The sequence below is a fragment of the Paramisgurnus dabryanus genome, chromosome 4 (genome assembly GCF_030506205.2).
Source record: "Paramisgurnus dabryanus chromosome 4, PD_genome_1.1, whole genome shotgun sequence".
In the NCBI taxonomy this organism is placed as follows: Eukaryota; Metazoa; Chordata; class Actinopteri; order Cypriniformes; family Cobitidae; genus Paramisgurnus; species Paramisgurnus dabryanus.
The window spans coordinates 27,384,265-27,456,353 of record NC_133340.1 but is presented as its reverse complement, the minus strand read 5'-3'; positions in this window follow the sequence as shown (position 1 = coordinate 27,456,353).

Below are 72,089 nucleotides of genomic sequence, written 5' to 3'. Positions count from 1 at the left end.
TGAATATTACACTGCTGGAGTGAGACAATCTTTCTTCAAGATAAAAAAACGTAAAACTTAATGAAATCCAATTATACAGAAGATGAACTGAACTTTTTATTTTCTCAGTGTTGACTTTGGACTTATGAATTAATGAAATGTTAGTATGAGATGGGCAAGAACATTAGCGAGCAGGCATGTTTATTAAAGCAAAAAATTTAGCTCTTTAATGACTCACTGCATATGACAATTAAGTTGCAAAGAAAAACGAGGTGGATATGCACAATTGATTCGCAAAGCGTTCTGTAAACGCTGCAGATCAGGAATAATAAATGCACTCACGTATACAGCCCGGTTTAAACTCGGCAGTTGAGAAACGAGAAATGATGTTCACGACCACATTCTCTCATCATACCTTGTCGAAACCATACTGATGATAAGGTCAATAGGCGTGTCATCCTTCATCATGCTCACTTTGACATTGAAGGGACTTTTTGCAATTTGGCTCCGGTCTCTTTATTCCCCGCCCATTTAGTGTCTGAGATGTGTCTGAACTCTCAACCACAGAAAATTCGGGTAATATTTTCACAGATAGGCATTTACAGTATCTAATGTATGCCATTTATTTTGGACACATTTTGCCTTTGTAGAGGGAAAGTCTGGCAAGGAACAAGATCAGAAAATGTGGCTTACACAAAAATGTATTTGCATTTTTGGAAAGTTTCACATATAGACAGCAAGTAATCAAAACCATTCACACAGATATATAAATGAATATTGGCGCTTTTCCATTGCATAGTACCCCAAGATTTAGGTCTGGTCAGCTCACCTCACTTGGCTTGGTTAGCTTTTCCATCAAGTTTAGTAACACTTTGGGGTGAGAGGGATTATAGGCGTGTCGTTATATTTGCGCTGCCTACTGCTGTTACATCATAAAAGTGAGAGCGTTGTTGGAATGCTATACATCCCCATACATTCATTTATTTCTCAGTCTGCTATAACAGCCCATCCTCATCCCATGGCGTCAATATTTGACGCCACTTGACCATGCGTCAATATGTTACGCGGAGGGTATACCCTTCGCGTCATTTTTTGACGAACTGGGGACTTCAATACTATTGAGTCCGTTGCATTCTCTTTCCTATTTTCGTACCATTTTATTACCATTTGCGCGTCGGTTTAGGGTTAGATTTACATAATGACATCCCTACCCAAACCTATCCCTAACCCCAATGTCAGGCGACAACTGTTTAATTTCGCGTACCTAATAGTATTGAAGTCCCCAGTTCGTCAAAAAATGACGCGAAGGGTATACCCTCCGCGTAACATATTGACGCATGGTCAAGTGGCGTCAAATATTGACGCCATGGGATGAGGATGTGTTGGCTATAAAATTAAAATTGACCACCACAAATAGATGTCTGCACATCCTGTTTAACACTACCTCTGTCTCACATTCAGTTTCTTGACAAACACCCGTGGCGTCAATCGACGCGCTCCGCTGAGCCCCATTTAAGTTGCATTTAAGCATATATGCGGACGTTCGTACCGCGAATGCGCCGCCAAAAAACTGCAAGTCTGGAAAAAAAATGGTATGGTGTTCCTGAAATGTTTTTCATTGCTAAAAGGGAGTTTGGGAACTTACAGCAAAGCTCGAGACAGCGCAAACTAGCATGAAGGTAAAGCTAATCTTGCATTTAGCATAACGCTCGTCACAATTCTCTCAGACCAATCAGAGATCTACATTTTCGCGTCAAGTTTTGGTATCAACTCAGGTCGCTTGGAAACCCAACCGGGGAGGTACTAAAAAAGTATTGGGTACTAAAAGTAAAGCCCTCTAAAGTAAGCTGACCCGACCCAAACCGTGGGGTACTATGCAATGGAAAATCGCCTTAAAAGTGCGGCATTATGCATGCCAGGCCAGCTGTTGGCGATACCACACATGGTCTGAACATGTAATACGCATACTCGTGATGTCATAGATTTCACAAATTTATGTTTTTGTAGTGTATGCAGAGGCAATAGTGGTTTTGTTTTGAAAAAACTTGCAATTTTAAGAATTTTGCTTTTTTGGCAAAACACACAAAAAAGTTTTTAGTATTTAGCTCATAACAGAGTCGGTTAAACAGATATTTCCAGTTCAATAGTTAAAATATCATTAAAATCTTATTTGTTATTATCTATGAATTAAGAAACAGGGACAAAACATTTTTGAATGTTTTCGTCTTTTTACTGTTGTGGGTTTGTGGAGGACATGGACATCTGGTCACCTTACCAAACAGCCCCATAGTAAATTTGTACTGTACATAACTTTCTTGTGGCTTTAAATAGCTAAATAGTATCAACTGCTGTTTAAATTTTTTAGAGTAAAGATTCCGTCTAGCCATTTGTCCCAAACAAGAACTCATCAGTTTTAATTTAAGTGTCAAAATTCAAAAATAACACGTATGATTTTTTTCCATCTTTTATCTTGTTCCTACAGTATAACCGATTGAAGTCATGGACATCGTTGGCCTCCGAGCCAACCTGCTACATGTCTTTTTCTGTGTTAGGCATCCTGCAGAGATGAGTCGAGACCCTCCAGGGTCCCGCAGTCACCGTTTAGTGATGCAGGTCATCACAGAGACCCCCGAGACCCCGCTGAGTGAGGAAACCCCAGTCTGCCCCTCACATGAATCAGCACAGGGGACCCGTCCCTCTCTAAAATCTCTCTCGTTTAACTCCCGGCAGGATTCAAAGCTCCGGGTCCCGCCAGCAGAGACCTCCTTCTTTCTACCGGCTAACTACTGTAGTTCCACTTCTTTGTTACGTCCTCGCAGTGAAGGTCTTTTTTCTAAAATGAGCAGCTTCAAAGTGACGGTCTGCTGAGAGTTTGTCTTTTGTGTGCCAGGACTCCCGCTGATTAATCGACGGTCCGTTGAGACTCAGTTTAGCCAACACGTCCATTATTCGGTCAGGGCTGCAGTTGTACCTTTGTGCTGAATCATTTCCCTGCATTCCCCTTATGGGGATATTTAGGAAAGCGCTATTTATCGCATAGTCTGGTTATAATTGTAATTTTGCAAATGCAATGTGCTTTACTAAAGATACCTGAAAGAGGAAGTCAAATCGATGGATGGCATTTGTAAGGGATTCCTCAATAAGAGACAATTTTGACTTCGATTTGTAAAAATTACTTATTAATTTATTGACAAATATGTACATCTAACACATAAACACCAGAATAAAGATATTCTGATAAATGTAACCTTTCAACAATCATTTAATTATGAAACAACCTATTAAAAAATATATGAGTGGTTCGTAGGACTTAACAGGAGGTCCAGGGACCTTTTGGGGGTACATGGTGGAATTGCTGGTGGTAGTCCAAATATTGTTTGAATGCATTTTTTTATTTTTATTAAATTAGACAATCAAAAATGCATTGTTAAATAATAAAAAAATCAAACTAAAATACAGAGCATAACATTCCCCCAATAAAATCTATTCCATTAAATTAAAATGTTATGTAGTGTGCCAAAAAATATTATTTTAATATCTTTAACATAACCATCATAAAAATTGTGTGTTATAAATAATAATATATACTGGTCCTTTCTCATCCTCTCTCTCCACTTAAGGGGTCCTTGGCCTAAAAAAAGGTTAAAGACTTACAAAATCATCTGAGAGGACCACTAACTTTGTCTTACTTAATAAACACCATCATACTTTTAAGCAATTGTTTCATAAATTACTACAATTATTTTTAGGCTCTCTGTGTTCATACTTACAGATTACGCTTAATTTAAAGATGAAACATACAGTACGTGCCTTTCACTTTCTTATGGTGGGCTACTTTTCAAAACTTTTTGCCATTTATGGAAAGCAAATGACTGCATTTGATGAATTTAATTAAAATGCCATGAAAGGCCATTTACAGAAACAATGAGGACAGAAATGGAAAACTGGACCTTAATTAAGTTTCTGATCCAATAATAAATTAAAGATCCTAAAAGTAGCACTCTTGCACAATTAAAGCTTTCATGAAGGACAAAAGTATCAAAGCATACGTGGATGTAAAAAAATCACAAAAGGAGCACAAAAGGATTTGATTGTCACAAAACAAGGTGCCAAGATCACTGCCGCGAAAAAAAAAAAAAAACGTGTTTGCATTAAGCAGCTTTATGTGACAAGTCAATGTACAGTAATATCATTGTAAATACATTATTTCTTTGCCTGTAGCATTATCTACACCGTAGGCGTTTCTGTACAGGGGCTTGATAGCAGAACAAAGGAGCTACATGAGTGTCAATCAATAGTTATTCATAAACTTGTCTATACACGGGTCTTCACATATTCATTCAACAAATCCAATGATGTAAAAACTTGCCTGAACAATGACATCATGCTTTTCATCCATGTTTTATTCACACTTGTCCCGAACGACCGGCCTTAAAGCTCACATATTCCAGCTTGCGTTCTTTAAGCTATTGATTTGTGAAACGCACAAGGTTCATTCCTGCCGGATGAATCTGCCTTTCTTTGTAGAAGTGGTTGCTTTTGTTTCCCTGATATGCAACTACAAGATCTCTCCATTCCAATGCAATTTAAAGTATTCAATTCAAACTAGGTTTTGATCTTGAGCACCTACACACTAGATTTTAAAATATTAAATTATTGGTTTTAACCATAGACTGTAAAAATATGGACGTAGTGTCCGTCACATCACCCATAGGTTTGTAAAGAGCTTTTTTAAAGTCTGCCGTCACCATCTTGGCAGCGTGTCACCGCACATCACTTGTGGATAACCGAAAATGGGTAAAGAGGCGGGACGTGGGTGGGCCTAAGGTGACTGGTTGCTGAAACCACGCCCACCTTGATTGACGATAGTGAAAGCAATGGCAGTTCTCCCATCACTCAAGTGTCCACACCCTTAATTATGCACAACTTTAAGGCTTAATATAATTTAAACAGAGTTATAAAAAAATTCACGCACCTTACAGTTTGCAAAAACCTATAAAGACCAAAAATACTTTTCGTACATGACTGTAAACATAATTTTCTGCTGTAAAGTCGGGCATTTTAACATGGGGGTCTTTGGGAAGATGATTAATAAATTGCAGTTAAAGTTACCGTGTTGGCTTCATCTAAAAGATTGGAAGGTTGTTCCTTATTTTTAACAGGGATTGCACGGCACAAGGATGTAGAGACAAGCACAAAGATTTATGAAAAGGACACTTTGTCATGCAAGCAAAAGTTTAAAAAGTGCATTTTAAAAAATGTTGCCATTGATGCATCAGTACAGCTGACAAAAAGCTGATCCGAAATAAATTCATGCCACTCATCTTTCTGCATGAATTCAAAAATCTGATTGTACAATGGAATGGAATGTAAATGCAAACACTTACCATGATGTTCATGAATAATATACAAAAAACAACAGGGCTGCAAAACGATTAATCGCGACTTATTGTATGCAGAATAAAAGTTTTTGTTTACATAAAATATATGTGTGCATTGTGTATAATAATTATATATATATATATATAAATGCACACACACGCACACACACACAAATGCATTAATAATTTTATGAAAATTTATTTATAATTAGATATAAACTAATTATATATAAATATAAAATTGTATATACAAATGTTAATATACATGCATCTGTGTGCATTTAATTATTATAAACAATAAACACATATATTTGATGTAAACAAAATTTTTTATTCTGCAAACGATTAGTCGCGATTAATCGTTTTGCACCCTTAAAAAATAAAAAAATTTGAATTTGACCTAAATGACATTCCTAGGTTTCATTTCCAGTAAGATGTTTCTAGAATGCTTTCCTGGAAAGCTCAAATGATAGTGCACATCGCTAACAATGCCAGGGTCATGATAAACTGTACACCATGAATGAGCTGTTGGTTGCTATTCACCACCTGGCAAATGAATGACCAGTATGTTTGTCACTTCATGTTGCAAACTTATTCAATAAAAAATAGGCCCACATGCTTTTCAATGCATTCAAAAAATGATGACCTTACTGATTGAGAATGTATATAGACACCTGCTTAGACATCTGCTTCACTATCTGCGCTACCTAGGGAAGCTTTTGTGCAGTCAACAGCTGCACAACCAGTCAATTTACACCACGAGAGACGGACACTTGTCCTGTTCTTTAACCAAACACCACCCGAGAGAAGATTATTAGATGTATTAAAAACTTCATCTGAGGTAAAAAAGCACAAAGCTGGAATTCAAATTGAATAATATCCACCAGTTCAACAAAAATAAAAATAAAATAACATAGTTAAGGATAATCTCAGGTCATTATACACTGTTCAAACAAAACATGAGATGGAGGAGTCTTGATTCAGTGAATTGCATACATGAAACATCACGGAGAAATTGGTTATCAACACAAAACATGAATACTTTAATATTTTCTAGTTATGGGTAAATTGTGCAAAATAGTTAATTTACATTAATTCTATTCATTTATAAGAGACTTTTATCCAAAGTGACTTGCAACTGGGCATTGCATGAAAAGAGTTGAATCTGGAAGAATGGGAAAATAGTAAACCCCCACGTACTTCAAGCTTGATGGATGTTTTAGGTAAAAGCAGACCCAGCTTACATGAAACCATAATTGTTCACAAACAGCCATGTACCTGAATGCTCCTGAGCTTTGCCATTCGGTAAAAAAAGAAATCCTGATAATTGACTCACCCCCATGTCATCCAAGATGTTTATGTCTTTCTTTGTTCAGTCAAGAAGAAATTACGTTTTTTGAGGAAAACTTTCCAGGATTTTTCTCCATACAGTGGACCTCAACAGTTTAAAATTGCAGTTTCAATGGTTATTTTTTTAATTAAGGTAACAAAGTATTGTGAAATCCTTTAATCCACAGACGCTAAAACGTGGCTGTCATCATTTTATGGTTGTTTGAAATGAATTTCACAATGAAATAAATTCAACTGAATTAAACATTTACTCTGATTCATTATGCACTCTTTGCATAAGCAAACCTGATTACAGACACATTATTTAGAAAAAAAATGCATTTTGTCTGCATTTCATGCACTAGGGAAACTTGGGAAAATACAAAAATGCAGTCGCATTTTCAATATCGATGATTCAGCTGTCACGCAGTGATGAATTGAGTACAAATGCATATATTGTGTATAAAGTGATGATTCGATCTTTTACGCCATCTTTTTGCTTTCTCAGCAAACCTCATCATGTTTTACACATGCATTTGTTCAGCAGCATTCTCACAGGGCCACCGCATTTATATTGACTGCAACATGACACAAGTGTGAAATCTAAGCATTGTAGGGTACAAGACAGATAGATAAATAACTGGCCCAAGTCATTTATTTGTTTTTGTAACTGTTTTGCAACAGCCATCATTGCTTCTTTATGATGTTACTTAAAAACTAGGTCAATAGATGATAAAATATACTGTGTTTATTTAAAGTACAAACACTTATGAGGCCTTTAAGTAAAACCTAGATGCTATAAAGTCTATAGATTATGACATAAGTTTGCCTGGAGCAATAAACTACAAATTATAACCATTATGTTACGCAAAAACTATTTATTTGGGTTATTTTAGACTAAATGTACTACAACCCCAAAACAGAAAAAGTTGGGACACTGTAGAAATTGTGAGTAAAAAAAGGAATGGAATAATTTACAAATCTCATAAACTTATATTTTATTCACAGTAGAATATAGATAACATATCAACAGTTGAAAGTAAGATATTTTGAAATGTCATGCCAAATATTGGCTCATTTTGGATTTCATGAGAGCTACACATTCCAAAAAAAGTTGGGACATGTAGCAATAAGAGGCCAGAAAAGTTAAATGTGCATATAAAGGAACAGCTGGAGGAGGACCAATGTTTAGGAATGGGAATGTTGTCCTATTCTTGTCTAATACAGACTTCTAGTTGCTCAACTGTCTTAGGTCTTCTTTGTCGCATCTTTCGCTTTATGATGCACCAAATCTTTTCTTTGGGTGAAAGATCTGGACTGCAGGCTGGCCATTTCAGTACTCAGATCCTTCTTCTATGCAGTCTTGATGTTGTAATTGATGCACTATGTGGTCTGGCATTGTCATGTTGGAAAATGCAAGGTCTTCCCTGAAAGAGACGACGTCTGAATGGGATCATATGTATCTAGAACTTGGATAAACCTTTCAGCATTGATGGTGCCTTTCCAGATGTGTAAGCTGACCATGCCACACGCACTCATGCAACCCCAAACCATCAGAGATGCAGGCTTCTGAAATGAGCGCTAATAACAACTTGGGTTGTCATTGTCCTCTTTAGTCCCGATGAAATGGCATCCCAGTTTTTCAAAAAGAACTTCAAATTTTGATTCGTTGGACCACAGAACAGTTTTCCCCTTTGCCAAAGTCCATTTTAAATGAGCCTTGCCCAGGGAAAACGCCTGTGCTTCTGGATCATGTTTAGATATGGCTTCTTTTTTGACCTACAGAGTTTTAGCTGGCAACAGCGAATGACACGGTGGATTGTGTTCACTGACAATGTGTTCTGGAAGTATTCCAGAGCCCATGTTGTGATTTCCATTACAGTAGCATTCCTGTATGTGATGCAGTGCCATCTAAGAGCCCGAAGATCACAGGCATCCGGTATGGTTTTCCGGTCTTGACCCTTACGCACAGAGATTGTTCCAGATTCTCTGAATCTTTGAATGGTATTATGCACTGTAGATGATGATAACTTCAATCTCATTGCAATTTTTCTCTGAGAAACTCAGAAAACTATTTTTCGCCGCAGCATTGGGAGAATTGGTGATTCTCTGCCCATCTTGACCTCTGAGAGACACTGCCATTCTGAGAGGCTTTTTTATACCCAATCATGTTGCCAATTGACCTAATAAGTTGCAAATTGGTCTTTCAACTGTTCCTTATTTGTACATTAAAATTTTCTGGCCTCTTATTGCTACCTGTCCCAACTTTTTTTGGAATGTGTAGCTCTCATGAAATCCAAAATGAGCCAATATTTGGCATGACATTTCAAAATATCTCACTTTCAACATTTGATACGTTATCTATATTCTACTTTGAATAAAATATACGTTTATGAGATTTGTAAATTATTCCATTCCTTTTTTACTCACAATTTCTACTGTGTCCCAACTTTTTCTGTTTTGGGGTTGTATATATCATATTATTATTACTAGCATAATGTCAATTTAATGCTTTAATGCCAATGAAAAGGTTATTATTCACTAATTGAAATGTCTGTGAAATTTACACAGATGCCAGATGCATCGTTTCATTGGTGTTTAACAAATGTGAATGTTTTTCAATGCAAAACCCTTTAGGTGCATGCAAGCTTTTCTTGCAAAACCCTCCACTTCATAGTAAACAGTTGAAAAATCAGCTGAAAGAAGCTGAAAGAATCAGACTGATCTCACGGAAAGTCGTGTTATAGTCACAAAAAATTTTATGAATTTATTCGTGTCCATGGCATGGAATTCAGCTTTTTTTACGTGCCTTGAGCACGAATGTCGTTTTCATGTCACTTGAATGAATTTCTATAAATAGTATTTGTGTTTGTTGCACGACTTCAATTTTCGTGTCATTTTATTTATTTATTTCTCATAGTTTTCTTTCTATTTTCTTACCATTGTCGCTTGGGGTTGGGTTAGAATTACTTTCTACATTTACAGTACAGTTACATTTTAAGACATCCTAACCCAAACCCCAACTCCAGGCGTACATAAGGCGTACATAAAATGACACGAAAATGAAAGTCGTCCCACGGACACAAAAAACTATTTATAGAAATTCCTGCGAGTGACACGAAAAAAAACAGTCGCTGACTTCCGTCCCATGGATACGTAGAATTTTTCGTGAGTAATACACAACTTTCTGTGAGATCATGTTAGAATAAATACATGCCGAAAGCATTTAGTCAATATCATTATACCGTTTTTGGCATTTAGCTTTGCGTCTGAACTATGTGCCCATAATGTGGCACAGTTTAAGCAATTTTAAGCCATATCAGATGCTTCTTTATAATGTATGAATCGTGTAATCAATGAAAAACAAATAAATAATAGAGGGTACTAACAAGGTGGGTGTGGTCACATATGGTCAGCATTAGGGTTGTGCCAATAGACGATACTATCATGTGGCCAATAGCGGGCTTTCATGACGATAGTTGGCGATAGTTATTATCATCATAGTTTAAGATTACTATTCGCATTGTGTGCTTTTCCTCACATAAGAGGTTTTGTGGGCTTCACTTAGCGTGAGATAACTTGTAACAAGCGCAGATTACTTCTCACACGCACATGGACTTAATGCGCGCGTCTTGGACTCTTGCTCAGACCTGAACAAGTGTGGCATGGACTCCTCCTAACACTTAAACTTGTAATAGCATGACTTGGACTCTTCTTTGACTCGCACATGAGCTTGTAATACCTGCGGCTCTGACATTTCCTTACAACCAGCGAGTGTGTTGTTCCCGCTCCCTGGCACCCAAAATTTTTGAGCGCCTGGGCTTTACTGACACCCTCGGATTAATGGCATCAGTTTTAAGAAGGTTGCAGAGTAAATCACAACTAATCAAAACTATTGCCCTGCCCCACCCGATACTATTGTGTATCGGAGATCTCACAGGCTGACGATAGGCCGATCTCAAAATTGGGCATATAGACCCAACACTAGTCAGCATCTCAGTATGATTGAGGTTATGATACTTGTTTACTTACTTACACATACTTGTTAGATAAAAAACAACAACATGGTTTATAGCTGTGTGATTCACATTAAATTGTAAAACCATGGGAACAGAGAAGGATTTGATGGACAGTTAGATATTTAATTAAAAGCCACATGGATTGTCAACAGGTAGACATTCAGCATTCATCAGGCAGTGAGTGAGTAAAGTATAAATCTAAAGTACAGATGGAGGCTCTCGCTGGCATGTGTCTGCTTCAACAGCACAGTAATTTGTACTAATGACTCTGATATAGAATTAGAAATCATTAGGAAGTCCTAAAACAGCGTGCATTTAATGTTTATGACCTCAATCTCACTGTTTCCCAAATCTCTAGCCAAGAGGTGATGGCTTTTTAGCAGTGCCTACTTCACTTTCAACGTAGGTTTAGTGGCGTCCTGAATAAAATGTGACTTGTGGTCACCGTGTGAAGCTCTGTTGTGTGGTTGCCAGACCATTGCTAAATTAAACCTGATGTTTTTAAGCACATTCCTAAGCAGTTGCTAAGGTGTTCTGAGTGGTTGCTAGGTTGTTGCTTACTGCCCCAAGAAATAAAAAATAAAAACATCTTCCAGGTGCATGCATCTCAATCAGCTCCAGTTGCAAATACATAGTCAGGGTGTATCAGGGAGTCAGCCATGTTGGGGTCGTCTCAAATGTTCATTCTGTTAAGTGTCCCACAATGCAACAAAGAAACCACAATGTTCACATATCGAACATTACGTAACATTTTCAGAAGCTCTCAGACTTAAATCGAACACTCAATACATATCATGAAACATGATTAAACTTTCAAAAATCAAACATTTATTATATATAAACAAGTATCACTAAATGAATAAAGATGACAATTTAACTTTTTATTATCTGTCAGGCAAAATCCGCAAGTAAACAGATAACACATCTCCCAACAAACTCTGTGCTTTTATATAACATGACATACACATTTAAATAAAGTGTGAGCAACAGTAATAGTCATGCTTATCTTAATAAAATCCAACATCTACAATAATAGGCTGATTACTTTATGTTATACGAGTTTTTTTAATCCAGACGTCTAGAGTCTTTTGTAATGTTATCTAAAAGACAAGTATTGTATAACAAAAATTCATCAAATGTTCGAGCTGACCTTGTTTGATCTCATTCGACTTTAAGGCACCTTCTCTGTTCAGTTTCTGATTAGATTGCAGACCCTGTTGTAAAAACCAGACACCGTCTTAATGGAAGATTGTGGTCACAAATGCCCATTTCTTCTCCAGCAAGCTAAGGTGCACTTCTAAAACACAATGCTCACATATTTATGGAGAAGCTTGTGTTTCAAAAGTCCCAGATTTTGGGTTTGTACCCTTCGCTTGCAGACACAGCATATCACGTTGGGATCTAAGGGGGTGACAATAAGAGCATGATGAAATAAATATAAAGTCTTGTGTCTTCCTGTGATACTGATTTTAACGTTATTGGTCTCTGTCTCGAAGCAGGGACGGGCCGATTACACAAAGTGTCCTTCAGGATTATTGGGGGAAGTTGGAACTCGGTAAAGACTATGAAAAATGTCTTTGCTGCTTATCAACTGGCTTCATCTTGTGCCGAGACTTTAGTTTTGCAATGACATACAGTTATTCAAAAACAATAAGAAAGAAATCCTTACAAAAAACAACACATTAACTTCAACCTAGATGGCGTTTTTAAGCTATACTTCAGCCAAATATCAAAATTACCCCATGATGTACAGTACACACCTTCAAGCAATTCGAGGTACGTATGTCCATCATTTTTCTAGATGAACACATTTGGAGTTATTTTAGTAAATGTCTTTGCTTTTTCAAGCTTATAATGGGAGAAAACGGGGAAAAAAGTGCATCCATCCTCCATAGAAATAATCCCAATGGCTCCAATGGGTAAATAAAGGTCTTTTAAATGGTAATCAATGCAATATTGTAAAAAAATCCATATTTTAAAGGTGCAGTGTGTAGGTTTTAGCGGCATCTACCAGTAAGATTGTGAATTGCAACCAACGGATCAGTCCACCATTCACTGAAATGCATAGAGAAGCTACGGAAGGTGCCACAGGACAAACATGTTGTTGTTTAAGACAAATAAAGTTGTGACAAAACGCGCTCTGTAAAGCCAAATGTCTGTTTAGGGCTACTGTAGAAACATGGCGGAACAAAATGGTCACTTTCGTGTAGGGGGACCCGTGGTGTATGTAGATAAAAACGTCTCATTCTTAGGTAATAAACACATAAAAATTCATTATGTAAGGTCTTTATACACCACTGATAATATAGTTATGTATATAATATAGCATTTCTGTCATTAGACCCTTCTTAATGTTACAGACTGCACATTTAAACTTTATAAAATATAATAACTAACTTTCGGTAACAACGCCATCTGGGACTCTCATGATTTACTGTGCAACGTACTGTACCCATGACAGTGAACACTACCTACGCTAAAACTTTCGCATGAATCCAAGATGGAGCCATTATTGGAAGCTAGTTATTTTAGTTTATAAAGTTTGAAATCTGTATATTTTTTCACAAAATTACATTGATTACCCAGAGAATCACCTTTATTAACCCCTTGGAGCCATGTCCATGGTATAGTCACTATATATATAGCCGTACCACAGACTTTCTTTTCCATGTCATTGTCACGGATTGATTACTCAACTGCTTTTTCCTATTTTCAAACCATTGTCGCTTCGGTTTAGGGTTAGATTTGGTGTTTGCATTAGGATTTCACTTTAAGTTTTGGTTTATACATTTTTTTCTGATTTATTCTTTTATATTTTCTGATTTTTAAACCATTGTCGCCTGGCGTTAGGGTTAGAGTTCGGATTGGGTAATGATGTCAATTTTTGTAAATCTAACCCTAAACCGAAGCGACAATGGTAGTAAAAAAAAATAGGACAAAACAGTTGAGTAACCAATCCGTGACAATGACACTGAAAAGAAAGTCCGTGGTACGTCACTGGAAAAATGAGGAAATCCGTGACAGTGCCACGGAAAAATGAGCAAAATATTCCATGACTATACCACGGAAATTCGTGAGATCATGTTGTGTGGATTATCTCTGTAAAGGATGGATGCACTTTTTGAAGTTTAAAGTCAGAAGTTAATCCCTGGTTTCTACCATTATAAGCTTGGAAAAGCGAGGACACTTACTTAAATAACTCCAAACGTGTTTGTCTGAAAGATGATGGACATATGTATCAAGTTATTCTTGAGGGTAAATCATTGGGTAATTTTGATATGTGGCTAGGGTATTCCTTTAAGGCCTCTTAACGTGCAGATATTGCAATTGTGTGTTTTTGTCTATATTTCATCACATCAAGGTCAGTTTGGGGTGGATCTGAAAGGTTGGAAGGGTAAGTTTTCCTCTAAAGGTCATGATAGTCATTTTAAGACACATAGTATCTCTATTACATACCAGGAGATTTTATATCTGCCTTCTATGAGAAGGGCAAGACTGTGTCATGGATGAATTTTCCAACAATAAGACAATCCAAAGGACATCTCCACATCTATAAAACACGGTTCATTGAGCACAGAGTCAAGATATTTGATTGGCCAGCTATGTCACCTGAATAAACCTTGTGATTGAACATGATGCTTGTGAGGGATCTGAAAAAAAAATTTTTTGGAGAATACTTCATGTTCTGCGTTCTTATGCAGGGTTCACACCAGACGTGGTAGAGGCGGCAACCGCGAGTGATTTACATGTAATGCCAATGCAAAGACGCGAATTGGCATCCAGCGGTGCCGCGGGAAACCAGTGAGTTGAAAAATTCGTTTTTAATGCGTTTTTGCCGCCTCTACCGCAGCTGGTGTGAATGCACCATTAGACGTTCAGACATTCAGAATTACAGGAAACATTTGTTTCTGTTATCTTAACCAAGGGCCGATACACAAAGCCATAAATGTGTGCCATAAATTAATCGTGGTTCCAACACACCACAACCAGTTTCATCGTTGCAAGCATTATTTAACACTTTTTTTTTAGAAAATCTCATTGTGAACAAAAAAACTAAAAAAATATATACCACCGCATTTGCCACCCATATAACACTTGACCCAGTGTCTTTTCCATGGGTTGTTTTCTGTAAAATTCTCATTTAACCAATAATTGTGAAGGGCTTGTTTGGGATGCAAAAAACATATGCTGACAAAACTGATCTGGACATCCACGTGCAGATTATACTGACGTACAATTTAACTGTACCAAGGTCACTGCTAAAATATCCAGAGGAGGCTTGTTGCTGTATTTCCAAGTATGAGCATGATGTGCATTAACACATGACAGTAGGTTTTCAACCCTTCACCTTTAATAAGTCAGAATATGCCTCGACGGACCCATAATGGCATGAGGACTCCTGGCACGATCTTTAACCGTCCAAATGCGTATTAAATCAGTGCGAGAAGGGATGGCATTGTACTGACCTACAGCCCTGTAAATTCTTCGAGAGCTCTTGAACCTACAGACAGCAGATAGGCCCGGGGAAACCGGTGGACCTAATGCATAAATCTATGGGCAGTCGTGTGTCCGCGGCCAAGCAATCAATCACACGGGATTTGTTCTCCAAACACCGCCAGCAAAAACATAAATAAAATACAATAAATGAAAAGTCCTTGCTTTAATTTTGAACAGGAAAATAAATATCTTACCTATAATGTTTTAATATTGCTGGATTTTTTTAATTATTTAAAAGAAATACAAGTGATTACAGAATCATTTTCAATGGTGATTGGTTGTCAAGGTGCTATGATGTTGTTGCTAAGGAGTTTATTTTGGCTTTCATTTCACATATTTGTTTGTTTAATTTGCACATTTTATAGGGTATTATCACCTACAATGTCAAAACCATAACTCAAATTGTTTATAAAAGCAACATCAACAAAAAATCTCCTCAAAAGCCACATGACTTCAGCTCAAAATAAGAAAAATATAAGAAAAAAATAAGAATTGCTAGAGTTTTAAAGAAACTCGAAAGCATTATGCAATCCATTGAGGCGTATGACAATTTTATAAGTACAGCATGGGATGATATTTATCGCCATGTTTACATGTTCCTGTTTTATTGTGTGAAGTTCAGTATATACACCAATCAATCATCCTGACGCAATGCATTTCTGACCAGTGCATAACCACCCCAAGGGACAACTTTCTCTTATTTTTCTTTAACAACACAATATCCTAGTACAGAGATCTCACGAGCACATCGGTTATCTGCTACGACAGAATCATTCTGGCCAAAATTCAGTGTAAAAAAGCTGGATCGCTCTGTCTTTAAACATATTCCAGCCCACAGGCCGTGCCGGGTCACAGCAAATGACTATTTTGAAGCTCAGGGGAGTCTTTTAAGTTGAAAAATGAAATTCAAACAGCTCCTTTTAATAGCCCAAGGGAAGACAGATATTTTATATTGGATCGGCCATGGTGAGAATACATATGAACCTCAGAGAGTGCGAATCAAAGGGCTTGTGCGGTTCATTTGAGGGTGTATTGTAAAAATACTTTTTAATATTGCTAATGCCTTCAGAACCGTTAAATACGGTCAAAGGTGTGCTTCTGTTATGCGAGTTCATTAACATTATCTAAAATGATATTGAATTTCAATCAGTCTCAGGGCTGAAGATTTGCTAAAGGTGTGAATCTAACCAAAACTCACAGGAATATGACATGGAAAAGGAAACCAAAAAGGAGAAAGAAATAAAAAAATTATAGAAAATAAAAAATGAAGCCTAATGTTAGAACCAAATGCAAAAGCAGCTAAAAGCCACATCTGTCATCACATCAGCTCTTGGCACGTGTTATACGTCAATCAAATACTGTGCTTTCGCTTCAAATCCGCTTAATTCTGGCTTCAGGCCATTCAGAAATACGTGTTTGTTGGCAGAGTCCATTATATAGCACAACAACTTTTCAGCAAAGTCCTCTAAGTGCACAGAAGACGACTTAGATGAATGACGGCACACGTATGTGTCATGGCACAAGAGGTTTTATCCTCTCCTTGCCCAAAAATGCCAAAATCATTCATAAAATTTAAAATATGTATTTGATATTTAATAATAAATCATCATGCGGGTCGGATTAAACACCTTTGTGGGCCGTGTGTTTGACACCCCTGACTTAAAGTGTTTTGCAGAGAAAAAGTCAAATTTGTTAAATTACAATGAAATGACCAAAATGACATTTAAAAATAAAGCTTTATTGACTAATAACCTTTTTAGTGGAAAAACTGAACCTAAACATATGAGCAAAACAAACTATAATATAATAAAACAATGCATTCATTGTTGCACTTTACATTTTTAATAAAAAAAAAAATGCAGTGTTTCCTACTGATTATAAAACACACCAAAAAAATATCCTCATAAAAATGGATTAATCTTGTATGCAAAATACAAGTTATGATTATCTTATGGAAAAAAAACTATTATTTTGAATGTACTTTTGTTATGCAAAGGAAATAAAGCTAATAGCTTGATATCAACATATAACATTTGAAGGAGACTTACCTACTGTCACCTTACATTGAGGTTTTTTGCCACGACAGCAACAAAAAGTGTGTGTAAAGTATTTTTAACATGAGCAAGCTTTTTAAAGTCCTTAGCAAAGATTTGTGTCTGCATTGCTACAAGCTTGTTTCTGTCTGTACATTACTTGAATAATTTGCATGAAATAAAACAGGAACACAGATTTATACCATCATCTTCAGACAAAGAACCGTTACTATGCGAGTCCTGTGATGTATAACAGCCAGTGCAACTTCTTAACAGTCCGGGCTTTACCTCAGTAATTCAATTTGGGAAGTAGCTGATGGATGGACAAATAAAATGTTATTTTGTTTGGCAAGGCTTGAGGGAAAGAAGGCAAGAAAATGATTTACAGTGTGCCTGGCTTTACAGAGAGCTGTTTTCATACCAGATCCTGTTCGCACCCAGCAAACGCTGTTATTAGTTTAACTGGTGCCCGGCATGGCAGAAAACAGTTTTGGTTTATGCTAAACCACTCAACATGCGTGCGGTCGGTGGTCACAAAACAAGCGCTTATGGCTTTATAATACCTTTCTCTCAGTCACGCGCTCATGTGCCGAACCATTACAGTATAATTCTGCGTTAAAAAACATCGCTCTGCACTTGTCTGAAAATACGTAACCCGAAAACCTTTCATTACAATTCCAAAGCTTCCCAAGAGGAAAATTGCCCAAGCTTGAATTGAAACCTGAATGTGTTGTGGGGTACGACAGCCTTCCACGACCCTGAACAAAAATGCAAAGAGAACACATTTCTGGAGGATAAAGAGGCTCATCTGCTTTTTCCAGGGAACAGCGTGGACTCCATAAACTTCACAGAAATCATCCTGAAGGACACACACACACACATAAGCGTTCGCCGCGGGAGACCCCAGACACTCAGTTATCTGTGAAAGAGGGTCTTTGTGCAGAAATTACAGCCTACCTTCACTTTATAGCAGCTCAAGCTGAGGTTGGTGAAATTAAACTGTTTCTCTGGCTTTCAGGGTGGCAACACTTCTGTCTGCTAAATTATTTTTATCTGCTGTCTTAAAAGGAAAGAAAATGTCATAAACTGTGGCTGCAAAAGAGAGACGAGTGGCCGACCGCTGACAGATGTGTTTGAATACAAAAACACTAAACAATTTTGTGCTATTTTTCCCTCTCTAAATCTTTGGGTTTTTAGTTTGATTTTTACACATTTCAGATTGGAAATCTTTAAACCTGTTTGAGCTGCAAAGTTTTTGGCTTTTAGTATGAATGTGTTACACTTCTTTGTGCACCAAAAAAATATATAAGCATGCAAAACGTACAGTCTCTCAATCTTACCAGTATAAATCAGCAATTTTATAACATGATTCTGCACAGAGTCTCATTAGATTCCAGGCCATTGGCTATGTTAAAAGTGAGAGGAGCCAGCCATTATGCCCCACCCCAACTTCCGGTTTGAGTTGATATTACGTCAACACATCAAACAAAGCTGTGTGTTTTAAAGCAGTTTTTCTTGAAGCGTAAAACAAATCATGATTGTTTATAATATAAAATAAAATTACTTATAAACCAGTATAACATTTTTCCCAACATTGTTTGTCTAAATAGGATAGTCATTATAGTCTTTATTAATGGATTAAATCTTATTATATTTTAAATACGAAAACAATACAGAATAAAATAAATTATCTATATTTATCAAAACATTAATTTTATTTCTACTCACATTCACAATGTTCCACATGTATTCACAAACCTGCATGACTTTCTTCTGCAAAAAAGAGGAAATGACAGATTATTATTGATTGATCGTCCCATCACTATTCACATCATTAAAAAAGAACAGCGTCTTGTTTCAAATAACCCTTAAAAGCATGATTTTGTCAGCATATGTAATGTTTTATTTACACAGTTGTCTTTTAACAGTTCTGCTTGGTACAAGCATCAAATGACAATTTTAGGTTGCATGACATTGCATCACTTATCCTTAAAGGGATAGTTCCCCAAAAAATTACCCCATGATTTACTCACACTAAGTCATTATTGGTGTATATGATTATCTTTTTCAGATGAACACAATAAGAGTTACAAGAAAATGTGCTGGTTATTTAAAGCTTTATAATGTAAGTAAATGGTGCTTGTGATTTGAAGGCAAAAAAAAAAGAGTTCACAGAAGTAATCCACACGATTTCATGGTGATAAGAAGGCCTTCTGAGAGCAATTTTGTAAGAAAAATATACTTTTTTAAACACATTAAGAAATTAAAAATCCAGCTTTCTCTCATGAACACATATTGGTCCGTTGGTTATTTTAGTTAGTAAAGTTTTAAATATGGATATTTTCTTACACTGTAAAAAGTTACTTCAATTGGTAACACCTAAAAAATTTAAGAATATTCAAATTAATATTTTACTTAGTTTCACTTTAGGTGAATACAATTTTAGCTGAATAAACTTTTCTTTTTTAGGTGTTACCAATTAAACTTACTTTTTAAGTTGAACCAACTTTTTACAGTGTACAAAATTGCATTGATTGCCTTCAGAAAGCCTTTGTTAACCGCGTGGATTACTTCTTTGAAGGATTGGCAGACTTTTGGGCTTCAAATCTCAAGCACCATTTACTGTCATTATAAAGCTTGTAACAACCAGGACATTTTTTAATGTTAGCTCTGATTGTGTTTGTCTGAAAAAAAGATAAAATCACATACATCAAGGATGGAGGGTTAGAAAATCATGGGGTAATTTTATTTTAGTGAGAAACTTTCCTTTAATGTGTAATCATCAGTACAGATTTTTTGAGAGACTTTTTTTATTCCAAGAAATGCTTCTCCTGCAGTCAATCCAAATAATTGGGCCATTTCTTTGTTTGGCTTCCACAAATAACTACACCATTATGACAGACAACAACGTTGGTCAATTGCGAGCGACCCAAGACCGGCCGGATTGAAAAACTGTACGAATGGGATGGCAAAAGATTGGAAGTCAAGTTCGCCAAGTTGTTCACTGTGCAGCTTAAGCAATGAAATACAGTAACTCTCATTAAGTTGAGAGCTCCGACATCCGCAAAGAATGGATCGGAAATAATTGATTTGGGCAGATTTGAGTGAGCTCTGCTTCAAATATCCTTGAACTTTCTGGTTTGTTTAATGGAAACATCAACACAAACAAGCTTGGAATATCATGTGTCAATGCACATTCACTGCATGTGTCAGTCATCTGTGTTTCTCATTATTTAGGACACAGTAGGAAATTCAGTTATAATAAAATACATATTTATTTTAGATTTATGCATTTGGCAGATGCTTTTTTATAAAGGAACCAACAGGAGATTCAAACTATACATTGCATTAATATGTGTGTCCCTGGGTATCGAAACCATTACCTTAGTGATGCTAATACAATGCTCTACCAATTGAGCTGAACACCTACAGTAATATAATGTATACACATCATTGGATGCTGTTCTATTAAAACCTTTAAATGATGGTTAATTTAAATTAGTATGAAAATATGGTTAAATATCAATTAACTTGTGTACCACCATGTGTAAGATCACTTACCACGCTAGTAATTTATTTACCCATATCGCTATTTATTATGTACATACTGTAATGTACGAGGGTACAGGGTATATTTTAAAATGCTTGTTCATTTTGTTTTTAAGGGTCAAAAGGAATGACCCAACAAGCTTCTCGTATATTACTATGGTTTGAATACTATATAAATACATTAATGAAGGCTTACCTCATTTACAGTATTCAGAAGATGATGAGATCAGGCCATTCAGAGGTCAGTTTGTTCAGAGGAATAAAGCAGGATTGAATACTCATTAAAGCATGCAGGTAAATAAATGAGAGGTTTCATAGCGTTCATTTAATGAGGACGAGGGGAGGACACCAGCGGCTATATCACATCTAAACAACAGTAAATCATACTATATGTACTGTACAGATCCCAAGCTGAAGGTGCCTCATGTCCTTTAAAAACAACAGAAAACTGTAATTTAAGTATTCAGTATAATATATATATATATATATATATATATATATATATATATATATATATATATATATCACAACAATCTTACTGTACCTCTTGCGGAGAAGAGCACATTTACAAGGAACAGGTGCACTTTGGTTTTAAATGGCGTTGATGTGCTCATCAGAGTTCGTCACCAAAGAGCTATCAGGTATGTTCATGGTAAAAAAAGCAATAAGATAGCCTGTTCATTTGTCTGTTGGGTCGGATTGCTTTCACACTTATACCGGACCGCTCCAGAGTTCGTTTGCAATGGGGCCGAGACCACCTCATTTGTTTTGATGTGGATCCAAGCGTGATTACCATGTTCACATACAGTATGTCTAAACAAATCGAACCAAGGGAGAAAACGCACCAGGTTCCGAAAAAAAGATCAGTTTTGAAAACAATTTAAAGATTATGAAAAAACTTCCGTCCATCTTTTGAAATAAAACAACTTGCTGCTAAGGCATTATAGTGCCTGGATATTAAAGCAAAGACATTTTATAATGGTATATTGTTTGTGGATATTACTATCGTTCTTGGACTTAAAGCGATACTCCAGTGAAATAACTAAATTACCCCATGATTTACTCACCCTCAAGCAATCTGAGATACACATGTCCATCATCTTTCACAAGAACACATTTTGAGTTATTTTAGTAAATGTCCATGCTCTTCCAAGGTTATAATGGTAATACACAGGGATCAGGGATTAACTTCTGACTTTAAACCCCCCAAAAGTGCATTCATCCTTCACATAGGTAATCCACATGACTTCAAGGGGTTAATAAAGGTCTTCTGTGAGTAATCAATAAGCTTTTAAAAAGAAAAATATATTTCAAAATATATAAGTTATAATAACTAGCTACAGCTAACGACGTCCTTTTGGACGCTTGGGATTCAAGAGAGTCACTGTGCAACGTACCCATGCAACCAAGGCTCAACTTTCTTGTAAATCCAAGTTCAAGATGGTGTCGTTACTGGAAGCAAGTTATTACAGTTTATAATGTTTAAAATATGGATATTTTTCTTAAAATATTGCATCGATTACCTACAGAAGACTTTTATTATCCATTGCAGCCATGTGGATTACTTTTGTGAAGGATGAATGCAATTTTTTGGGCTTCAAAGTCCGACTTTTTTCCCTGATCCCTGTTTTTTATCATTTAAAGCTTGGAAAATTAAGTGAGTACCATATGGGGTCATTTTGATATTTAGTTGCACCCTTTACAGATTAAAAACTCAAAACTACCTCACTAGACCAAACTGGGGAAAACATCACAATGTGGAGAATATCAAATCCAGTCTGGATCAGGTGCAATACGAACAAACCCTAAAATACAGCTTAAATAAAATACCAACAATAATCAATGTGTGTGTGACCCTTTTAACTTTTTAGATGTGTTTTGAAAGGAAACTTCTCAATATGGAATTACCCTTCACATCCACAGTGCATGAGATTCATTACCAGCAATAAAGAGCGTTGACCCTTCAGTATTTACAGGGCTTGAGTAAAATGTTTTATGAATGAGGCGTCTCTGCAGCTGAAAGTTTAATTGCTCAAGTAAAACATATCACGCCAGCCTTTTTAATTCTACTTAGAAACCTAGACACCTTGTGTGCTTATCAAGTTTTCCTGAAGATGCTTTTAAGCGATTCAAATGCCATAGGGATCTAATGCAGTAAAAGAAATATGCAGCCTGAAGTTTAAACAACTTGGTCATGCAAGTCCATTCAACCTACTATTTTAGGTTTTAACTGGTAATAAGGTAATAACTTATAAAAACAAGTCGAAATTGTTTAACTTAATTTGTTAAGTTAAAACTATATGTTGGGCATTTGTTAATATTCTTACCTCAATCTCAAACAGAACAAATAATCTCTACGGTCCTCAAGGACAGATCGTTTTTGTGATTAATAGCAAGCATGATGAATATTCATTTGTTTTTATTATCAGATGTTGGGAGGACGGCGATGTGGAACACCTAAAACATACAAGTAAATGTTTGTTTGTTAAAACTGATTGAGGTGAGGAACAAGCCACCAGAACTGATTAATGTGTGTACAGTATTTGGGTATAATAACATCTTTTCTGAGCGCCAAGTGAACAATGTCTGCAAATCTATAAAAAACATAACACGCTTAAAAATAAACATGCTTCATGATACCAAAGAAGAACCATTTTAGATTGAATGTTTCCATAAAGTGACGAACTTCAAGGCTCTTCCATCAGCTCAGATGGAAGCATCATTACTGATATGAGGTCACGAGTCAATGCTGCATGGGAGAAGTGGAGGCAAGTCACCGGAGTCCTCTGTCATCGGAAAACGGCGGACAGGCTGGAGGGCAAAATCTACAAGACCATTGTCTGACCGGTGACACACTATGGATCTGAGTGTTGGCCAGCCACATCCGCACATGAACAAGCCCTCCACACCATGAAGATGCTCAGATGGAGCCTCGGACTCACTCGATGAGATCGTGTCATGAACGAAGACATCTGGAAGCGACTTGGTGTGCCCCCCATTATGGACAAGATGCTTAAACCAAGGCTGCGGTGGTACGGCCATGTGATGTGAAGAGTCATCAGTGGCCAGGACTGCCATGCATATTGAGCCAGAGGTCCGAAGAAGCGGTGGAGGGATCGAATAAAGACATGAAGACGGAAAAATGCATCCCCGGAAGATGCCCTGGACCGAGCCAAATGCCGAACACCGGACCCTGCAACACAGCGGGAAAAAACGTTTTGGAAGAAGAAGAGTCAGTACAGGTATTTATGTTAATTCATAGTGCATTAACTAATGTTACAGTTTTAACTTTGATTTAAAAAAAAAATATTAGTAAATGCTAAAATTAATGATTTACATTTAATACACAATTAATAAAAGGATTTAAATGAAAATAGAAATGATAATTGACATATAAACTGTGGTGTATATAGCTTGCGTCTTTGTCACCTTTTTGACCCCTAAAGATTTTGCACCCCTGAGTAAGTTACCTGGTTGCCTTAAAAAATTGTGTTAATTCAACTAAAAAAATATATATATATTTCAAACAATTTTGTTGAGTTAACTAATATTTGTAAATAAAAAAAGTGTGTGTGTATATATATATATATATATATATATGTGTGTATATATATATATATATATATATATGTATGTATGTATGTATGTATGTATGTATGCATGCATGTATGTATCTATGTATATATACATACACACACACACACACACACATGTTGGTGTATGTGGTTTACGGGGACATCTCCATAGACGCAATGCATTTTATACTGTCCAAACTGTTATATTCTATTCCCCTTACCTACCCCAATCCCTAACCCCAATGTCACAAAAACCTGTTGCCAGTCTTTAATCTATGAAAAACTACCATTTAGTATGTTTTTTTAGCTTTTCCGTTTATGAGGACACTCTCTATGTCCCCGTAAACCACCTTTATAGCATAATAAACATGTCATTATACACTATTCATGTCCTCGTAAACCACATAGACCAACCCACACACACACACACACACACACACACACACACACACACACACACATGCATACATTATTAATTTTAATTTTAAAAATAATTCTTATTAATTTTAGCATTTACTAATATTTTTTATCAAAGTTGAAACTGTTAACATTATTTAATGCACCATGAACTACCATGAATATCTGTACTGACATAAACAAGAAGTAATAAATGCTGAAAAACTATATTGTTCATTGTTTGTCCATGACAGATTATGCATTTACAAATATGTACAAATGCAACATTATTTTGAAGTGTTAAAAAAATTTATTTCATATTATTCCGCACACAAACCAGCGCACCTTTACGTGTTGCTTAGTGATGGTTATTCAGAAGTAAAAGCCAGAAATGTGCAGATGCTGCACAATTCGACTATATTTAACAATATGTTTACATGCGCATATATATATATATATATACAGCCAGGGTTGTGAGATTTGCGTATCAAGACCTTTCATCTTTAGCCTGCAGAAAAATATCAACACGCTGAAACAGTTTAAAAGTACCCCAAATCTGAAGCCTGTAAAAAGGACCTGGCTACGCAGCACACAGCATCTCTCATTAAATTCACGCTCTGGTTAAATGTACAAAGTCAATGTTGAGTTGGAAAGTTTAAGTTGTTCTTAAGAAGTTATTTTATATATTAAAAAATAACTTTTTGAAAAGCACAACAATATTTTATTGCTTTATGTAATGTTATGAAAGACATAAACGCTGCAGAATGTAGTTTGTGACCCAAATTACCTTAATGATGCGTGGTGCCATTGCCTTGCTATGTTTCTGTCATGAGAATCATGTGATATGTAAATAACAGGGTAAATATCAATGAGCTTAAGCACAATTCTTTTGCACGTGTGCAAGGTATTTTTTGCAACTTATTGAGAAAATACTACGAGTTCAGTATGCGCGCTCATTCTGCACAGACCTGCTCAAACGAATTTCGCCGAAAGGTTACAAGTTTGCACCCCTGTTACTTTTTTTTTAAGCTGAACTAACAAATCCTTTTTACACTGTACTTTCAAATATCTCTACGAGTTAACCAGCTGTGTCTATAAAAGTAATATTCATTTTAATTGAGTCAAGTTTGTCATTTCACGAGTGGTGACTCTTAAGCGGCCTATTGGACAATAATCACCATTTAGTATTGATCACACTCACCACACACAGCTGCCATGCACCACGGGCAGCTAAAGATCAAAAGTCTGTCATTGTCTTACCTACATTTGTCTAGATTGAAATCAGTATGTGGAAAGCGCATGGAAAACTGCCTGTCAATATGTTTGCCTGCTGGGCTGAGTCTGGATATTGATATTCTGCTTGGCTTTCAGATAGCTTATACTTGCATCATGTAATGTCAGTCTACTAAGTAGAAATTGCACGCAGTGTCTACAAGTAAATAAACTTAAATGGAGCAAGGCCGATGCTGATTTGTACTTTATGTCGTGAATGGTTTGTGTGGACATACTATACTGTGCATTATCTTAAAGATTGTAACCACTGAGTGGATCATGTTGAAATCACAATTATATAGGGGAGAAACGGGTGGGGGGGAGTCACGCGTGACGAAACTAACAAATCGATTTTCTCCGAGCCCTGATTACATTTGCGTTCCAAACTATGACAGCATCTTAAGCCTGCAACCCTTGACAGTGCTGACAAATATTGCATAATTTCATCACCGTTTTGCGCGTGTAGGTCCAGAAAGCTGTTTTCAACCATGCAAAGTAAATTCCTTAAGCGGTCATTTTTTTCTTATAATACGTTGTGTTTCTGGTTTTATGTGTTACAGTACTGAACAATCTACAGTTTATTTAGTGCTCTGACACATCCTGAAGTTTCACTTCTCAGAGATTTTTAAAATAAATGTTAATCGGGTTTAAATGCCAGGAGTTCCTGTCGGGACGAAAGTAGCACTTGTTACTTTTATCCCGCTGCTACTGTTGTATATTTAGAACATTTATATTATTCTAATTTAATTTAATTTTATAGGGCCCTATCTTGCACCCAGCGCAATTGACTTTGTCAGTGACGCATGTATCATTCGTATTTTGCGCCGGCGCACAGCGGGGTTTTTCCCTCCACAGATGCACGTCAGCAAACTAGGGAATGAACTTGCGCTCCCTGGGCGGTTCAGCGCAAAAAGGAGGCGTGTTGCGGCGCAAACCATCTCTTATGCTATTTTGCAGTTTCAAAAAACAATTGCGCTACTAACCAAAAAAAACTAGTCTAAAGTCAGTGGCGCGTGGTTCATTATGCTATTTTAAGGGCGCATGCTTGACCATAATGTATAGCGTGCACAACGCGCATACACTTTGCTTATCTAATCTACACAGATGCAACAGTTATTTTTGCAAATCATAAATTGTTACACTTAAAAATATTAATACACGAGATAAGGGGAATCATAGTGGTTAGCATTGTGGTGATAGTTTTTATTTATTCTCATGCAAATAACGATTAAAATATTTTCATAACTTTGTTGTGTGGCTGTATTACGTTTATTTTATGTAAATAATAGTTAAAATGTTTTCATAAGAAACCTTAATGTATATGAACTTGATTTGTAAGAGTACTTTGGGGTTGGACCTTGCTTGCGTTTCTTGGGTCCGATTTCAAAGCCCCCAAACCCTTTCAGCGGTGAGGGTGGACGCAGCGATGTCCTCTGCTGGCGTCAAGTCCTGAGGCAGATCCACCTCCCGTTACACGGCGTGCCCGATTTATGCTGGCAAGCGTGGGATTCCCCTGTACAAGAACGTGGGTCTCCTCGGCTGTAAACCCCTCCTGGCGTGCGCCTGGTAAATCCGTCATAATAATAGCAACCCGCCATGGAACTTGCGCACTTGCGTTTAAAGGGAATGTTGGCTAGCGTTCTGATTGGTTTATTTGACGTTACGCCCAAACCACACCTATGAATAATGAACCTACTTCAGACCAACCTCTTATTGATTTGCGCCCGGCGCAAGAGTTATTTCTCACGCCAGGAAAATAGCAACAGCGCCCAAGATCCGCCCACAAACTCACTTGCGCGTTGCGCTTCGCACTTGCGTTTCAGATCGTTAAAATAGAGCCCATAGTGTTCAAACTGTAAAATTTTTTTCAGCAATTTGAGTTTGTACTGTCAGGTTGCTTTTGAAACATTTGATAAAACTGAAATTTAAAATGAAATGTAATAAAAAAATAGCAAAGAAAATTGACAAAATATGTTTGCAGTTACGTATTAACAAGGTCATAGTTATGTATATTTACTAAAATCATATCACTTAAAAATACTTTAACATTTACTACATAGTTTAAAGGAACAGTATGTAAGAAATTTATATCAATTAATCATTAAATGGCCCTGAAATGTCACTAGACATTAAGAAATCCTTTTCATTTTAAATACTTATATCACTGACAACAGCAGTCCGGCCAGGATATTGTCATTTAAAAAGTGGAGTTGCAGCCCTCAACTGATGTTTATGTTGTCGTTTGGTATATTGGCCACCAGCTGTGTGATTGCAGCACCAGTTTCAGCCACACGTTTTGTGATTGCAATACCAGTTTTGGCCACAATCCTACATACTGTTCCTTTAACTTAATCCCCAGCAGCCTTTTTTTTTAAGTTGCCTGTCAGCCTTTTTTATGATTTTCACAAAAGTTTCACAAAATTCCTTCCAGGGAAATTTTCTTCTATAAATACAAACATACAAATATATTAAAAGTTTTATCCTATCTTCATTTGTTCTCTTTTTATAACCTCTCAAAATGGGTAGGTTTCTTTAAAAACATAAAGCTGAAATAATAGCATTTTTGCAAAACGTTGTAAAATTAACTGATGCTTCAGTTTTTTATAAATTGGATTATAGCGGAATTGAAGATTACTGTTAAAACTCACCAGGGAAGCGTTATTGGCAGTGAAATGTTATCTCTTAATTGACGAGATAACACGTAAATGGCGGGGAAAGAGTTAATGAAAATGTAAAAGTGAAAGGATTTTTGTAATCAGTTAGTATTCACAGTCAATCCTCACTTGTGCATGTAAAACTGCGGCAAATCTCTGTGTGAACAAAAAGGAAGTGACATCATCATGTTTTCCCAAGTTACCGAACTAATCTGCAAAGTTACTCCAAAAGTAACACATCGGTCATTCGGACACAATGCCTCAAGGTTGTTGGAGTGACTTCTGTGATAAAGAGACATTTGGTAACTCTTGGATTTCTGAAGCTTTAAATAGTCACCATCTAATGGCAAATCAATGAGAGGGTGGAATGATAAAGCATTTCTTCAGCGACTAAAGACAGTTCAAGTCGGAGCGTTAATGTCTCCCACTTTCAAAAACAAAAGGCCAAATTTAACAGGAATGTGAAATTATTATGGTTTTCTGAAAAGGTAAGGTTGGGTAATAGAAACACAGATCAAAGAGAATAAAAAGACTTCATTTAAATTCATTTAAAAATGTCATTGATTGGTAGATTTGAATATATTTGTATGAAACTGCGGTGTTGACGGTAAAGTTTGCTTTTTAATTTGTTTGGCTGCGGGTACTTAGGGTTATCTAAGCAAATCCACCTTCTCTAACGCTCCGCATAAATTTACATGTAGAGCATTAGGGATAAAAGGTGATTACGGGCTGCTGTTCATTGTTTTCTTGAATAGTTATTTTCAGAAGTTGTCTCTAAGGATTGCACAGCTAATCTTAGATGAATTTAGATAACTACTATTAACTTTTTACAATCAACATCTTACAGATGAGCATCAATCTGGTGCATACCAATAACCCTAAATAATATACTTGGCATCTTTGATTACATAGGCCTATAGTTTTTAGAAGAAAGTGATAAATTGTGCAACTACCAAGAATCCAAGAATACTACACAAGTAATGAAAGCCTAATGCCCCTATAGCAACTCATTACACCCTAAAATCAAGGCACGTATACACACACACACACACACACACACACACACACACAAGCACAGTTTTTTCAGTATTTTTTTTAAACCACTTTAGTTTTAGAAGTTCCATCTAGTAGTGTGCAAAAGACATATATTTACCCATCATAACTAAATCTAGATATCAGAATAGACTATGATTTACTAAAATGCTAACTCAACAGTCCAGCAATGATCATTTTTAATCGACGATTATCTCTGATGAAATTTATTATTCAGAAAGACCTTTTCCGACACTATTAACCAAAATTCCTACACTGAAAAAAAAAATTTCATTCAATTTACTAAATTGGTTTAAGGTAAGTGGTTGCAATCAATTTATTTTAGCTCAATAAAAACAAAAGCTTTTTGTTTTGTTTTGCCTTGCCATTTTTTAAATGTAGCTTAAATAAATTGATTGCAACCACTTTCCTTAAAAAATTGAGTAAATTGAATTCATAATTTTTTTCAGTGTATAAGTGTTTTTTTGCAATTTTGCCCCCTGAGATTGTAAGTAAATATTAAAATAATTTAATAGCACATTTGCATATACAGTACAACTTCATTTATTTATTATTTAATTTAAACTATTTATATCTTTTTCATCGTTTTTTATCAGTAGTATTTTACATATTTATCAATTATTTCCATTATTTGGTATTTTTTGTAGTGTTGTGTAATGTTCACACAACAATGCAAATTAAACAAATTAAATATATATTTTGTTAGTAAAAATCTACTTTGTTCTTAAGTGTAAAATTATTTATATGCATCTTATAAATTAATTCTAAGTCATTTATTATAGCTCCCATAACACACACTGTTTCTGCTCATTTTGAGTACCTATAGAGTTGTATTACATCCTTCATATCTCTGAAGCGTCTTTATTTTATCAGATTTATAAAAGACAGATCAGCTCTAGTGATTGTTTCCGGAAAAGCACGAAATCTCACTACATGTTAATGTCGTTTATATTAAATGCACTTACGTGCCAATGGCCAACAAAACACAGATATTTGATGCAGTTTTACTTACCGCCTGCAACTCATGACACGGTTAGGACCGCCTCTTTCAATGAAATCCCGCATTAAACAAACACACACACACAAAACATTGCTGCTACCCCAGATAAACAAACTATATCCATTGTTTCCATAAGGCTGGCTTACTTGAAAAACTGAACAAATCTTTCTTCTCCTTAGATCCAAAAACACACTTCTTCTGTTGTGCCATTGTTGAGTTTTGATAAAAAAACAAAGCTGTTGCGTGCAGTGATGTATGTGACTTCTACTCGAAGCAACAATGATAATGAACGTCCGTGTCGCTCTCGCTCTCACTCTGATTGACATGTGGGTGTGCTTTTCCAAGGGAAGTGCCCATAAAAGGAATATGGGGTCACTGATATGTAATGGTACCCATGTTCAAAAAAAACTTTTCAAAACTTGTAGAAAAGAGGAGGCGTGAGAAATACTGTCACACGCTCAACTGCTTTTTTGACACTTTGCATTTGTTTAGCATGAGGATTACAACTCTTTAACTGTGTTTATAAGTCAGAATGCATGAAATAGCATTAACCCCTGCCCCCTAAAGGTTTTTAATCAAATAACGAACCCCATGCAATTCCTCCACAAACCACTAGGGGTTTTTGAACCCCAGTTTGGGAAACCCGGAAGACTCTTCATTAAATCATTTTGTGATCATTTCACGTAATGTACTTTTTTAATTTGTGAGTTTTGAGGCCTAAAGTTTAAATATGATATGAGATTTTCTCTCAGTGGAATAGGATGATAAATAGGTTATAAAGAGAATTTGATGGCATTCATCTTTGCAGTTGTTATTTGATAAACATGGAAACATATTACTATTCACACTGAGTAATGCCTGCTGCAATACAAATAAATCAAGACGATTTTTCCCAAAAGCTCCTATAGTATTAGATGCTATTTCCCACTATCTAAGTATCTCTGGGAAATGTGTTTATATAGTACGGCCTTCTTTATTCACGGGTCCTTCAAAATGTATTGATGTATTGTCATATACACACATATTCTGTCTCTTTAACAACATACACAGAGTAAGAAATACAAAACCGAGTGCTTATCCATCAGACCGCTCAAGATCCTGATACGATCCATCACTCCGCATACGCAAAGAATGAGCAGATATGAAAAAGTCCCATCTTATGAACATCAACATACACATCAATTTTCAAACCCGGCTGACAGCTGTGATCAGCGCCATATCTGCCACAAGAGAACATTATTACCCAATGCCAAAAACATAAGGACCATCAAACGCACATGAATGCCTCTGTCGAGCTTCATGTGTCCGCGCTTTTCTATTTCTCAGCTGTCTGGACAAATGTCGTCTGCAACTTTATCACCGATACTGCCGTCCTGCCTCCATTTATCATGTCTAGCTGAAGAACGACTACTTATCGCATCCGGCCGCAGAAAAGCGTACAATGCTGTGTTCTGCCAATACTTCAGCACCAGTCACAAAAGCAAGCAATAGTTCAGCCAAACAGAGAAATCTGTCATTATTTACTCAACCCCGAGTTCTTTCAAACCCATATGCCGTTATTGTTTCTTTGAAAAGCAAGAGTATTTTAACACAATTTTTTTCTCGTTTATTCTCTCATACAGAACAAAGCATGTAAAAGTTTGTGAACACCACCTCTCCTAAATAACGGGTTTGGCTAAGCCTCTTCATTCTAGAAGAGATGAATCTGTGCTTCCCAATGTGTGGCAACAGCTTGGTGAGGGACATTTCACCAAGCTGGACATTTTGGTCTGTCATCGCAATCTTCATGTGCCCAAAGCAAAGTGCACTATGAAATGATTCACCGAGTCTGCTGTGGCAGAGCTTGACAGGCCTGCACAAAGCCCAGACCTGAAGCCAGTCAAACACCGTGGGGATAACTGGAAATGCCATCTGTGAGCCAGACCTCATCACCCGACATCATGGCCCGACCTTACTGATGCTCCTGTGTCAGAAGGGGAGCAAATCCCTCCATGACCCAGAATCTAATGGAAAACCTTAACAGAGGAGTGGAAGCTGCTATAAAGGACCAATGCTTTTATAATTACCCGACAAGAAAATATGATCGCGGCACAGGGCTGCTCGATTATGGGGAGTTGGTAAAAATCATAATCCCGGTTATTGATTACTTAATGACTGTCAAAACATACATGTGCCTGTGGGTGCACACAATTCAATGCATTTGTGTCAAGCAGTGGTGCCTTCAGACGTGCCCTTCAAACGCATTGGTCCAGAGGAACGTGATTCATATTTTAAACACGAGGGATAGTTTTGTTTCTACTTGCTTGAAATGCATAAAACTGAACAAATACATAAAGATAACTACTTTGTTTTCGGACTTAGGACAGATGGGAGAGCACTTGCGCGAAAGAGCTGCTTATGACGCTCTGGATTTATAACTAAATTGATTTAAAAACCAAATGTGGCACACTAATTGAATGACCTCAATTATCTTGTTTTTGCAATCGAAATGTGCAAAAATCGAAATCGGAATTGTAAAACGATTAATTGCAAAGCCTTATCCTAGCACTTGAGTGAGGAGAGTGTATATGTCATCAGTATAATGCAAACAAAAAGAGCATTCTAGCATGCTACTAAAAAGCATTGATTTTAACTAGGGCTGTCAATAGATTAAAACATTTAATCTAGATTAATATCATGCTTTCATGAGTTAACTCACGATTAAACGCTAATTAATCTTACATTTTTATCTGTTCTAAATTTACCTAAATATAACACTTTTTTAAGTTTTTAATGCTCTAATCAACATGGAATTGGACAAATATATATGCTATATATTTCACTATATGTTTTTATATAACATTCACTTCAGATATAGGTCATACCTGTGTGAATTCTTGTCAAAACAGATATTTTTAAAACTGTAACTTTCTGTAAATGTCTATATATATCGGGTCGCGCACTCACGTGTTTGTGTGCATGCGCTTCAGACGTGGCGTCTGGAAGATCGCTTTTGAGTCTTGTCACTCTTAATAACTCTTTTAACATCAATCAGGTACTGAACCTTATCTCTCTTAATAATTATTTTAACATCAAGCAGTCCTACAGTCTATTTTCTATCATTTCTGCATGCTTTTAAAATGAAACCAATACAAGCAAATGAATGAAGACGCATCTTTGCTTTAGATTATGGATTTGGGACGGTAAACCTCTCAGAAAACGTAAAAAATAAAGATCATTTTAGATGTTTAAAGCATTGGATTCGCTAGACAAGAGCTTAATGTTCTTATTTGTATAAAAACCTCCGACTCATCTAGACAGTGCGGGTCACTTGCTGCGTCTCAATTCATGTGGGCTAGACCAAGAATCAAACAGAAATTGCGTGATGCCATAATCGCACGTTAATAAAATTAGTGGCGTTAAAATGAATTTGCGTTAAATCGTTATTAACGCCTTAATTTTAACAACCCTAATTTTAACATTTACATATAAAAAATGCATTTAATTCTAGACATACCGAAATTTTGTTGATATGCGCGTTGTTGCATGTTTGTTTATCATCTCAGAGTTATCAGACTGTGGAAATTCAGACAGCGAGTTTTGATAAGAAAATCTTTAAATCTTAAAATATTTTTTACTGTTATACAACGGTTCATTTTATATAATAGATATGATTTTAATTAGTAAATGTATTAGAAAATGTTGAATTTGACACATAACATACAGTATGTGGAAAATAATGTGTTTTTTGAACCATAAACCATGTGAACACATTGTATTATACCAAATACACAAAATAATGTTGTTTTTAAGCGACAAAATAGGTGCCCTTTAATTGTAAAGTATTATTATTAACCTTTAGTTTCCAAGATTTGTTAGATAGTTAAGTTTATATTAAGTTTATATTTTCTAAAGTGTGATTGCATCAGACAGAAGCTGAGGAGAATACATCCGCAATGACCTCATAGTCATGTTAAAAATGTGAAATGGTAAAAATCTGTCTCGTTTTTTTTTGTCTTTCAATAAAATAATAAAAATTTAATTTCAATAAAATTTTATTTATATAGTGCTTTTCACAATTGTTTAATTATTTCAAAGCAGCTTTACATTAATAAACCCATCAGAAAACACAGAAAAATCGATGGACAAAATAAGAAGCAGAGTAGCGGCTAAGATTAAACCGTACTAGCGAGCGTAGTAATAATGTAACATATAGAAGAGAAGTTCCCCAGGGGTTGAAAAAACTCCTAGGACACAAAAACCCTGACAGGAGTCAGGAGGAAAAAGTCCTAGGAAGGAAAAAAAACTGTTTTTTAAAAGTTTAAGACGTTAATGTTGTGGCAGATTTTCCTCTGTGGTATCGAAAATGGTACAGAATACCAATATTGACTCTCTTGTGCCCCAAGGTTTGTTCAAGTTAATGGATACTTCTTTGACTCATTAATTTTGAGGACTAGTTAATATGTGAAGCCCGTTCTCTCCACCTAGGTCAACTCTGACACACATAAAAAGGCGATTTCTTTATTTCCTTTTATTAAATCACTCTAATTGCCCCTCCCATATTAATAAAAGGCAGGTTGTCTCTGGGTGACTTCACAAGTTAATGATCCATTATTTAAGGGATATGTAATGGGAACTTAATTATGTATGTAATGGAAACGTTTTAAAGCAGTACAGTACGGCCACACAGATGGGCAAGCAAATGCTCAAATAATGTGTCCTGTTATTGTCTCGAAATAAACCCCCTGACTTCGGTTAATGCATTTACACAGCATGTGTGATTAAGACGTGTTGCAAACATCGAGAATGAATTTCATCTATTTTTGTTATTACATTTCGGCAAAACTGATTGAGCTGTCAGTTACGTAATCTCACTCTATTGGCAGCCCCCAGCCCTTGTGAATGTGAATGTCATACGCCATAAAATAAAATAAAAACTTCACACAAACTGCATGCCGACCTAATGCTTTGCATGACTGCTAGATTTTACAATTAACGCGGCCAAGATGGTAGAAAGCTCACACCTGCCATGTGGGAACCTCGAACACGGTCTTTTTCGTAAAGCAATCGTCTCTTATACAAAACTGCCATGTCACTCAGCATCTGCTGACCCTGCATCAGATTGAGGGTTGCTGTCTGGGGCGGCTGTATAATTTCCCTGCATGAGAAAATAATGTCAGAGAAGGGGTACGACTAAAGTTCAACGAGAGAGCCTGGGGGCTTTATGCCTGACAAACGTATTATTTGCTTGATAAACTGGCATGGGCAGAACAGCAGAGTTGGGTGAGAGCATAACCTTTACAGTTGAATGGAGAAAAGACATAAATAACACAGAGATTTCTGTGAATGCTGACTGGACATTGTGGCATTTTTGACATATCTGTAATGTTTTAACATTGACACATACGGTGAAGCAAATATAAAGGTGAACTTGAAGTGCTTAAAGTCGCCATGAAAATAAAATGAAAAACTGTAATGTTTTTTTTTTTTTACAAATTATTTAACCTCTTGAAAAGTAAACTTTGTGTGACTAAGTAAAATGTCACACAAAGATCGTTGGATTTGTTATCTAATTGGCTATGCGTTCTGTCTATCATTATTTTCCATTAAGTCATTGGAGGAACGAGTGAGTCAGATGACGTCACGATATTTGACAGCTCTGTTTGGATATTATGTAACTTTAAGAAACAAATTTGACTGTGGGTTTATGTGTTTAGCGGAACCTAAAGTGTAATCTTATATACAGTGTTACAACATAAATAGTTCTCAGATTGTATATTCTATTCTATTACAACATGTTCATGCGAAATCTGATGTAAACAACAGACCATATAACTATATTTCATGGATTATACGCATTTGTGGACAAAAGCGGTCATTGGATGTATTCTATTAGATGTTTTTTATGAGTTATTCACACATCTGAAACACACTGGATTCGACTCGCGATCATTATATCAACACAAAGGTAAGAAATCGCGTTTATATTTTGCATGTTGTCATCTGGACTTCTGTCACAAAATACTACATTTATGAACTGATGCTAAACCAGTAGACCTTTTAAACGATGTATAGTAATGTTAATATGATCCATGTTTATAGACAGTAGGCTACATAGATATTATTAGCAGTGTTAAAAAACTGACGTCATCCCGACCACGAACTAGTGCCCGTAGAGAGGTTAACTATGAGCTTCATTATTTTTTAAAATTCATGTGCCCTCATAATCTTTAATTGAAAATGCAAATCTCCTCCCCTCCTCGAAGCGATCTCTCTTTACTTCCGCTCATATGGTATGGCAGGTGGGTGGAGTCCCGGAGAAGATCGCTGCAATTTGCAACACAACCCAACTTCAAACAATCAAATCAGATCTCTTTGACCAATTTAAATTCAGCTCTACCTTTTTTTACTTCAGAAGCCGGTGTCATGAGCAATTCGGTCCCCCCGAGCAATTCGGTCTCCCCTAGGACCCCGCGTGATTCCATTGGCTGAAAAAACTTCTCATGGGTAGTTTTCTTAGCGCCTTATTACAATTCTTACAAAATCGCGTTATGATTTATGTAGTTAGAACGTTGTTAAACTTACAATTGATGTCTTTTAAATTATATGTTTCATATAGTAGTATATAAATGAGGCTATAGGTGGGAGATCTACACATTGCTTGTGTCATTTTATTATTTAGATATATTTTATACTGTACTATTTCCACTTTTTACTGTCTACTTATACAATTATTTACTCATTAATCACTTATACAAAACATGATTACTACATAGTTGAATGACACATTTAAATTATAATTATAAGCCATGATAACTACACTTTTACTATTAAAAAAAATATTCCGTAAGGATGATGACACAAAAGTACTGACGTGTCTGCAACATGAATATTAGTTTATTATATTATTTTTTGTTAACTTTTATTTTTTTAAATGTTATGCTTCTATTTTGTACAACATAATTAACTTGCTAGACCGTGGATGCAGACGAGATATCGCAATGACAAATTTTTGAGCAGGCATTAGTGCTAGGTACCAATCGGGGTCCTAGGGGAGACCGAATTGCTCGGGGGGACTGAATTGCTCACGACACCGGTTTCACTCGGATACGTCACCACGGGGAAAATTAGGCAACTTCCGTTTCATGGTGACTTTAAAGTGTTAGTAATAATAGATAGACGAATGATGAACAATACTCCTACAGAATGTTTTAATATCACTTCCTATTATTTGTAGCCTGTACAAATACGCATTTAATTCAAATCAAACGCTTCAGCTGTTAACATTAGTTAATGCACAATACACTAACATGTACAATTACATAGGCATTAACCTTAACAATGATGAATAAATGCTGAAAAATCATATTACGCATTGTTAGTTCATGTTAGCTAATGCATTTCACATGTTAACAAACACAACCTTATTGTAGTTATTAATAAAGTAAATTAAATTTATTAAAATTAAAATATCTAATTAATATATTTAATAAATATATTTATTAAATTAAAATATCTAAAAAGTCTATATAGGAAAAAAATATATAAGCACTCTGTAATTTATAAGGGCTGTAGAGCAAAGTATATTGTAATTATATATTATATTTAAAATTATAAAATATATAGTAAAAAGTTAAATAAATGACGTGACAAAGAAATGACTACATGTGCAATTTTGCTACATTTTGTTATTCAGAAAACATTTGATTCTATCTCGCAGGTAAGCACAATTCATATGTAAAACTCCATTATCCATATTGAAATCTTTGAATTGCATATTACCTTCACACTCACACGCAGCTATTCAAACCTCGAGATATTGGGTCATTTTATCAGCCGTGTTCAGGAAGAACTGTACTGGACTTTTCCACTCGTCCTAACAATCACCATTTTTGAGTCGTAATAAAAGGAGCCATTTTCAGGCCGCCCAAAATGGCTTCATAAGTAAACCCTAAATGAGGTTGAAATTGCCCATTTTCCCAAGGCCAGTTGGAAAATAACCCCTTTCTCTTTCGTCAACCACTATCCCTTTCCGGAAAATCCAAAGAATAAGAGCACACCTTGGAAATGCAAAGCTAACGTCATGTAGGCTGATTGGGTCATGAAAGAGTTTCTGTGAAGAAAAGCTAAAAAAAAATACATTTTGATAACGTAGAGGACTTCAAACATAGCCGTGTGTCCTTCTGGGCCTCTATTGACAGAAAGGGCTTAGACAAGCAAGTTCATTCATAAGTGTTTGGACACGGGCCGCTGGCCTCCGTCTCTTCGGCATTGTTGGCTTGAATGCCACACTTATATAGAAAGTACTGACATTCAACCGAGAATCAGTCCTGACAAGGTTGACAAGAATTAGTTCAAAAGTAGAAGTAGTTGTCTGTATACTCAGCCTTGAGTTGTTCCAAACTTCAGCAGAACATTAACTCTTTCCCTGCCAGCGTTTAAAAAAATTGCCAGCCAGCGCCAAGTGTTCTTCTTTCAATATATAAACATGCAATATATCAAATGACAGAACAGACCCTCTGCTTAAAAAAAAGTTTCATCCCATCTTCATTTGTTCTCTTTTTATCACCAGTCCTCTCAAATATAAAAAAAGTGAAGTTAGTATTTGCCAATGTATGGTAACCAATACTTGGAATGTGACCTCTGCATTTACTGTAGAAGGTTTTTTTTAAATACAAAATTTTGAGCAAAAATCGAAATAATAGCAGAAATATGGATTGCCGGAAAAAACTCGTCATTGACAGGAAAGCGTTTCCTCTTAATTTCTAGTCAATTGCGGGGAAAGAGTTAAAGGAAAAAAATTAAGCATTTTCTGTATGAAAACGGCCAACAATGTAGACTACCAATGCATTCATGTCCAACTATTGCTGAAGAGAACTGTTAAAACAGTCCATACACTTAAGGGCAGTTCACATTATAACGATAACTAACAAAATATAAAATATATAGTTTTAAAAAGCATTTTACATTAAGGAGAATAGCAGAATTCACACCACAACTATAACAATAACGATACAATGAATGATATCGTTGAGATCACTTTCTGAGTGTTTTTTTCCCAACTGATGGACAATAAACCATTGACTGCCAATAAAATCTATTTGAACTTTCAAACACGCATTTGAAAAGACAGATGACACGTTGGAGAAGCTCATTGCTGAGGTCCATAACATAAAATTACCTCAGTTATCCATGCGCTGATGGATGCAGTTGCAGTGAAATTCACTATGCAATGCTTTTTATTCTACTACCAAAAGGTAAGATATTAGATTATGCAAACTACTAGTTTGTGTGTATCCCAACCAGGGGACCAGGGTCCACAAGGGGGCCTCAGCAAATGTCCAAGATGACTTAAAATTATTTAAAAAATTGGACAAACAAGCATTAAAATAAGCTATAACAAGCAAAAGGCTATATATTTCTTATAATTGTCTATTTCTTAGCAAATATACATCTATCTAGTCATTCCAAACTCTAGTTAATTTTATTTGGACAAAATTGAGCGAGAGGGGGGCCTTCAAATATTGTTGTGGGAACCTAGGGGAAAAAAAGTTGGGAACTACTGTACTAGATTAACTGTTTAGAGTTACGCAAACGCTGCATGTTGAAGACATCCGCTAGTTTTACCCACAGTGTAAATGCAAGAAGAACAGCATATGTACACATTTAATGTTATGTGAACAATTACAAGAATATTAATTATTTGGACTATGCAATATTATTTAATTGTCATTGGAGGTAAACTATTGATGTGCTTCGCGAGCGAATTAGCATAAAGTTATCATTATTAGCCAATGATGTGGACCCTTACATAGTTACCGTTGTAGTTATCGTTTTAATGTGAATTGCCCTTTACTACAGTAGAGATACAAACTATCAAATTCATGCTAAGTGACACCTGTTTGATTTTTGACATTACTCTGAAACCCATATATCTCCATTATTTAACCATTATGGAGCTTTAAATGTGAACCTACACAAAAAACAAGTTTGTTATTTAGAGATTTTAAGCCTTCAATATGTCTGCGTGAAGCTACTGGTGACTTGGGTAAATGACACAAAAGTGCTTTTCTCAGTTAATATTGATTCATTGCACTTTATATTTAGGCTCTCGGCAGACATTTGTGTTTTTTTTTAGATAAGGAAGTTTCAGAAATTGTGTCCAGTTGATATGAAGTGACCCTTTATAATACAAGTACAAACTATCTATTTTAATGCGGAAGGTTGGATTTATTTACTGTCTAAAATACAGTTAAGCAATGTTACCAACCAACAATTAAACCTGACATCAACTATAACATAGCTTTTGTTCATCAAGTTCAATTTGTGCTAAAACACATCTTGTTATTTCCAACATCTTTCGTTAATATGAAATATTCCTGTAAATATCAATGAAAAATAGCTTGAAGACTCATAAAAAATCATTGTGTTCCACAAAAAATAACAGCATACAGGGTTTCACATTGGTGCATTTGGCAGACACTATTATCCAAAGAAACTTCCAGTGCGTTTGAGGTACAGTATACATTTTATCAGTGCGACATGCGGACGAGTAAATAATGACAAAATTCCTTTGACTTACAAAGCCCATTCGTCAAAGTCTGGCAACATATGCACATCTCTTCTTCTGTGTCAAGAAAGTTAGTGAACATTGTCTTCTCTGATTTATAAAGGTGCCTACAGTATAAACATTATTATCTACTGCCTGCTTCAGTTGCAGAATGCCAATGACTGCATACGGTTAGAAAGCACAAGACTATTATTTTATTATTTACAACCACATAAAACTGTGGACATTGTGCAGGTTAAACAAGGGCTTGTAATGAGATGAACTGTTTGTCTACCCTTTGGGGAATTGCATCATGCACTTGAAAGCGCGACCAAACAGAAGAGACGTGATCCTAGAATAAAAGTCGGCAGGACTTATGACTATCAGTATCATCCGGTACATTGCATTCGGTATAGAGTACATTAATACAGTTTCATATCTGCAGGATTGATTGTGGGGAAGTTGTTTGGAATGCAAGGAAAGCATGGCGTGCATATTGTCAACTTTTATTGAGATTAAAGGGCTCTAAGGGTGTTTTCACATATACACTGTTTAGGTCGGCCCAAATGACGTGTCGCTCCGAGTACGGTGCGTTTGTGTCAGTGTGAACACAACAGCCGCACTCGGGTGCGCACTAAACGACCGCTCCGAGACCGCTCTAAACAGGTGGTCTCGGAGCGGCTGTTGCCGAACTCTGGGGCGACCCACCTGTGGTGTGAACACTGCTGGACCTCGGGCCGAACCAAATACAGGAAGTTCTCCACATGTTTGAGCAACTGGGCTTTCGTTGTGACGTGAGCCTGGTGTTATATTGTGGGTTAACAACAAACAAGCCAATCCTGGTCCGTTGCATAGAGATTCGCTGTCTCCTTTACGTTTGAGCTGATGATTTTATAAATGCATAGCTGTCCTTCACACACAAATAGTGACATTACGGGCTTTTAGCAAACGGCTCCGTGAGAAAGGCTTTAATAGAACAGCTACGCAATTTCGCGTTAAAGCAAAGAAACTTCACAAAGACGTGCATCGTTTATCTCCACATCTTGATACAGTAGCTGCGCTCTCTCTGTCAAGCTGGTTGTCGTGGAAACGTGGGGGTGGTCATGAGATGGTAAGAGCTGTCAGAGACCAATGACAGCGCTGACCGTTGTCACATGGTGTACGGTGCGGCATTTCGAGTAAAGTAAAAATATATATATGTGAACACGGACCGCACTAACTGAAAAATGATACAATGTATTTTGGTGAGAGGAAGCAAAGTCAAATATGAAACGTGTCAAAACATACTTTACAATGCTATGGTCACCAGCTGCTATTTGAATGATGTTAAATGATGTCTAATCCGAACTGATTTACCGTGCATTATACGTTATGTTTGTTCCTTGGGTTCGAACCCTTGACCTTTCATTCTGCTAATGCAACGCTTTACTACTGAGCTAGTTTGAATTGTTTACTTGACGTATCATGTCTGGCTTATACAAGGTGTAAGACAAGCTGGTGGAAGTTCTCAACAGTTTCATCGAATATAACAAACCAAACTAGAAACTGGATGAGGAAAATAAAAAGCCTCAGCATGGTGGAAAAGAGCAAGCTGGCAGACTCTTTAATGCGATGTGATAATTAGCTGTCGGTTAAGACAGAAGGATGTAGTGAACCAGACGTGAGATCGGCTCAGAGCATCTTGACACCAATCCTGGAGGGCTTCAAGTATCTGACTGCTATCATTCCAATTTCTAAGTCTAACCTGCTTCAATTACTGGTGCCATTCGTCAGATAAATGTCATTCATTTCATGGAATCTTGTCCTTAACACAGTGGTATCCAAGACACTGATCGGTGGGATTAATGATTTGAGAATCTTTGGAGATATCCCTTAAAAACCTTTTTACCCGGTCTACTTGGCGAACTAAAATCACGAATTATACCTGAGGCGAGGACTGGATTGGATTTAAGCAACGACTGGAGTTAGATTAGATTTTAGCACAGTGTTATAGGGCATTCACACCAAACGCGAGTTCAACGATTTGCACGAGTAGATTACATACAAAGTCAATACAAAGACGCGATCAGATTCGTCCTCACGCGGGGCGATGGGAATAATGCAAATAGGGCGGCGCAATTGCCGTGAAAACACGAGCTATTCGTCTCAAACGTGCCTTCGTGTAAATTGAAAATATTCAGCTCAAGTCAAAAATTTGCATGACACAAAGTTAAATCCTGTGAGTAATCTAGAGCGAGCAACGCGATGCTACGGTTTTGGTGTGTACATAGCATAAGAAAAAAATCACACTGTTCTTCACGGTACACATTTAAGAATTTAATGTTGACCAAAGATCCTGTCATACATCAAAATAGAGCAAAAGCATTAACAGTCATAAAAAAAAAAAAAAAAAAAAAAAATGGTGTCCCAGGTGTCCTTTTTGGGGAGGTCTCTAAAATGTTCAATGCTTTATGTAGCCAACGGGTACATTTTCATACTATGTAAATTAAAAAGGCAAACATCTAAATTTTCCATGCGTTTTTCTCACAGATCTTTTGGCATGAATCATGAACTTTGTGAAATCCAAAGAGTTTGCACATATGGCATTTCAATTTCTCATATCTCTCAACATACTCCTGTAAACACATACATATACCCCCTTAATATTCTTAATCCCCAGATAGTTTTTTCACCTAAATCTTTTAATCCGTGCACATCAGCGAGGAGTCAGAGGTGATACAGTGCTGCGATTATCTGATGATATTCTCCCACGACAGCGTTAACCCGCACAGACTAAAAAAACGAGATTCTCATCGAAAGCAGGCAGTAAACGGCATACTGGAGTAGATTCCATTATTTGCCGTCACAGCACGGGAGTGAAACTCAATATAGTGCGATGTTCATCCCCGGGCAGCTTTAAACGATCCAGTTTATTTTGACCTTCAGTAGTCAGGGCGGAACAGAGCATCGCAAGTGATTGAGGTGAGTGAAGCCCGCCGGAGACACACGGCATCAGGCTTTGTGGGAACTGATCGTGAAACTTCTAAATGCCTTCAGGGCAGAAGAACAAAAAATTGATGAGTAAGGAAAGATGGTAAAAACCTCTCTTTATGGTGTACCTGACTTGCTAACCTCATAGAAAATGTAATGTGCTTTAAAATGTTCAATTGAATTAGAGATCTGGGCCGTACCCTGTCTTTATAGGTTTCCCAGTAAATGGTAAGTGATGGGAAAGAGTGCACATTATGTATCACTGTATTTGCATTCAAAGAAGCAAAGTAACTGCTGATCATCATAAATCCGGGCAGATTATCTCATTTCATGGGTTAATAACAATTTCACACGGTTGCACTTTTCATTAACATCAAGGACCTCACAATGTAAGATGCTAACTATAATTAGCTGCTGTTCAGGCCGGCAACAATCGCTAACCTTCGGTTAATGGACGACGTGGGGAATAAACAAAGCTTGAAATCATTGAGGTAAATCAGGAAGTAAAACTGCTTCCTGTAATAATGTACATTGCATCTAAAGACTTAGAGGCTTTTGTGGTCGTGTTTTAGCGAATGCGCTTCACAACAGACGCAAAAGAGAAGACAATGCTGAATAAAGTCGTAATTATTTTATTTTTGGACCAAAATGTGTTTTTGATGCTTCAACACATTCTAACTGACCCACTGATGTCACATGGACTACTTTGATGATGTTTTTATTATCTTTCTGGACATCGACAGTATACCGTACATAGATTTTCAATGAAGGGTCAACAAGCTCTCGGACTAAATCTAAAACATCTTAAACTGTGTTCCGAAGATGAACCGAGATCTTACAAGTTTGGAACGAAATGAGGGTGAGTCATTAATGACATTTATTTTCATTTTTGTGCGAACTATCCCTTTAATTGCTGCATCCCTAGTCACACTTCCAAGAAAATTGCAATTGGTGCATCTCCACTTACGTTTTAACACAAACATGGTGGATATTAAAAACAATTGTGCACTATTAGTTTGTTTGACAATCTAATATTTTATTTCACTCAGGAGAATGAGATCAGTCCAAGGACACAATGTTCCGAGACATTCATTTTTTGTTAAAGAAATAACTTGTTGTGGCAGAACAATACTACTATTAAAGGGATAGTTCGGCCAAAAATGATATTAAACCCATGATTTACTCACCCCCAAGCTGTCCGAGTTGCATATGTCCATCATTGTTCAGACAAACACATTTTCGGATATTTTATAAAATGTTTTAGATCTTTCAGTTGATTAAATGTAATGTTACGGGGTCCAGCCATAGTCCACGACCTTCAAGTCCAAAAAAAGTGCGTCCATCCTTCACAAAATAAATCCAAACGGCTCCAGGATGATAAACAAAGGTCTTCTGAGGGTAATCCGCGCGGTGTATCCATATTTAAAACTTTATTAACAAAAATAAATACCTTCCGGTAGCTTCCGATATTTCTACAACAACACCGCACGGATTACCCTCAGAAGACCTTTGTTTATCATCCTGGAGCCGTTTGGATTTAATTTGTGAAGGATGGACGCACTTTTTTCGGACTTGAAGGTAGTGGACCCCGTAACATTACATTTAATCAACTGAAAGATCTAAAACATTTTATAAAATATCCGAAAATGTGTTTGTCTGAACAATGATGGACATATCGTGTTTGGCTGAACTATCCCTTTACTAATTTCTTCACCTCATGATGTCCTTCAAATTAATTTTGAAACACAACTGATTTGAAGAACTAATTTGTTATAAAGTAGCCGAAGCATATTTTTTTTCTTTTTAAATGGTCACAATAACTCAACAACAATATAACAATTAGGGATGCACCGAATCCAGGATTCGGATTCGGATTCGGCCGAATACTGGGCTTTTTGACGGGGTTCGGATTCGGCCGAATCCTAGAATTTTTTTCCACCGAACCGAACCCTATAGGCTTGCGCTACGCTGGTCGACGTAACGCGGCCGTTGATTACACACATCGGGTGCTGACGTGGAGATGAGCTTTTTCTTTCGGTGAGCCTTAGGGGCTGGACACACCAAAACTTTTAAACACGGCTGAAAACGCCTTGAGGACGCCAAATTCCAGCTGTTTTTCAGCCGAGCGCTTGGTAGCTGTGATGCTTCAGCTGTGAGCCGGTTGGTTGCTGTGGTAATCTCCCGCCCCTACTCCACTGTAATTGGACGGCCGTGTGAAACCTGACATTGACGAGCGGAGCTTCTCACTCAAAGTTAAATATAGTTTTCAGCGCGGAGCTGCTTGCTTCAGCATTATTGTAAAAACGAGCGTGTCGCAACGCATCGCTTTCATTATGCATAGGCTTATGGTAATGTCAAAATAGTTTTTCCAACTTGTCATCCTGGCATAATGTACAGTTAAAATTAAATAAAATGAAAAATACACTGCTGTGGACGTTGTTTACTTCATTAATGTGTTTTACTGTGTTAATGGAATAAGGATGGGAGTAGGATTCGGTATTCGGTTTCGGATTCGGCCGAATCTTAAACGGTGGATTCGGGATTCGGCCGAACCTAAAAAATCTGGATTCGGTGCATCCCTAATAACAATACAAAAGAAAAACAATAAGCATAAAAGCAAGAGAACACCCCGAGGCCTTTAAAAAACTCTTTCAAACTCACTAACATCCAGTATTGCGGTGCAGATGTTATAGCCGGAGCGCTGACCTAATTCTTTGCACATAGTCTTGTGATTGCCTTTTTATGCACTGTCTCCTAATGACTTGTTAGGCTGCATGCCTCTGAGACGAAGCCCTGATTTTACCCCGGGCTCAGTTGCCTTGTTATCCACACAGACACGAAAATACCTTCATCCGGGGAGTTGCGAATAAGAGCTCGCAAAGGGTCGGGTGCATCTTAGTAGGTTACAACCCAGAGGATCTAGCGAGAGACCACAGGGTAAGTCCTGTTACGCCACGGGGAAAAACAAAGCATAGAGAGGATGTGAGAGGACTCTGTCACGCTCTCATTACAGTGAGACATCACACGCCGAAGGCCATGAGACACGAAAGTGGACCCTGCTTTGTATTATGTAGTTGTCATAAATAAATAATAATGAAATATAAAGGCTAAAGCCGCGTTGTGCGCTTCCTCAGAGCTTATAATGAGGTAGGGATAAAAGTAATGGTTATGTTTCCCGATATTGCTTGGAATCGTAAAAATGTCCCTGTGTTTGTGATGGTCATTAAACTTGTTCCTATCAGACTGCTTAAAAGGGTCCAACGTTCATCCTCCAGAGGAATGTGCCGCTTTTAAAGAAGCTATGGTCTTATTTAATAATCATAAACGTGCAATATTTAATGTAGAAATTTTTGAAAATATAACAAAAATGTGCTTCAAAATTTCCACGTCTTAAAATTCACTTCTTTGAATAGTTAACAATTGGACAATTTACTAAAGATGAAACTAGAAACAAAGGATGAAAGTCAAAGTGTAAATATTAGAAACTGAACTTATTTATGTATAATAAAATAAATACAGTATATATTATTTGTCATTATTAAACTGAAGTACATCGCATCATCAAGCACATTTCTCAAGCATAATATCGGCACTGGTCATTAAAAACTCATGATGAAATTGAAATAGATCAAAGTTTTGTTTGGTAAAGAACAAACACATGCCACATGAAACCCCAAACAATGAATGCACATTAATTAAACCAGAAGACCTTGGTTTTTAAATGCACCCTTGAAACATCAAGAGCAGTTTTACAGACGTCAACAGAGGTTATTAATATTTGTTTGGCCTCCAGTGAGTACATACAGATCCAGTGCAATGGATTGGAGCAATCTTTACCCGTGAGATATGAGATATGGTAACTGAATACAAAGGCCATTATAACCTTGAAATAACTTTAGCTTGGTGGCTGTCACACAGTCTTAAAAATCTGAAGGGGCAAAAATATTGCAGTCTTAAAATAAGAGATCAACTGACATAATGATCAGGCAAAATAACTAAAACGTCACGCTGATTTTTCAGTAAAGTCCTCAAAGTGCACGGAAGACGAATATAAAATGACCGTGAATCACATTCAATATTGGGTCTCTTGTGAGTTTCTGGACCATCATAGATACATCTTCGGTGATTTTGCAATTGTTTACTATGTCTTGACCAAAGAAAAGAGTTTTTGCCCAAAAAGCGTGTATGTACTTAAAGGGTTTTGCAGCGAAAGACAGTAAAATGTGTTAAATACCAATGAAATGACTAAAGTGACATCTGTGAAATTAAGGCATTTCAGTTACTGACTAATAACTTTTTTATTGCCATTAAAGTGAAATTACTGAACCCAAATATAAGAGCATGAAAAAAACGAGAATAAAAAATATGTCAGACACACTAAGGGGCTGATCACCCCAAACGCATTTAAAACGCCTGCACTGCCTTTATTTAATTGACTTAAAAAGAAAATGCAATACGGTTGTTCCAAGCAACTGTAAACTGTCACCAGCTCACCTTGACAATTAAAAAACGTGAATGACACTGAGCACTTTTCCGCTCAAAGAAAAAATGTGTGGCACGGAGACGGCCAACATGTGAGGCATTCGGCACAGATAAACAGCATGCATAACTAGGGTTGCAAAATTCCAGGAAATTTTCAAGGATGGGAACTTTCCATGGGAATTTACGGGAATATATGCGATTTAATGGGAATCAACTGGGAATTTGAAAAAAATGCAGAGTTGCCTATAACAGGGAAGATGAATGTAGTTTTTTATCTTGCTGCAAAATTTTGTTTAAAACAAAAAGATTTAAAGCAATTTCAGTTGAATTTCTACGCTGAACATTCTTCATTCACATGCACACAGTTTACTGAAAGGCCATTGAGGCCACACCCCCGCCATGTACATGCAGTCTCCCATAACATGCACAGATCATTACCATTGCAAAAACAAATACACTGACTGAGAAACATTTAGGTGAGATTATTAAAAAGTAGTGTCTTAAAATGACCCCCACACAATCCCTGAAATAAAAAAATCCTCCCTATATCACTTAAGGGGGGATTTCCCTCCATTTTCCAGGCCTTCACTACCACAGAAGATATCTAATTGTAAGCTAGCACTATGATAATAACTATAATATTTTGTTTATTTATTTTGTGTTACTAAATAAAATAATTAATTAAAGTTATACTTACAATTAAACCAGTCAAGAAATGTTTATTTATGCTTGTATATGATATAGTTTATATAAATTACCATTAATTCCTGTTAAGTTTCCAATTGGGAATATTTCCAAAATTCCCCAGGTTAAGTTCCCATGGAAAGTTTCCAGAAATTTACCGGAAACTTTCCGCTCCTTTGCAACCATAGGCATAACGCTCACTGCCCATAGAAAACCATTCAAAAAAGGCGTCTGCCATAAATGCGTTCTGTGTGATCGACCCCTTTTTTTGCGTTTTGCATTTGAGCTCCTGATACACACAAAAACTATATTTAGAATGTGTTTACACAGCACAAACTTAATAAAGTCAGGGTCAAAACAACACCAAAAAATCCTCTGGTCCATAATTTTGACTAACAATGTACAATAAAGCAAACCGAAAACAAACAGATGGACAAGAGAATGGAATTTTAATAATTCAAGACGTGTAGCAGATGCAAAACTCTTGTCAGATATGAATCTGTCCTTGGTCCAGCTAAAGAAAAAACAGCTGTGTCTCTGAGGATAAACTGAGTGAGATTTTAATTTATATTATGAAAGAAAAAATTTTCCTAGACTGTACTTTACACATCCCAACATGAGGGCCAAATCATAAAAACAAACATTTTCTACAGTACACACAAAATCAATCTGACACTGAATCAATTACTTTGAAAATCCATATAAAATAGCACACAGTGCCAATGTTCATGTTTTTGTGTGCCCTGTACTGTAGTTAGCAATGACCATTTCTCTAAACATTATAGATTCTAACATCTAATTGTTAAAAATGAAGATTAGCACGCACCTTTGTGACATTACACAGCCTTTAGTTCTCAAACAACACCCCTTCCAAAAGGATGAAGAGCTTAAACATTGTTTTTACACAGAAAATAATTTATCATTGCATTTATCATTTGCATGGTTCAGTAAATGTGTGTGACATGATCATATCTCATGAATGTTTTAATCTCATTATAAATGTGACTAATTTTACTGTTTGATAATATTTAATCAAACGCAGCTGGGAGAACAGAAGACCTTTTCACCTTTGATAAGGATGTTTATGTAACAATAGACTGTAATAAAGATCCATGCTGACAAATCATAGTGTGTTTTAATTATTCTGTAAATGAGGACAAAGAAGAAAAACTGTAAACGTTACAAAACGTATTAAACAGATTTTAGATTTTCTTGTTTTCTTGTCTAAAGCCTATTGCTGTAATGCTAAGGCATTTTTAGTGTGCAATGGATTGTTTGCTAGGGTGTTTCTAGGGTGCTTTAGACCGTTCCTATGGTGTTTCTATGGTTCTTTAGATTGTTGCTAGGGTGTCTCTATGGTGCTATGGATTGTTGCTAGGATGTTGAACACAGTACAATGAAATTGGATAAAATTTGGGATACTAGTGTGTATTGTTGGTAGGGTGTTTCTAGGGTGCAATGGATTGCTGATAAGGTGTTTCTGTGGTGCTACTGTATGATTGTTCGTAGGGTGTCCTATGGTGATTAGATTGTTGCTAGAATGTTTCTATAGTGATTGTTGCTAGGGTGCTTTAGACTGTTACTATGATGTGCCTATGGTGCTATGGATTGTTGGTATGGTGTTTCTAGAGTGCTTTAGATTGTTGCTAGGGTGTTTCTATGGTGATTGTTGCTAGAGTGCTTTAAACTGTTGCTATAGTGTGTTTATGGTGCTATAGATGGTTGCTAGGGTGCTTTGGATTTTTATGATTGTTGGTAGGGTGTTTTTTGTTAATAATAGAATAAAATAAAATCTTTATGGTCATGAACACAGAACAATGAAATTGGATTGAAATTGGGTTTCTAGTGTGTATTGTTGGTAGGGTGTTTACAGGGTGCAATGGACTGTTGGAAGGGTGTTTCTTTGGTGTTATGATTGTTGGTAGGGTGTCCTAGGGTGCTTTAGACTGTTGCTAGGGTGTTTCTATTGTTCTTTAGATTGTTGCTAGGGAGTTTCTATGGTTCTTTAGATTGTTGCTAGGGTGTTTCTATGGTGCTATGGATTGTTGCTAGGATGATTGTACACAGTACAATGAAATTGGGTTGAGTTTGGTTTTCTGTGTGTGTATTGTTAGGGTGTTTATAGGGTGCAATGGATTGCTGATAAGGTGTTTCTTTGGTACTATGATTGTTGCTAGGGTGTTTCTAGGATGCTTTAGATTGTTTCTAGGGTGTTTCTATGGTGATTGTTGCTAAAGTCCTTTAGACTGTTGCTATGGTGTGTTTATGGTGCTATGGATTGTTGCTAGGGTGCTTTAGACTTTTATGATTGTTGGTAGGGTGCTTTTTTAGAATAGAATAAAATAAAATAGTCATTGTCATTGAACACGGTACAATGAAATTGGATCGAAACTGGGTTTCTATTGTGTATTGTTGTTAGGGTATTTATAGGGTGCAATGGATTGCTGATAAGGTGTTTATATAGTGCTATGATTGTTGGTAGGGTGTTCTATGGTGTTTTAGATTGTTGCTAGGATGTTTCTAGGGTGCTTTAGATTGTTGCTAGGGTGTTTCTATGGTGATTGTTGCTAGGGTGCTTTAAACTGTTGCTATGGTGTGTTTATGGTGCTATGGATTGTTGCTATGGTGCTTTAGATTTTAATGATCGTTTGCAGTTTTTTTTATTTGAATAGAATAAAATCAAATCTTTATGGACATGAACACAATACAATGAAATTTAATTGAAATTGGGTTTCTAGTGTGTTGTTGGTAGGGTGTTTATAGAGTGCAATGTATTGTTGATAGGGTGTTTCTATGGTGTTATGATTGTTGGTAGGGTGTCCTAGGGTGCTTTAGGTTGTTGCTATGGTGTTAAAGATTGTATGTGGGGGTGTTTTTATGGTGATTGCTGCTAGCGTGCTTTGGACTGTTGCTAAAGTGTGTCTATGGTGCTATGGATTGTTGCTAGGGTGTTTCTGGGGTGCTATTGATTGTTGCTATGGTTTATTTATGGTGGTATGGATTGTTTCTATGGTGCTTCAGATTGTTATGATTGTTGGTAGGGTGTCCTAGGGTTGTTTATGTTGTTGCTAGCGTGTTTCTATGGGGATTGTTGCTGTGATGCTTTAGACTGTTGCTAAAGTGTGTCTATGGTGCTATGGATTGTTGCTAGGGTGTTTCTGTGGTGCTATTGATTGATGCTATGGTTTATTTATGGTGGTATGGATTGTTTCTATGGTGCTTCAGATTGTTATGATTGTTGGTAGGGTGTTTTTTTAGAATACAATAGAACAAATAAAATCTTTATTGTCATGGAATACAGTACAATGAAATTGGGTTTCATAGTGTTTATTGTTGGTAGGGTGTTTATGGGGTGCAATGGATTGTTGGAAGGGTGTTTCTAGGGTGCCATGATTGTTGCTGTGGTGTTTCTATGGTGCTACGGATTGTTGGTAGGGTGTTTCTAGGGTGCTATGATTGTTAGTAGGGTGTTTCTGGGGTGGATGGTTTCAAGGGTGTTCCTAGGGTAAAATGGATTGTTGCTTGGGTGTTTATAGTGTGCCATGAATTGTTGCTAGGTTGTTTCTGAGATAGGGCTCAGGTTCAGTTTGAAAATCCTAAATCCAATTTTAAAAGTCTTATTGACTTCTAACACAATTTGTGGTATCATCCATCTTTATAAGACAAATGATGTAAAATTGTCTTAGTAGGCACCATTGATTATTTATAAAGCTCATTCTTTCATTTCAAATTAATTATAGATTTATTTGTCACCTCACGAGCTAAAAATGAACAACATGTGTTTACTTTTTTGGGGATATGTATGTCTGTTTAAGTCAAACTCGGAGATGAAACATTTTAATAGCAGTTATATACAGAACCTCATATTTACATAATTAGTATTAGAAAATCATAGGCGGCTGATGTTCTTTCAAATGCTGCTCCACGCAAGGCTAAAATAACCAAGTGTGAAACTACCTGCGACGTGGGTGATGATATGTGTAAAAATCTTCTGCAAACAGACACAATCAATAATGCCGAGGCTAATTTGTATGTTTTAGGAATTCCCATATGCGGTGAGAAGTTTGTTTCTTATTAGTGTCCCTATCAATCCGCTTCATTTCAGCGCATGCAATTTATTTCGCAATATGAGTTTGTCTTTTCTGTTTGACACATTTTACTGGAAGCTGCACATAACTCAATGGAGAAAGGTGCCATATTGTTGCTAGGCAACAGCTTATAAAGGATCCAGCGATTATAAGCAATGTTTGCAGATTACAAATTAGCTTCTCTTTGTTGCCAGCGGGAAAATGTAGCTTGTGGCCAGCGCAAGGTCAGCCAACACAACACAACACATGCATGCACGCACACAGATACAGTAACAAACACTTTTGATCATTTTTACACAAAACCTTCAGCTGGGTTATTACAGTCGTGAACGATTCGGAAAAGCAGGAAGTTTTACTATTTGGACTTTCAGGCATGTAAAAGTTATATATAATTATAAAAAATATAATCAATTATTAGAATTCATAACAAATAATTTATTAATTTTTAAATGCCTTTCCATTCATTTCAAGAAGCCCCAAAAGTAATAGAAAGTCATTAAATCGAACTACACTTGTTTATAAATGATCGCATCATACAACACACACTGTTGGAAACTGATGGTAATTTATATTTGTCTGCACATAGAAAGTCTAGTCAAAAACAATGCTTTATTTCCCATTAACCTCAGGGAATAATTGTGGAGCGTTGTAAGAATGTAACTTTGCACGAAATTATCATGAATTAGCATGTGTCTGCCTTTAAGAAATTCCCAAAGCAGTTTGAGTTGCAGCAACCTCTCTGTGTATCCACATAAACCCAAAGGTATTACAAAGTCCTGCATTTAAATAAGGGCTTTAGATACCGATCAGAAAACAGTGCATATTCAAATGCATAAATGCATAAATACATGCTGCAGCTGGGTTTATGTACAGATACTATCCCAATGAAAATCTAATTTCCCTGCTACTTATAATCAGTTTAGATGCTTCAACTGGCTGCTCGTGACCTTGTTTACATTACAATACATTAAAGGCATGCATTTGGCAGATTACAGTGCATTCAATGTATACGTTTTCTTGGTAATTCAACCCAGAACCTTGCAAACATACTAGATGAGCTACATAAACACTGTATATCTTATTTAACACATCTCTGATCTAGACCTTCATATCTAAATGACACAAAATCTGTCAAGGTCACATTTTACCTTACCAAGGTCACATGACATCACAAGAAAGATAGTAAATGTATGAAATGTGTATGAACATATTGTGAGAATTATTTAATTCAAATGATATGCATACTAATATCAACCAATTAATGCAATACAGTAAAAAATAAGTATTTAACAGTATTGAGAATCAAAAGATCACATCACAACAAAGCATAATGCAGAGTAAATTATCATGTGTATTATGTCACAGTGTAAAAACAATTTGAGTAAATTGGCTAAGTAAATAAATACATAAATTTCTGTAGTTAATGAAAACAACATTTATTTCTAGGTGAACTAACCCTTTAAGGATTCATTTGTCGCATGTAAAATACAATGTGCTATTGTAGTCCTTTGCCAAAGGTGTAAAATGTGACTGCTATGCGTTTTGGTGACCTCTGCTCAAGTAAGATTATCTCACTGGTCGAACTGTGAATAGTGGAGCACAAATATAAACTCCACTGCTACACTGGGGGCTATAAAATGAAGCAAACATGCAGCAGGGTATCAGGATACGCTGTCATAAAAGATTCCAGAGGTTAGGGCCAAATTGCACACTCCGGACAAATGGAGGTGTAAATTAGGCACTGGGGGCGTGAAAGCAAGCAACGATCTAGAGCTCATATCGGTCAGAGCGTCGTAGCCCGGACCGTTTCGTGATTGATGCCTCTCTAATTGCATCTCTGAGTTTAAAGGTCATGACCTAAGGTTTTGGTAGGATGATTAAAAGAGCAACAATTTATCACAAATGATGAACTGTATCTGTCATTCAGACCACAATATGGGCTGCGTGGGGGTGATATAGTTTAATGCTACGTACTAAAACGTTCAAGGTACGGGCAGTTTCCCGGACAGGGTTTAGGCTGATCCAGGAATATGCCTTATCTATATTTGGTCATTTAAGAGGTTTTTACAAACATACCTTACAAAAACACTACAGGTGTGCATCTTAAGAAAAAACAATACAATGTCACATATATACATTAAAATTAGTCAAGAAAAGGTGTTTTTAAATTAAAGCAAATCAAACATGCACTTTAGTCTGGGACTACGATAAGCCCTGTCCGGGGAAACCATCCCTAAAAGTCATAACACATATCGTGGCGATTCATGACAATTGTTTTATGAGGTGATGAATTTGAAACTGTATGTACGATCAGCATTCCTCCCATGACGTTGGGTTTGGGTTTATATCGCTTTTCTAATATTTATGTGTTTTGTTTCATTTGCATTGCACACAGTTAGGTAATTCTCGCGAAATTAGACGTGCGGGGTGAAACTTTTTGATCATAAAAGTAAATGATATCAAAATAGGAAGCATCCAGTTACAAACATCTCTTTATGTACTCTTTTGCACATGATTTTAAATGACATAGTAAAAAACAATTGTGTTGTTTTTTCCACATTTAAGGGGACAATTTTCATTACCGCAATGTGTCCATGACTGGATTTGGGTTCTTTGACATAGAAATATTTATAATTAAAAAAATCTAAAAAATAAAAATCTTCTGTGCATGTTATACTTTGGACATTTACAGTAAAGAAACATGTGGTATTTGGTGATCTTTAGTAAATGTAGAGACAATAATAAGGAATATAAATGTGTCCAAGACCAATTTTCTCATCCTCCGCAACGATTTTCAATCATTGTTTAAGCCCTCAAAGAACTAACATTTAAAAAAAAAACATTGTTGGAAGGGACACTCAAGATGGCTACCAGGTAAGCAGTTCTTATTTTTTCTCTCCAGATAAAAGTTGATTTTGTTTGTCATAGTACCTAGACAACTTTTTAGTTCTCATTACCGAAACCTGAGTTTGTAAATGCATATATTTAATGTAATATCAGGTTGTTGTAAAGATCAGGTTTTCTATACCATTTATTTTTATTAACATCCTTAAACATGTTCCTTAACAGAATCAGCCAGCAGGAAGTGACATCATGTTTTAAAATAAAACCTCAGTAACATCAGCAAGTATTAGAAAATAATTTAATAAATTATGTGACATTTTGTGTTTCCAAACATTTCTAAAAACCTTTAAAATTAAACCTTGCTTTTTAATTAATAATACATAAACAAGTAAATAAACAAATTCAGGGTTGACATTTTTTATGTCAAGCTACCTTTCTCCGATTTACAATGCTAAACTTATAATATTGATTTATAATGAGTTGTCAGAAATAATTTTGTGGGAATCATCATTTGACTTCAACTTACATAAAGGTAAAGTACACAAAGTAAGCTGCAATTTTAAGCTCAGACAGAGGTGGCGATAAAGAGGCAGAAGTTACAGACTCCAGCTTAAAAGCATATTATAAAGCAGTTGTCAATGGCTGCATCTTACTGTGGACCACAAATCAAGTTGTTAGGGTCAATTTTTTTTTTTTTTTGATGTATAAATTATCCAGCAGCTAAATAAATAAGCATTCTGTAATGTTTGGTTTGTTAGGATAGGACAATATTTGGTTGAGATTTGAAAATCTTAATAAATCTTAGTGCGAAAAAATCTAAATGTTTAGTATCCCATTTAAAGTTCAAAGTCCAAATATTTCCTAGAAAGTAACGCATATTACTAATAAAAAAGTTTGCTTTAGCGCTTTCTACTGGCTTACTGCTTTAATGACCTTGTGGAGTGAATGGGGATACATAAAAAACAAACTTGAATGGGAAATCCATTAGCAACGGATAGCAACGAGAGCAAGTTTGTTCTGCTGCATACACTCACAAAATAAAGTTTTGATATATTTAGATCTTTCTTCTTTCTTTCTTCTTTAAATCTATCTTTGATCTTACTTAATTTTCTTATGATTTTTGGCATAAAAGAAAAATCTAGAATTTTGACCCATGCAATGTATTTTTTTGCTTTTTCTACAAATAAACCTGTGCGACTTAAGACTTGTGGTTCAGGGTCACATATGATGACTAAATTACCTGTGACACCCTTTTGATATAAAACTACAACAGCAGTTATACCAACAACATAAATGCATAGCCACTATACTTCTTATCTGTTTCTCGTCCTGTACATTTTTGTGCAACTCTGAATTACTTTATATAATAGTAAGCGATGCACGCAGTGACTAAATGAATAAATCCACGTCATTTTGATAAAGTACCCAGTGTAAACAAGGTCATTTTGACGATTGTACAGACTTCCTGGAACGTTCCTCATTGTCACTCCTTGAAGACTGCTTTGCATAATACTGAATTAGCTAGATCCATCACTTATCTGGTCTACCACGTTACGTAGCTAAGATAACACACTATCAATATGCACACAGTATCAACAATCCAATCAATACCGCGTAAATCCTTCTGCAAACACATCCCTGTCCTATGAGCCGGTCTCTGGCGAGATACTGAATCATTAAGTGATGCCGCACTTCTGACAGACACATCGACGACCAAGTTGTTGATTCAGTATGTAAATGGGTCACTAAATATTAATTGCAGTGCTGGGATTTGAGTGGACGTGATAAATATATCATAATGAAGGGGTGAGCGACATCAGGACAGAGTCTGAGTCATAATTCTTCATCTTGCTAAATTTGTGGCGCGGGTGACAATGAAACTGAGACCGAGGGGGAAGCTCACACACAATTCGGTGCCAGTTCACATAACGCTCGGAGCGGGCATGAATAAATGAAACGCGCACAAACTCAAAGCAGACAGGAAGGAGGCCAAACGTATAAGAAGTGCAAAACAAATTCCCTTTGTTTTATACTGTCAACACTAGAGGGAGATCGGGTTAACAAATTTCCATTGGGTCGCACCGTCTTCACCTTTGCCAGCGCACGCTCGGGTCGGGCGAACCTGAGCCAAGATGGAAATCTTTCAAGACCCTCCTTCGCTTGGACTTCGCCTGTCCCTGTTCATCAAGAGGGTGTCATTATTATAGCAGGCAGTCAAAAGGAATTAGGGTGATATTTGGCTCAGACGCAGCTCTGCTGGAAGCCACTCAATGCATAATCACTCCTGGTTTTTGGTGTTCACAGATTAGCTTTAACAAGACCTGTGATGCTTCAAAGACAACGCAAGAGTTTGAAGAGCGTTTTGCTCTCTAAGTGCGTCCCTCATGCAGATGCACCATGTGTTTCATAATTGTGATGAACAGTTTTAATACATGAGGTACACATTTGGGACGATGAACTTGATAACAATGATTTGATGTCAGATTGCATTATTGAGTAAAAAGCTACTGGAAATCTGCTAGGATCAGGTAAAAAGAATAGATTATTGTGTAAATGTATCACTTACTTTCATTACATTTACGTTAAAAAAAGAAAGGATTACCTAAAGGATTATTAGGAACACCTGTTCAATTTCTCATTAATGCAATTATCAAATCAACCAATCACATGGCAGTTGCTTCAATGCATTTAGGGGTGTGGTCCTGATCAAGACAATCTCTTGAACTACAAACTGAAAAGAAAGGTGATTTAAGCAATTTTGAGCGTGGCATGGTTGTTGGTGCCAGACGGGCCGGTCTGAGAATTTCACAGTCTGCTCAGTTACTGGGATTTTCCCGCACAACCATTTCTAGGGTTTACAAAGAATGGTGTGAAAAGGGAAAAACATCCAGTATGCAGCAGTGCAAAAATGCCTTGTTGATGCTAGATGTCAGAGGAGAATGGGCCGACTGATTCAAGCTGATAGAAGAGCAACTTTGACTGAAATAACCACTCATTACAACTGAGGTATGCAGCAAAGCATTTGTGAAGCCACAACACGCACAGCCTTGAAGCGGATGGCCTACAACAGCAGAAGACTCCATCGGGAACCACTCATCTCCACTACAAATTGGAAAAAGAGCCTACAATTTGCACGAGCTCACCAAAATTGGACAGTTGAAGACTGGAAAAATGTTGCCTGGTCTGATGAGTCTCGATTTCTGTTGAGACATTCAGATGGTAGAGTCAGAATTTGGCGTAAACAGAATGAGAACATGGATCCATCATGCCTTGTTACCATTGTGCAGGCTGGTGGTGGTGGTGTAATGGTGTGGGGGATGTTTTCTTGGCACACTTTAGGCCCCTTAGTGCTAATTGGGCATTGTTTAAATGCCACGGCCTACCTGAGCATTGTTTCTGACCATGTCCATCCCTTTATGACCACCATGAACCCATCCTCTGATGGCTGCCATTTCTAAAGAATGCTTTCAGCACCTTGTTGAATCAATGCCACGTTTAGGCAGTTCTGAAGGCGAAAGGGGGTCCAACACAGTATTAGTATGGTGTTCCTAATAATCCTTTAGGTGAGTGTATGTGATCTGTTCTTTATCTGGATAAATGTATTTTTTTTTTTTTTTTTTTTTAAGTTGATTCAGGTTCTATTCAGGTGTGGAACAAAATACATTACAGCCTTACTTAATAACACATCCCATCAATATGTCTACCTTTCATCAGAACAGAATGGCCACTATACAAACTGCTTATAGAAATGGATGTCCTTGGTAATACATGCATGTGAATACAGTTCTTTGTGCATCATATATTAATCCAGCACCAAACACTTATGAGCATGACGTCTACTGGACATATAACATTGAAGTTTACTGCAAAAGAAAAACATGAAAGAGAGCTATAAAGGAAGTACGTTCTTCAAAGCAAACTGGACTTATCAAATCTCTTCTTTATCCCGCCTGTGTTTTCTCATAAATTAAAAGTGCACGTCGTAGTCGAGGGGGTACGGTTAAGCTTATTTGCATAATGTCATATGTGTGCTCATTACAACAGCTAAAACATTAAAGTTTCTCTCCAAATGAAGGTTCAGTATCACATTTATTCCCGTGTGTTAACTGTTTGTCGTTAGCGCTTTACAAAAAACACGACATCTTTGTGTGTTTGAATTATAGTCATGATTACACCAATTACTCCACAAATAGCCAATCTCCTGTGGGGTAAAAAACAAAAACTGTGTATTGTTTAGATGATCTCATTTTTAAACTAAAACAGATTTGAAAATGTTGGAAATGTCCTGAACCATCATGCTTCTTGTAATAGAGAATTTAAATTTGTGTCTCATGCATTTATTGCCTCAGTGCTTCAGTAATGAACTGTTTGTTGGGCACAGTTTATTGTTTAATTCAATTATACTATATGTGACAGACTTTTAGTTTAGTCTTCTAGCATTCTGGAGTTTATTCAGCCTAAATGCCTAAAGGCAGGCGATATTTAAACCCACAAAAATTAAACTTTTAAACAATGGAACATTTAAGCGTGGCTCGGCATTAACATAACTCAGCGCTCATTGCACGTGGCGGTGTGCAAAACATTTTTGTAACAAAAATTTATATATGATTGAAAAACTATATTGTTTATTGTTTGTTCATGTTAGCTAATGCATTTACTAATACTAATACAACCTTATTGTAAAGTGTAACCGGGTATGATACAGCTTAATGACAGCCAAAGGGGTAAACTTAACTTTGCCTGATATAGTAGACAATATTTAATTTTAATAATGTTTAATAATCAGAACATCCACCTATTGGCAGATATACAAGTTCAACACTATCAGCTTTTCCCTCACAAATGTTTAATGTTAGAGACTGAAGTAAGACATATCTGTCACAAGATGAATGTTTTGCCAACACTCTTTGCTTTCAAAGTTTAAAAACGACACCCAAATTCTGCCTGGAGCTCTTTTCTGAACAGAGATCTCTCATTTCTTACATTTATACAAACACACAGCTACTGTATAAAAGCACAAATCTTGCACAAAAGAATCTTTCCCAACTTTGAACAAGACAATGTAAAAAGTTTCATTGACGGAGAACGTACTTAAATTGCTTTTGCTCTTAGAGATGTGACCAAACATCCATGCCAGTGATCAACTGAAGTCACGAATGAAGAGCCGAGTAACAGCACCAAGACTGCGGACACAAGGGACAATCAGATGTTCTGCACGACCGGTTTAACATTCTCCTCATGTCCAGCTTTAAAGCAAATCGATGCAGGCCAAAAGTGTGACTGTCCTTGGGAATTTGCAGGATTGAGACCAATGCCGAAGAGCGGAAATCTCAAACAATTAATTGTGTTTCACTTCGAGGTCTGATGTTTAGAAGCTTTTAGAGTCTTGAGGAAGTATGAGCAACATTTCAACAATTCAATATTGTTTTCTGAAACTTTACTTAAAAATAAGAAACAATTGTAATTTATTTTATTGACACATTGTATTGACACAGTGCTTTCAATTCTGTCTAAATTTTCAAAATCCAAACGCTGAACCCCTGCAAGTTCTTCCTTGTTTAGATCCTTTCAAATGTACTATTTTTCATCACTATATGTGTAAATCAACAGTCCAACCAACTGGATCACCACCATGACACTATAATGTACCAGCATCTTTACTCGTAGAAAAATTTATATGTTTGCATGTTACAAACCATCATAATGTTTGCATGTTACATACCATAGTGTTGGGCGATATGCCCAATTGTGAGATCATCCTATTGTTAGCCTGTGAGATCGCCGATATGCGATAGTATCGGGGGTGGAGCAATAGTTGACTCAATTATTTATCTGTTCATTTTTTACTCATTTATGACAAGGCACTTGATTGGTGGACAAAAAGAAGCTGATTTACTCTAAGGGCAACACTATCACGACCGCAACCTTCTGCATGCCTTCAAGCATGCCTTTTTATTCGGAGGGGGGGGGTCGATTACCGTATTTTTCGGTCTATAAGACGCGTTTTTTTATCATAACTTGGCTGGTGCTGCGTCTTATAGTCAGGTGCGCCTTGTTACCGTCTACAGCCGCGAGAGTCCGCCACATGTCCGCTTCTGTATTTATGTAATTCAATGGCTTCAAAAATGTGAAAACCGAGTATGCGAACTTCACGACAGTTGGCTTGTTCGGTTAATTTAGCCTATTCAACCTTCCAGGTAAGTTCTGTATGCTATGGTTTATCATTTAAATAACTGATAATATTACTTTAACATAAAGACATGTATTCAGCCTGCTGTTCTGTCTGCTATTGTTTAGTTGAATAACTTGCCTTTCCAGATTAAATGTCTGTTCTTCGGCTTGGTTTTTGTGAAATCATTTTTTAAACAAACGCGACGTATAGTCCACTGTGACTTATATATGTAATTTCGTCTTAATGACGCATTTTTGAATGATGCGGCTTATACTCCGGTGTGGCTTATAGTCCGGAAAGTACGGTAGTCATAGACTAAAGTAAGACCATCTTTCAAGCTAACACCCAACGTCTGAATCATGCTCGCGTCTTTTGACCATTCAGCATTCAAAACCAAGATAAGGTCATCCTATTATTTTTCATGGACAACTTTTCGCGTATCATCAGCAATTCTGAGGTAAGTTTGTTTCTAACGATGTTATGCATGTTAACCAACTTTGGTACTAGTCGCTAAAGTTTGGCAAATCAAGTGTAGGTGTTTGTAAGTCAAATAAGTTTGTCGAGACGTCCTACCATTAACGTTACCTAATCAAACTTTTATCAACCAGTTATTAAGCTTGTTAGCATGCAAGTCAGGGATGGGCAACAGCAACTGACAGGCAAGGGCCTTGTACAGACCGCAGTGTTTAAAAATAAGGCTGGCAGCTTATAACTGCCAGAGGTGTAAAGTACTTGAGTAATTTTACTTGATTACTGTACTTAAGTATTATTTTTGGGGATTTTTACTTTACTTGAGTACAATTTAAAATCAGTACTTTTACTTTTACTTGATTACATTTTTTTAAGAAAAAAAGTACTTTTTACTCCTTACAATTTTATTTAGTGTCAAAAAGTACTTATTTTTTAGAGATCACTTTATTCTATTTTCCCTTACTCTTACCAAACCAATTGAATTGTGCTGACGGCCAGTTTAATTTAAATGTTATTTATTTTCCTTGGCCGAGATACAGCGTGCCACTCCCTGAAATTCATACGGTCGTAGCTCAGGCACCTTAAGTCCGGGGTGTTCGCCCTTCGGGTCCCTTATCCTACCTGAGAGGGCCTTTTCAACGAGCTAACCCCCGACTCTCTAACCCTTTCTGTGGCCGACGGTCTCCTGAATTTCAAACGTTCGTGGCTCGGTCGCTTTAAGTCCTAGGCATTCGCCCTTGGCGTCCCTTATCCTGAGAGGGCCTTTCCAACGAGCCAACCCTGACGCTCTAACCCTTTCCCCGGCTGAGATACAGTGGTCATTCCCCTGATTTTCCCACGACCGTAGCTTGGATGCCTTTGGGTCGCTTATACCCGAGGGGACTTAAGGTGCCCGAGCTACAGCCGTGGAAAAAATCGGGGAAAGGACCACCGTATCTTGGACGGGGAAAGGGCTAGAGACTCGTGGGTGGCTTGTTGGAAAGGCCCTCTTGGGTAGGATAAGGGACCCGAAGTGCGAATGCCCTGGACTTAAGCTGCCTGAGCTAAGGCCAAGGAAAAATCTGGGAAGGGTTGACCATATCTTGGCCCGAGAAAGGGCTAGAGACTCGCGAGTGGGCTCGTCGGATGAAGATTTTTTTGCTTCTTTGAAACCGACAACACATTAAGCCAGCAAAAAGTTGGATGGATATCTGGCCTGAGTTTCAGACACCAGGAAGTCTCTGCTCACGTTCACTGCTATTTGCAGCCTCTCTATCAAGACTAAGACCTTGTTCACACTGTCCATCCAAATCTGATTTTGTTGCATGTCTGACTGGACAGACTCACTGTCCACATTGTGTATCACAACTGTTTAGATCCGATCTGTGCGTCCTGTTGGGTTTTGCAATTTTCTGGATTATCTGCACTGTTTCTATGGCAATGACGTCACACTGGCACAACAATCGTGTTTACATTTTACGTGACGCAACACCATGACCGAAAAGCTACAAAAATACGATCAGAGCAGTCAGACTTAAATGTATTTCTGGAAATGTAATTTGAAAAGTATTTCAAACCACCTCTGGATATAGCTTCAAAACAGAAAAGAAATAAAACAGATTTCATGTGGTTTTTAGCCGTTCACACGTTCTAAATGTGATTGGGTCCCAATCGAATATGCACCAAAATCAGATTTGGACTGACAGTGTGAACAAGAACTAATAGAACTCTATCTGCACTGGCTGTCTGTGAGATGCTTGATACTCAATTTTGAAAATCAGCTTCTGCTTTAGTTAAATTTGAGGTTTCAAAACTTTGAGTAGCATGTTGGATACTGAAATTAGGTCGTTTTATAGTTGAAATACAATTAAATACAAACAGATGTAAAGCAGGATAAAACCTTGTATGTGGTGCATTCACTTCATGTTTTTAGAGATTAAAAGCTTAAACAAGAATCTTTAGTTTAAAATTTTCCTGTTACTTTTACTTTTTTAATACTCAAGTAAAATTTTAATGTGGTACTTTTTACTTTTACTCAAGTATAATTCTGGCCAGATACTTTTACTTTTAATTGAGTAAAATTTACACTCAGTACTTGTACTTTCACTTGAGTAACATTTTTGAGTACTTTTTACACCTCTGATAACTGCTTTGCAATTTAACGGTTACTTTTCTCAAATGAAACCGACTCGATGACCTATACAGACGACAAGGCAGCTATAGTTCCCAGTCGATCTCCGTATTAAAGTCAAATTAAATCAAACTCAGTTTTATCAATGTAGGTCCGTGTAACACTTCAAATTCAGTTTTTCCCATTTTTTGCATTTTGCAAGTGTTACACGGACAAGTTCAGGTACTAGAAGGAGTCCAAGACGCACGCATTACAAATCCAGGTGCATCCAAGAAGGAATCCGCGAACGATACAAGCTCTCTCGCGCAAAGCATGCAAGAAAAGGCATGCACTGCAGATTTTAATGTGAAACTGTGATGATGATAATAATAATAACCATCGCCAACCATTATTATGAAAGCCCGCTGTTGGCCATATGTCTGACGATCGTCATCTATCTGCACAACCCTAAAACCTAATCACAAATATGATTGACATTGTGAACAGTGCCTGTGAAAATAAAAAGTAATTCATCAAATTCGTGTTTCTGAGCCATGAATCCTGGGATTCAGGTCTATGCAAAGCATGTAGACACAGCTGTGCACATGGAGGATTTGTCATGCAATAATTCTGCACGCTCACAAGAGGCAAAGCCAGAAAACCAAGCACACTTGGATATCAGGCACTGCTATAAACAAACAGCCAACATGTTTTCATGCCAAAGGCCCAACATCACCTCCAAAACACACAGCCTGCTACTCAACGTTCCGAACGTGCGAGCTTTTAGAGATCCACGGAAAGTTTGAACCCCATGTTGCGTGTAAACAACTGCATGGATATCTGCTGCTGACAAATACTTGACATCAGTCTACAACGTCTGCTCCCAAACACTTGACGCCGCTGGTCCCAGGGCTGCGTATGATTTATCATATGACTTTTAGCTTTCATAATAGAAGCCTCTTGCACCGGCTCAGCAAACTTACTGGCCTAAAGCATCGACTTTCAACTGTTCGGTTACACGAATTGTTTATCTAGAGTACACTGCTTACTTTAGGATGTTCTGGGATCAGAGAATGTGGGTATCTAGAAGACAAAATCCTGACTTCTAATACACACATATCAAGGGGATAAAGAGGAGACATACATTCCAACTATTCCAGATCAAGCACTTAAAGGCACACTGCTTAAGGATGAAATGCATGCTTGGAATACTACATACAGACCTTTCTATTTTTTATAGTATCTCTGATTTATATTTCAGCAGTAAATTGTGTAAGGGTGCACAAAAGAGCAGCTAAAAATATTGTTCCTGTTTCTCAATTGGTAGAGCATTGTGTTAGCAACACAATGTGTAAAATATGTAGATTGTTTGCACTGTACTGTAACCTACTTGGATCGGGCAAATATATGTAAATGAAAAAAAAAAATGTTCTTTGCAGTGATGCCACACAAGAAACATTTTTGGTTCCCCAAATATAATTTCAATAAAATAATTAAAAAAAACTAAATAATCTCACACACTATCAAATCTTGCAAATGTATCAAAATCTTTATTCACACCGCTTCGGTTCCTTCATCGGGTATAGACAAACCAATTCAGACACAAATGTGTTCAAATAACAACGACCAATCATTGCAATGATACATAATTACCAAATCACAATCAATGATGCAATGCATTATTAGCATTAAATAAGGGGATCACCAGTGTTGTAGACAAGACCACCTAAACCAAGACCAAGACAAGACCAAAACTTTGAGGGGCCAAGACAAAACTGAGACCAAAGACACTCGAGACCGAGACAAGACTAATACCATAAAAAAATGGATGAAATGTATAATATTGTGAGCTTTTATATTAATTTGTTGACAGATTTATTTTTTGACAATTCCTCGTTCATATCTTACAACAGTAACAAAGCAATCAGATAAGAAAGTCTTGACCGGTCTTGAAATAAAATCCAGGGTCTGAGACCAAGACGAGACCAACACCAAAGACAGTCGAGACTGGGACAAGAAATAAATAAAAAACGGTCTTGAGACTGGTCTTGGGACCAAAGACAGTCAAGACAGAGACAAGACAAATAAAATGGTCTTGAGAACAAAGACAGTCGAGACTAGGACAAGACAAAAACTGGTCTTGAGACCAAAGACAGTCAAGACAGAGACAAGACCAAAAAATAAAAATAAAAAATGGTCTTGAGCACACAGACAGCCGAGACCAAGACAAGACAAGACAAAAAAAAAAAAATGGTCTTGAGAATGGTCTTGAGACCAAAGACAGTCAAGACCAACCGATTTTGAGTACCACAACACTAGGAAGTACTTATAACAATATTTTTTCCATATTTTATCAAGCAATAAATATAAAAGCAGATACAATACATTAAAACAATGCTTCACTGTTCATACCAACAGTCAAAGCTTCTTAAAAGAAGCACTTCTATTTTACCTTTTAAAAATATCTAGCAAGATTTTTTTCACTACAAAGATTATTTTGTGCAACATAAAGTTTCTGTGAATTTTCTCTATGGCTGACAAAAAACTATTAGGATCCATTATTTATAAAAGTGCAAGTTTGATTTGTTTTAGTACAGATGTTTGATTCAGTAGATAGGGTCTGATTTAATTGTTTGTGAATAGAAAAGTATACAATTAATGTTCTTGTATTGGTAACTCAATGCATGCTGAAACTTTAGCCTTATGTCACATTGATGTCTTTAATAATCCATGTCTTTTAAGCCATGTGGCAAAAAAATATCTCCAGTGAAGTAAAAGGGAAAATACGCACAGTGAATTAAACCATCAACGATGGCCTTAATATCAACACAGCCAACCACAGATATGGGCCAAGAGTACTTGACTATTTACATAAATTTACACTACTAAGACTCTCCCTGGCTTAGAGTCCTCTGGTTTACAGTGAGCTGGAGAAAGAAATGCCTCTCGCTGATATCAAAAAGACAAACCTGCCAGACGGATTATATACATATTTGACTTATATTTAAGGGTATGTACCAAATGTTCACGCCCTACACTGTAAAAAATACATGTTTTTGTTAAATCAACATATGTTACTTTAACTTAAAAACAATTTCAACTTTTTAATCGATTTTATAAATTTGGCCATAACTTTAAATAGTTGTTTTAACTTCATGCTGCCTTTTTTTTTACAGTGTACATTGTTGTGAAAGTTTTGTTTTTATGTTTCAGGCCTTGCCAATTTAAATATTTAAACAAAGAAGACTTAAAACAATGCTCTACTCATGTACTTTGAGAAGTTAAGTGGACGTGCATCTGAAGCGCACATCTCAGACAATGTGCAAATACTGGGTTTACATGATATATATATATATATATATATATATATATATATATATATATATATATATATATATATATATATATATATATATATATATATGCATGCATAACATAGCTCTTAAAGTGACAGCACACCACATAAACTCAATGTAAACTAAATTCAATGAAAAATAGTCATAATTTAATTAATTATATATTGATAATTAATCAATTTTGTACTGAATTGAAAAATAATTCCTTGCTATTTCCGGCCAAATGAAATAAATAATAAAATAAAGACTGTAAATATTTACCATCTCTCCATATGCTGTTCTTCTATGCAATAGCTCAAAAACAATATTTTTGCATTTCATTGACATTAAGTGAGACAGCAGACACTTTTATCCAAAGTGATGTACAAAAGTGGGGAAAAACAATAGAGCAATGTTTAAAAAAAAATGTGCAGCTCTCTATTTTTGTATGAAATATATAAAAATAATAATCATTACAAAAAGGCTAAACCACTCACTTCTTTATTGTACCTTTACGGGATATCCACTAGACAATTTGGCTTTGATTAATTTATTTATTACCAATTATTTTTCTTAAGCAGACTAACATAATCACACAGACTCTATAATCTTTAATTTTCCTAATGGGGTTTATAAGCAACCAGCACAACTAATTTGAAAGTGTTTTTGTGAGTGTTGTGGAAGTACACTATCTTAATCTGAGTAATACCACTTCCACCTGAATAATGAAATTTGGTCGTGCGAGGCGTTCACCTCCCGGTGTGCTAAGGGGAAAAAAATAATTGGGACATCACTGCCTTGTTAACTTATTTCTTAGAGTTCGTACTAAATAAGTTTCTCATTTGAAATTTGCATTAATTATCTTACGGCCGCAATGAAATAGAGATTAACTTAAGCAGAGGGGATAAATTAAAAAGGGAAAAGAGAGAGAGGGGGAATTCGTGCTGGATTTATGTTGCTCGGCAACCATTAATTTCAGATTCATATGCGTAGGTTTATTTCACTGAAGTCTATTGGAATTCCACCGACAGACATCAATTAATCTTCAGCTCAATTATCTTTGAACATTGTACTGTAGGTGGTAAAAGCGATAAGAAAAGTGAAAATATTAACCGTAATGTGCCAAAAAACGCATTTGCGCCAGCTTTCACAGAGCTTTTAAGCTCTCAAGCATTTGCACTCAGCGATACTTTATGAATCGCCTGCTTTTAGGACCATGTGAAATACGGTTGATGATCATTAACAAAATTATCTCTGTGCAAACTTGGGTATTCAAAACTTTGACATGTTTGACAAACTCTGCATATCTTTCAAAGATATTTCCTCTCATGCTGTAGCTCAATCATGCAAAGGTCTTGGGTTCAAATTCTCATTCAATCATCTTTCAAATTCATATACTCATAAAAATGTATCTACTGAATGCACTGCAAGTCATTTTGGATAAAGGTCCAAAATGCAGATTTGGCTTACATCAGCCCAGTGTTTCCCATACATAGGCTCTACTTGGGCGCTGCGCCCAGGTAAATTGCGACCCGCCCAAGTAAAAAAAATCCCTTTACGAATTTCCGTATTTCTGAACTCGACTGGATGACCCGTGTTTTGGAGAGAGAGAGAGAGAGAGAGAGAGAGAGAGAGAGAGAGAGAGAGAGAGAGAGAGAGAGCGCGAAAGAGAGAGCGCGAGAGAGAGGTGGGGGTCGGGTGACCGTGAAGATGATGCACGCGTCATAAACTCATCATCCAGCGCGGCAAACTGGATCAACTGCAGCAGCACATACGGAGCAGCCAGGGATGCTTATGTGCATATGTGTTTATAGCATCTAAGTTGGCTTCATTTTGCGTGCAAGCACGTTGTGTCTCTCCGGTTGAGTGTCCGTTCACGTGCTCTCTGTTTCTCAATGAATTGGGCGCGACGCGAAGCAACCTCAGTGTCACATTGTATCCTTTCATGTTTCTGAACTTGAGCAGAGTTTTACCATTAGAGGTCTTTCTTCACTGAGGACGCGGGACCCGTACGGTTCCGGGTTTATATTTTAAATGGTCAGATGGGTCCGGGTCGGTCCTAGTTCATTACTTCGGGTCCCAAGTCTGATTAATATTGTGTGTAAAACCCGAGTCGATCGGAGAACGGCCGTGAGCGCTACCGCGCTAAAGCTCAAGTGCTGTTTTAGCGTGCCTCCGGTTTCTATGGCGATAGCAACTGGCTCTTGTCACGACCACGCGCCGCTTCATTTTCTTTATCCCATTTTTAATAGTCTTACTATTAATAGACAATATCTTTACTAAATTCTAAACAGTTTGCACAGAGATTGTAGCAAAAAGCAGTGCTAATACTGAATGAGCAAAGCTCTAGCTGACTCAGGATATAAAAAACGCAAAGCTGTAATGTAAAGTCTGTCATCGGGACAGCACAGCAAGTAGACTTTTAAATCTGAAATAATTAGTGGATTAAGCTTTTTTTAATCGGCAAAAGAGAAATAGAAAGCAGAAGCAGTAAAAGTGCCTATCTTATAGAAGTTATTACCATTATAACATCAGTCACATTTATAATCTATAGACCTGCACTGTCTATATAGGCTATAGTATACATAGTATTGTATATAATGGAGTTTGATAAAAGGGGTCATCAAATTGCTTCATATATCAGTGCAAAAACATCAAGTTTTTTCATGGTGATTTGGCAAACAGTGTCAGCTTTGTTTATGGCAAAAAAAGTTTGGGGTGGTTAGATTAATGAACTATAATATGAAATTAATATGAATGTTTTATAAATCAAAGTATTGTGTTGTGTCACACAATATTAGTTCTTTGTTACATGTATAGTAGACCATTTTTTGTCGGTGGATAATAATGATTGCCCTTTTCACCAGCTACCACCACAAGTAAATTTCAGATCTGTGGGAAACACTGTCAGCCTAGCAGCTTTTTTTCTGAGGTGACATGAAAAAAGCTTTGCTTTCCAACCTAAGGCTGTTATGTTTTGCATGCATGTACCAGATAGTCAGCAAGTTGGCTGTGGATGTTTCAAAGAGAAAAAAAATGGTCTACAGCGGTCAGTGAAGAATGCCCAGACAGTTTGAAACCAATTCAAGCATGTCGCATTTACAGTACATCACTATTGTACCATTGTTCAACCCTTGAACATTTAATGCAGTCCTAGAAGATAGAAACAAGAATTTTTGACAGATAATTTTAGGATATTTATGGGCTGCCCCACACATGCTTTTAGGAGTTTTAAGTTATAATATTTCTAGGTAGAGTTGGTGGCACAACTCACAAATTGCGTTCTGTCTTTCACAGTAACACACATATAGTAAACACAACGTAGCTTACAAAAAGTATTTTGACATCTTAGCCACACAAATTTTTATATAAAAAATATCAAACAAATTGGCCAAAGTTTTTCCTCACTTTGTCTTTACGTTGTTTTGTGTTGCACCTTGGTCCTAGAGAAAGTTTCACTGTGCTTGAGCTGTATGGTTAAAAATGACAATACAGCTTTGACTTACTTTTTAGGTCAAGACCAACTGGTGGTACTGTGATTTTAGTGGATTATGTCAGTTCAACATGTTGAATCCTTACATTTGAATATATGTTTATTATTTAAAAAATTCCAAAAAGAAAGACTATTTAAGTGCAAAGTAATGCATTCTTACCGTGGGTTCACACCAGCGGCGTTTGAGGCGTCAAAT